Source organism: Ambystoma mexicanum, chromosome 6q, assembly GCF_040938575.1.
Source record: "Ambystoma mexicanum isolate Mex_15411 chromosome 6q, UKY_AmexF1_1, whole genome shotgun sequence".
Lineage (NCBI taxonomy): Eukaryota > Metazoa > Chordata > Amphibia > Caudata > Ambystomatidae > Ambystoma > Ambystoma mexicanum.
Genome location: NC_090937.1, coordinates 105,056,912 through 105,129,000, shown reverse-complemented (window position 1 = coordinate 105,129,000; position 72,089 = coordinate 105,056,912).

Genomic DNA, 72,089 nt, shown 5'->3' with positions numbered 1-72,089 from the left:
GTAAACAAACACCGGAGTCACCACTGCCTTAAGCACTTACCAGAAGTTCCAGGCAGCTCACCACATAAGGCCAAACCCACCAGCCACACCGACGCGATGTTCACCCCAGACCTCCTCGTATTCCGTTCTAAGAAGCGTGCAGCGCTCACACTATAGCAAACCACATGCACAGATGAATCAAACTCGATTTTAAATCAAAAGCCAAAGAGTACAAAAAAGCTATAATTATTGCTAAAGCCATCTCCTTCAAAGCCAGAATCCAAGAAGCACAATCTAATTCCAAAGAGATCTTCTCGATTTTCAGAGACCTAGAGACCTCCACATCAACACCACAGAATTTCACCAAGGATAAAATTTGGTGTGATGATATCCAATCAGTGATGAACGGCAAGCTCAACACCGTTCAAGCTAAAATTCAGACAACCAGACAAGCACTAAACATCCCCACACCCTCTGTCACACTGCCACCCCCTCCAACAGCACCAAACTCCTACTCATTCAAGGAAATCAAAGAATCTGATATAATTAACATCATGAAATCCATCAACCCATCAAACTGCAAAGGAGACATATGCCCAGCGACACTCATTAAGGACTGTGCCAGCCATCTCACCCCATTCCTCGCAGCATTTGTGAATGCCTCCATTTCCACAAGTAAAGTCCCCTCATGCCTCAAGGAAGCCTGGGTCTGCCCTCTCATAAAAAAACCCTCCCTGGACCCCTGCTCACCCAATAACTACTGACCAATCACCACAGTCCACTTCCTTCTCAACATACTGGACAAAGTAGCATACTTACAGGTACAACAATTTATTGAGGAAAACAAACTTCTTGGACTACGCCAATCAGTTTTCCGTCCAGGTCACGGGACTGAGACAGCCTTACTTGACCTAAAAAACCAAAAGGATGATTCAAGAGACAAAGGGAAACCCACTCTCCTCCTCCTCCTAGATCTATCGGTGGCTTTCGACCTCGTCGACCACCAAGTCCAATGCCACCACCTCTCCACCACAGCCAACCTCTCTCCTAACGCCACCATCTGGATCAACTCCTTCCTACAAGGGAGGACCATGCAAGTCTTCTCAGATCTTGCCTCAGCCTCGCCCACCCTTATCCTATGCTGCGTCCAGCAAGGCACTCGCATATCGCCCACCCTCTACAACATTTTCACCCGGCCCAAGCCATCATTGACTCCCTGGGTATCTTGTACACAAACTACATTTGAAACATTTCCACAGTATATTTAAGTGCCATATCCTGTGTGAAACTTCAATATATTCAATTTGATAGGTTTTTATTAGTGCAATTTAACCATAATATATATACCAATATACTACTAAGACATGCATGCCTGCCTGTATCACTCTTTCTAATGTATGAAGTGTTATTTTCTTCTTTCATTCTGTCACTTTTAAAACCACTTCTCCCACTAACAAAGCTGCACTAAAACTCCCACAATGCATACACAAAACAAAAACTGTATGTATGTTACTAAAGCATGGCATGTACATGGAATGAAACATGACAAAATCCAATGCATATAAAACTATTGGTTTCAGCACCAAATAAATGCATGTGTACATTTACAACAGTGCTGTGTGTATTTTTCAATAAATACATTAAACAAAATGGAAGCGATTCTCGTGTGTACAATTTCATTAACTTCCCCACACATGCATACTTGCTACCTAACATTCTCCATTCTAATCTGTACATGCTTCTTGGCTTCTCGATTTTTCTCTGCATACTGGGACTTGTAGTGCAGGATTTCTAATACAAATAGTGAAACAACTCCCACACTTTCAAAACTCCAGCCCTATAGGGCATACATATCACGGGACCACCGGCCCCATTACCAACGCTGCTGGTGCTCCCATGTTCCCATTCCCATTCAGTGGTATGCAACTCCACACAAATAGAGACTGACATTTTCCACCACCTGACTTTCCAGGCCAACGTGACCTGTAATATGCTAGTGACACTGGGAAGCTAGCTGCCAAACAATTATTAGGAATCTGGTGGCAACCTGTCTGCAGCAACGGTTGTGTTACAAGCATACTCGTAATCATGTGCAATGTTACTAACTCTTCTTCCCAACATCTCCTCCTACAGTGCAAAATGATGTCTTCTTTTACTACAATTACTTTACCATTACAATCAATACACACTCATTTTCTTCTTTCCCAATTGCAGTGAAGAACAGCCTCCTAAAAGACAACAACCTCTCTCCTAGAAGACAACAACTGGAAGAAAACTGCCCATCACATTCTACAAAATAAGTGCACTAGTGTGATAGTATTCTTTGTTACTCATACAGTGCAGTGTAGTCATATACTAGCCTACACAATTCTTTCCAAACCAACAGAATTTACTTCACTCTTACTGATTGCACCTCAGCAGGTACACTCTTTGTATTCTCATCTGAACACCAGTATCGTAACACCTACTAGTATTGAGAAAACATCATAATGTCCTTACTTATTCATGCACGGTACAATATCTTGTGCACTAAACCAAGCCCTTAACACATCTACCCATACAGCTACTCTTACAACCTTCCAAACCAGAACTAACAGGCCATTGCACAATCACACAGCCCTCTATTTATGTCTGCCCTCATATTCACAGACTCATTCACAATGCACGCAAATACATTGAACAACGGTCAAACCCACACTTTCCTTAATAAATAGAGCAGATAAAACTAAAATCATGCAAAATGCTCATCCACCTCTAGTGAAATGTATAGCAAATGTTAAAATAAAAATGCTAATACAGTCAGTCAACAAAACTGAACCAGCTAGCACTAAAAAAACTAGGCCCGCTCTTCCAAAAAGTAAAAATAAAAACAAATATATAAAGAAGAATAAAACTACTAATAGCGCTAGCACTACATCTATCCATCTTAAGGTTGCCAGAGTTAAGCATTCCAAAAAATACATTTTACAAAAATGTTCCATCGCAGAGTGCTTCAAAATTGTATAAGACCAGCAGAAAAGTCACGCTCAACCCTTAAAAATTACTGCAGAAGACTAATCCTGGAAGCTCTCATTGACAGCACAATGCTCCTCAAAAGAAAATTGTTTATATTAATTTTAACCAGAATGAAACCAATAACAAAATTAATCAGTAAACTACAAAAAGTACTTCTAAACTTGCGCAATGTCAACATAGATAACTTTGCAAACTTCTGTGCGGGTGAATGGATTCACAAAAGCAGCATAGAACCATATTTCAATGAAGAAGCATAAAAACAAGAGCAAAAAACCCAATTTCCATACACAGTATTGGCCAAGGGTAAGAAATAGTAGACAAGCCCATTATGGCACAAGAAAACCTCATTGAAAAAATGTCCCCAACAATTTTACGTTCAACTCTTCTTTCCACCGAACAAATCCGTCCAGTCTACAAATGGCCCTGCACCTCAATGTGTAACATACGGAAACAATCCTTCAAATCTTTATGCCAATTCCTCGCTCACTATGTGAAAGTAAAAGAGAACATTTAAATAAAAGCTTTTCAAACCATGGATTCCTGTCCAGTGTGCAATTACACTGGACTGCTAGGACAATCATTAGCCTGCATTTCAGACCTGCTTACAAAAGCACCTTCCACCACATCAAAATGTTAGCAAAACACCATCCCACTATACAGAATCTTGTCCAGAGACTGTACTATGCAAAAAGTACTGCTTTAGAACAGCAACATTTTAATAACATGCTGCTACATGGCACAGTCAAAGAACTCCTTCAACAAATAGACCACATTCAAAGTAAATATTTTGGAAGTGAAGATCACTTACACAATGCAGTAACTTTAGAGAAGAGTAGCTAAAACCTTACAAATGCCAATCTTCTAATAAACACGTACAAAAAAGAAATAATAACCAAATGCCTTCACAGGCTATCACTAATAATTTGGAAATATTCCCACTTCCAAAACCTCTCCAGCAGCTTAATTTGTATGAGAGCATTATAATCCAAACAGTACACACATTTCAGGCTATAATACGCCTTCAATCCAAAAAAGCCAAATGCCTTCCTTCTGAATTACTAAAAGGCATTCATGGCAAAGTAGTTTATGTGCCATTAGATCTTAAAGAAAAGGTAGACATTCTGGGAGTGCAAAGGCCAATATATCAATCTTTGATTATCCTAGTGAATGGTGTACTAACGAAAGACAAACAAATGTGGCAACAACTAGTAGACTTAAAAAAAGTTAGAAAAGTCCTACATTATCTTAAAGAGAACAATGAGCACTACAAAGAAATAATTATTGAACAAACGTCAGGGAAACCGGAAAAAATATCAGGATTCCTCCCCAACTGGTCAATTTGAACTTGTAGGTCCTATTACAGCATCCAATTCTTAGACCGGTATACAATTCACCCACTGTACTCCAAAGACACCATCGAAGATGCACTAGAAACATATCAAATGCGGCAAGCCAAAGGATCTCCAATCAACATACGGGTACAAAGTGTAGCAGCACAAGCCTTTCCTTTACTCTTTCCTACTGCAAAAGGGGGAAGATATGATGAAAGATGCACACAAATAACAGCATCAGAATCCCACTCTTTACAAATGTATTCGGAAGACCCAGGATTCATACAAAACTTTGAATACATATTCAACCTCTGTTTGAAAGTCAACTAGCAACTCTGTGCTATGGAGTTGCACACACATTGAAAACAGGTTCCAATGTTTTAAACATGTCTGCTACCCAACTACTTCTAAAGATAAAAGACAAAGATTACATTTTTCAGTCAAGTATCACACATCTCTTCGCAAACATGCGTGGTACAAAAGAATAATGGTTCCGACCTCAAACTGATATACCGTGTATGCTAAGGAACCATGGCCCACCCCTATGGTTTGCCACTTTGTGTTGTGCAGAATATGCATGGGAGGACTTGAACGACTTGCTATGCATAGAAACCCAAAACAAATAAGGGACAGGCATAGAAATACCAGGGGAACTCTGGTCTCTTGACCCTGCAAATGTATCAAGATACATGGTCATGGTCATGGACATACATGGTCATGGTCATGACAGTGATGCCACTGTTTTGTAGTTTATTCACAAATATGTGACTTATGACATGCCTTCAGAAAGCACACATAGTGAGCTACATACACAATTCTTACGCTTCCAAAAACATAAGTGTGGCAAATATTGCCAATGCAGAAATAGAAACATAGGTAATACTATACCAAATGTCACTTTGGTTTCCCTAAACCAGTTTCAGCAAAAGGACAAGTAAACAGCTGCATGTCATCTGTTAGACACAGTGTGAAAGGCAACTCACCTAAAAACACATACTGCATTTAAAGAAACAAAGCTTCAAAGTACATCAATGATTACAATACAGTCAGTGCCCTCTTGTGGAATGTAAATATAGATAGACAATATATTGCAGACAATTTCACTGCTGTTGCAAGAATTGTCACAGCCTACCTAACCAAAGCTAAGAAAACAGAGATAAAAGACCTTTGGGATGACATTTCATCTGACAAAACACTGTCACAAAAATTGTACAGCTTCAGCATAAAAATGCTCTCCCATAGAGAATGTGGATGCTACGAAGCTGCAGACTGTTTAACAGACACAGCCTTATATGGCAAATCTGAACACATAGGGTCTCATTCCGAGGTGGGCGAAGGGATACCGGGTACCGTTAAGGACATTGGTGCCGGTAATCCCTTTGCGCCCTATTCCGAGGTCCCTTAGCGGGTCCCGCTATGGGTGCCTGGTTTTACCAGGCGCCCTTAGCGGGAGCTGCAAAGGGACCAGGGAGCAAATAACGGTACCGCAAATTGTGTTACTGTTATTAGCTCCCTCCCCATCCCCATTGAGCCCTATGGGGGCTCAAATGGGAATGGGGATTGCCTTTTTCAATGGGGACTTACCGGTCCCGCAAAGGTCGGACTACACCGGTATGTCCCCATTGAGCCAGGTCGGAGTCGGTACCAGTATTGGAGGCAGCCATGGTGCTGCGAGCACCATGGCTGCCTCCAATCTCGGAATGAGGCCCATAGTCTGGCTAAACCTTGGCCCTGCAACATCCAGAAAACGAGTACTGAAATTGTACCAAGACATAGAAACAATAGCCAAAAATATCCCAAAAGCCAGGACATTTTGAAAAACAATTTATCAGACACATACTAACCAAACAGAAGTAGTTTGTTTGTTTGTTTATTATTTATAGTGAACGCCCCAACCTGAGGTATCTGGGTGCATTACAAGAATATGCTTGTTCGTGGTTACAGAGAAAGTAGTACACACATAGTAATTACATAAAGAGATAGGTGACAAGCAGAGCGCTATACACTTTAAACAGAGGCATATACATATATACATACAGGTGCAAAATAATTCGGTACAACAATATTAGGGGAGAAATGTACACTTGGGCACATGGTGGATGTGGAGGTCTATACAGGTGTGTCTTTGGAGATCAGCCAAAGCTTGGTGTCTTTTCTGAATTTGTAGAAGGATTGGTCAGTGCATAGGGTGGAGGGGAGGGAGTTCCATAGTTGGGCAGCCATCACTGGGAAGCTGCTACTCCCAGCTCTTTCAGCTTTGTATCTCGGCATGCTTAGGCGGTCGGAGTTAGTCGACCTGGTTTGTCTGATGGGGCTGATTTTGATACATTTCTCTGCCAGGTGTTGTGGGGCAGCACTGTTAAGGCATTTATAGGTAAGGGAGGCTGTTTTGAGCAGTTTTTTTCTTGGATGGAGAGCCAATTGTTGGTCCATCTAGTGGTTGAAATATGTTGCCGTCTGGAGATACCCAGGGCAGTTCTCAAGGCATTATTCTGCAAAATTTGGAGTTTGTTGATGATGAATTTGTTTGCTCCTAAATATAGGGTGTTGCAATAATCGATTTTAGATAAAGCTAATGCACGCGCTAGGGTCATACAGCTTTCTGTGGATAGAAAAGGTTTGCAAGAATGGATAAGCTTACCGGTGTATGCAGTTGTTGAAGCTGTTGAACTAACCTGTTGGCACAGACTCAGGGAGGAGTCAAGGTAAAAACCCAAGGTTTTAACGTCATTGCCCATCTTTATACATTAACATCAATGTTGAAAGATTGGTATAGGTTGCTCAGTTTCTTCATGTTGTTAGGGGAGGCTAGCAGGAGTAACTCAGTCTTCTCATCATACAGGCAAAGACTGTGAGTGGTCATCCAAGCCTGAATGATGAGGTAGGTTTTCTTGACCAGGGTGAGGTCTGTGTCATAATCTTCCGTCAGAGGAAGGAGGATCTGGGTGTCATCTGCATAGTTGGTGTAGGTGACATCCAGATGGTCCAGATCATCAAACATGGGTTTGGTAAACACATTGTACATTATGGGTGATACACATGAACCCTGTGGAACACCACAGGTCATGGGGATGGGGTCAGCTGCTGCAGAGGCAGAGAAGACTCTCATGGATCTATTATTAAGGAAAGATTAGATCCATGCTGTTGCTTCTGTTGAAAAGTGGGCCTCAGTGGATAAATGTCTACCGAGTACCTTGTGATCTACCAGATCAAAGGCGGCTGACAAGTCCAACAGAAGCAAGAGGGCAGATTTCCATTTGTCCTTCAATTCATCGATCTGAATCTTTAGATCGATCAGGGCAGTCTCTGTCCCGGGTTAGGGTCTGAATCCGGATTGTCGGAGACCAAGTAGCTTATGGGCTTCGAGGTACATTTGAATTTGGTTGTAGGCAGCCTTTTCAATAATATTAAGAAGAAAAGGTACTGTAAGGATATTTGGCGTGTTACAGCACAGAGTACAGCACTACTGCACAGGTAGCAATTTTTTTTATGCAGCACCACCACATGTCTGGGTGCATTGCTATATGTGTTACCAGATTAACATGGAAAGACAGGCTATTCAGTCAAAAACGATTTTGACATATAAGATGCAAATCTATTTTTACAGTTAAAAGCACACGTGCACATTCAAAAATGCACACTATTTTTGACCTGAAATGCCTATGGTGCAAGAGACACATTTGAAAATTAATAACTAACATTATTCATAACTAACCTGACTAATAAAACTGAATTTAACATAACCCACTAATAAAAATGTGTCTCCACTGCAGAAATAGGCCTACTCTGAAAGTGAACTTTTAAACGCACATTCATTTTTTTTTTTCGTTTTCTCTGCTGCTCTGTCCACATAACTACAGGAAGCAAAAGGGCTCGAAAGAACAGGAAATCAGTTGGTTACAAAGTATTACTATAAAAATGAGCCATTGTGTAGAGGGGGAGGATGTGGCATGATTAATTTCTGATTGGAGCAGCGTCATAGCAAGTATCATGCTAGAGGCAGTGATGAGGGTTCTGCTGGGGGGAGTTTGAAGAGAGAGACAGGACAGTCGAGATTTGGCAGAGCTGGGAGAAGGACCTATTTCCTGGCTGAAACATTCCTATCTGCAAAAGCTGAGAATTCCAGATAATAACCCCGGTTTGAGAACGAAAGGCGCTCGTTTTCACTGGGGTTAATCTTCAAGGGAGCCACATTCAGAAAGAGAACAGCTGAAGAAAACTCGGGCTGAACAGATAAGGTAATTACAGAAGTGTGGGGGCTGAGTGTGTACGAGAATATTCAGTCAGTGTAGGAAAGGAGATTCCTGTGCTTAATCACATGTTAATGTTGCAAATTGAGTTCTTTTCTCCGCCACTCTCTTTTCAGTGTATCACAGACAATGCTGATACTGTGCTATTTTATTTATTTCTGTAAAGAGTGAGATCGTGTTTAAATGCAACTTTTATAATACAGAAAAATATTTGAAAGCAGACGGGTGGTGTGTTTTATATTTACCAATACAGTGCTGATGATGTGGGGAGATTTTTGAACAGTGCAATTGTCATTTTAAGACAGATGTGTGCATGATCATATTCAGTATGGACAGTTGTAAGTGACTGTTTGTAGCATAGCTCGTTGGAGGTACATGAGCCAACGGGAAGAGGGACTCTCTGGACATAGTTCCCTACCGTATATAAGGTAGTGGAAATTACCACAAAATTACCACATATAGCTCTCTGTCGTAAATAAGTCAGTGAGATCGCCCATGGTGGCACACTAACACTAACACTGAAAATGTGGTATTCCTGAAATGTTGGCCTGAGGTCTCTCTAGTGATTACACGAAAAATCTAAGCAAAGATAAGGGATTCTGGACATTGGGGCCACAAATAAAACAAGGGAATTATGCTCACCAAAATACCACCAACCACGCATACCAATCACGCATATCAAATATGCATGTCTGGGTGCTGAAATAATGCATGTCCACTGTATTATTGTTGTACATGGCCCAATCTGAATACAAGGAGTGATTGTTGCTAAGTTATTTTTCGGCGGTAAGAAAATACCGTCAGGCCCCAAATCTCCACAAAATACCCTACAGTACCGTGGTGATGGGACAGAAGTTGGTGGGGATGCTGGGTTCAAGTGTGTTTTTTTAGTATTGGTAGTACCCATTAATTCTTCAGATTGGTTGGTGAGGTGCCTGTGAGGAAGGAGGTATTAATAAGGGTGGTTATGAAGGGGGCCAATTCTTTGGCTGTATCTTTGATGATGGAAGCTGGACAGGAGTCACCTTGGCAATTAGGTTTAAGTGAGGCAATAATGTTGACTACTTCTTGGATAGTTACTGAGGTGAATTTGAATCGCTGTTGTGATTTGGGCATGCTAGAAGTAGGTTGAGGCATGGTGTGTTGTGGTATCAGATTCCGTTTTTTTGCTACTGTTTTCTTTTGGAGCAGAGACATTTTATTGGTTACGGCTTCTTGAATATTGGTGCACCAGGATTTGTCCTTGATGCAGTTATCAGTTGAAGGAAAGGGAGATTCAAGTTCTTTTAAAATAGTGAATAGTTCTTTAGAAATTGGGATAGCCTTTTCAATCCTATTATTGTAGGTTTCTCTTTTAGTTTTCAGAATGTCTTCTTTATGTTTGGCTGAGATTTTGAGCATGATGTCTTTATTGTCTAAGCAAGTGTATTTCTCCAGGAAGTTTTGCATTTTCTTGTTTTGTTTCTAATGGCTTTTACTTTAGGGGTAAACCAAGCATTGAGGTGTGCTTTAGGTTTCTTTTGCACATTTTTAAGGGGGAAATAATATCTAACGCTGTAGTGAAGGTTTTATTGTAGAGGTCCACCAAATCTGATGGGTCGGAAGAGGCAGAGGAGGGCTCAAGAAGAGGTTGGAGTAGAGGCAGAAGTTTATCTGCAGTAATATTTGTTTTGTTCCTGGTAGGCATGGATGGGGCAATGAGGTTGTCGTAGGGGTACGGTCTTGGAGGTTGAATAGGAGGAGGGAGTGGTCAGTCCAACAGGGGCACCTCCAAGGGGTGGCCAAGGGGGGCCACGGCCACCCTTATAAAAGCACGGGCCCCCCCACAGGCCCATTCATTTATGTGTGTTTGTTTTGGTTTGCCACCCCAATACTTCATGTGTGGCCACCCCTATGAAAAATGTCTGAGGGCGCCACTGCAGTCCAAGGTTGAGGCTCAATAGTATTGATGGTTGTGTTGCAGATAATGTCTGCTATCCAATCAAGGATTCTTCCTTTGACATGGGTGGGGAGGAGGACTCTTTGAGTGAGGCCAAGCTCCGCTAAGGAGTTGCCAATAGATGTGGCGTGAGCATCGGACGGTCATTGAAACCTAGGTTAAGGTCGCCTAGTAAGAGGATTTGTGAGGTGGGTTTCTATTGAAGGTTAAGAGTGCATTCATTTCTTCCTCGAAGGACCCCAATGGTCTGGGAGGTCTGTAAATTAGATGCATTGTTATGGTTTTAGAGTTTGTGAGTGGAAGTTTTACAGTTATTGGTTCGCAGGAATTAGTGGGTATGTGTGAGACAACTCTGAGGCCAGTGTGGTTTTGGCTATGCAAGCCACTCCACCTCCTCTAGCGGAGTCTCTAGCTACTCTGAGGATCGTATAGTTATTTGCAGTTGCTAGAAGGAGGGATGGTCCAGCTGCTGTATGTACCCAGGTCTCCATTATTGCGAGGAAGTCCAGGTTCTTTTTAGTATTAGATCTGCAATGTCTACTGCACGGGCGGCTAGGGACATAGCACTTATCATGGCTGCTAGGACAGTATTAGGGTTATTATTGTTGGCTGAGAAAGGGAGTGTAGCTGCAGACAGTCTGGTCTTCTTCGAGTGTTTAGGTTTAGTTTTGGGAGTACGTTGAGGAGAATTGATAATGGGCAATGGGACGGAAGGAATCTTGTAGGATTTGCCAAGTCTGTTGCCAAGTCTGGCATTTTGGCTTGTTGAAGGGCATGGATAATTGGGTTCCAGTGCGGTGGGGGTAATGTTTGATGGACTCAAGGTCATGTTGGGTTGAGGTAAGTTGTGTGGTGGGCCCTGCATTACCAATGGGTGATTGCTAGTAGCCGTTATTGTGGGCGGTGTGTAAGGTCTGGGCAAGGAGGTGGTAAGTGGCAGCTTCAGAGGTGGCAGGAAAGAAGTCGGCTTGATCCACGTAGGTAGGTTCAAGGGTGGCAGAAGTTAGTTAGGTGGGATATGGTTATCAGGGTTGGCACGCTTGACGATGGTTGTATGTTTCCTGGGCGTGTTACTGTTAGGTAGGGACGACGGTAGGAGGATGCTAACACTAATGAATGAGATCAGAGTAAGGAGGCTCACCAAGGCTAGGATTTTAATGGGGGCATACATAGTCATGGATAGCTACAGAGTAATCAGAGTCTGTGGTACTGTGGTAAGTGTCTAAGAGGAAGAGTCCGACAAGGCAACTCAATGAGGGTTGCTAAAATTGGTAGCAGCAAGGTAAAGTCAATTGGGAGACCTAGTGAAGCAGTTTAGCAGTAGGCAAGGATCAAAGTCATTAGTACATATGTCTGTGTGCTCAACAATGGCAGTAATAACATGTCAGAGTATTAACAAGAGCCAGTGAAATATACAAAAATATACATTTGGCCATAGATAGCTGGCGGATGTGGGGGGGGGGGGCAGTGACGCTTGGAGTTAATCAATGGCAGCGGCACAATGCAGCAGTTTTCAAAGGAGATATACATTTAGGAAGCATTTACAGTGATTATACATATTGGGGTTAGACAGATGGCGGCTATGGGGCTGGCAGTGCTGCTTGATTTTAGTGATTGATAGTAGGTGGTACAGAGTCAGTGCAGTACAGAGCGATACAGAGTCAGTGACATAGGCTAGATGCAGGCCTAGTGGGGCCAGATAGTGTGTGGCAAGCGTATGTGAGTACAATTGCAAGTTGGGCCACGTTAGAGCAGGGTCATGGCTAGAGGGGGTGGTCCATATGAAGATTGCATTCAAATGCGCAGGTGTGTTCAAGATACAAGCTGGGTCGCTACCGAAGAATGTAATAAAACACCTTATATGTGTAGAAGGTAGCACTGGAAACAATAGCCTCATCGTACCGAGGCTAACATGGGCAAACAGGGCCTTTATTTAGGCTTTCCTCATTGACCGGCTCTTCCGCCTTTCCTGGCGGATGTTGGTCCTTATTATTTAAAATAGTTCCCAGGCAATGGGCCTAACATAGCCTCGATCTGACGCTGTGTTGCGCCCAACATTTTAGATCAGGCTTCAGCCTACGAAAAATTAATAATCAGGGTACAGCGTCGCAGGCAATGAGCAGTGAGTGGGTCAGGGGGCAATAAGGCCACAGTGGGCATTGGGGGCGATTTTGGAGACTAAGCCTCACCAGTAGACATCAGCTGCAGCAGTGGCACATCGATCAGTGCGGATGGGACTCTGGGAGTCCACGCTGCAAAAGGCGCTTCACTCCTCGTAGTGGTGGGAGTTCCCAGGGATTGGTGGGGGCACCTGCCCTCTCCACCTCAGTTGAGGATAGCTTCTAATGATTTTAGGCAAACAGGGCCTTTATCTAGGCATTCCTCGTTGGCCGGCTTTTCCACTGGCCGGCAGATGTTGGTGCTTATTATTTAAAATAGTTTCAAGGCAACGGGGCTAACATAGCCTCGATCTGGCGCTGCGTCAGTGCTTTGGAAAACATGTGCCTGTAACATATAGCCCAACATTTTTTCTACAAGAATATTGTTTAACCAGATGAAAAACTTGGAAAATACATACTCAAAACTGAAGGCAGCCTCATCAAACTTACCAAACCCAGCCTAATTAATCATATCAAGTTATCATTTAAAACTCCTCAACATAGAGAACTTTACTACATGTGCCTACTCCAACTTTTTAAACCATGGAGAAAAGACAGTGGGCCTCATTACACGTTGTGCGGAAAGGGTTTACCGGTACCGGTAAGTTTACCGGTACCGGTAAACCCTTACCGCCTTACTACGAGGTCCCTTTGCGGGTCCTCCCTTAACGCCTGGTTTTTCCAGGCGTTAAGGAAGGGACCCGCAAAGGGACCTTGGTGCTAATTACGGTACCGCAATTTGCGGTACCGTAATTAGCCCCTTCACCATTAACATGGAGCCCTATGGGGCTGACTGGCAATGGTGAAGGGGCAATGGTGGATGGCGGAATTAGCGCCCCCACTCACCTTGGAATATGGCGCTAATTCCGCCATCCACCAAGGCGGACCCGGTAAGGGACTGGCGGCAACCATGGCGCTAATAGCGCCATGGTTTACCGGACAACATGTAATGAGGCCCAATGTATTGGGCACTCATGACTCATTTGAAGCTGCATCCAATGCAAATGGAAGCAGTATAACAAATGTCAATTTCATGCAATATAAAAACATGTTGGACAATGAACGCCAACAAGAGGTAGAAGTTCAAGCACAACTAAATGAAGAAACTCCAGAGGGCAGTCAACCTTCTGTCATAGTAAATGAAGCAGAATTAGCCATGACTCGAGTATAAAACAGCATGTATCAATATGAGCAATCAGAAGAAAACTTGGCACTGCTGAAAGCACAACTCAATGAAGAGCAACTTAGCATTTTCCTAGAAGTGACTGGAGAAAGTGAACATGGTTTGCAGCATGAAAGTAAAACTTGTAGATGTCAAAATTACAAACCTGAACTCCTCTATGTAAGTGGTGAAGCTGGTTGAGGCCAAACATTCTTATTAAAAATCATCAGCAAATTCCTCCAAAAGTTAACAAACAACAATCTTTCAGCTGTTGTAACAGCCCCCACACGTTTAGCTGCCGACAACATAGGAGGTGTTATTTTACACCGTCTACTGCTCCTTCCAGTAGAACATCGAAAACAAATTAGACTTCTACAAACTTTCAGCAGAAGCTGCTATGGAGCTTGCAGAGTTTTGAAACAAATGAAAATGCTCCACCTCAGTTTACAAGAAGTCCTTAAAAATGGACTACAAAGACCTCTTTGGAGGAAAACATGTTATTGTTTTTGGATATCTCGTACAATTTACACCAGTGAAAGGTGAACCTATTTTTAAAACCTTAGGACGCAAACAATGCCACAACACACTTGGCAGCATAGGAAATGTATATCTCTGTCAACATTTTCAATACAGAAAACTAACTCAAAACATGTGTCAGTCTGCAGACCTCACCTATGCTAACATTTTAAAAATCATTAGGACTGGTCTTCTTTCTAAAGATGCACAATCTATCTTAAATAGTAGACTCATCCATGAGCTGTAAGGGCATGACACATCTACTACTGATGTCATGGAACAATTAGCACAAAAAAATGTAAAATATATGTCCTTAATGCAAACCCTAGCAGGATATTCACAATTCAATGAGACAATGTTAAAAAAAGAAATGCAACCAATAGTGCATATTAGCTCCACAGACAAGCTCAAAGTGTACGGCATGACACTCCCTATGTGTCAACAAGCAACAGCACAACTAAATAACTTAGAAAACTGTATCTCCAACACGGATGTGGTCGAACGGACCGAATCCAAAAGTTTGCATGGACTAAAAGTCTGAAAAATGCTACCACTAAAGGTTCGAACCACCAAAGGTTTGAACCTTTGGTGGTAGCATTATAGGTAAGTATAAAAAAAAAGACTGCAGGGGCTGCGGTGGTGTCCGCCACAACACCCCGCTCACTATACTGTGTGGTATAGTGAGCAGGGTGTTGCGGGGGGACTTCCCGCAGCACACCTGCAAAAAAACCCCAAAAAAACAGGGGCTGCGGGGGTGTCCCCCACAACACCCCGCTCACTATACTTTGCAGTATAGTGAGCGGGGTGTTGCGGGGGAAAGCCCTGCAGCCCCATAAAAAAAAGAAAAGAAAAGGACCCTGCGGCGCCAGTTGCCGATCACGGAAGTGAAAGGGAACTGGCGCCACAGGAAACCAGCGTGAAGAAGACGGTAAGTAGGGTGAGTTTATGTTGGGGTGTGGGTGGGGGTGTTCTGAGGGTGTGGGTGGGGTGTGTTATGGGTGTGTTGTGGGTGTGTTGTGTGTGTGGGTGTGAGTATGTATGTATGTTCTCATGAGAAAGGTGCAAACTTTTGGTAGTTCGCACCTTTCTCATGCGAACGTTCCAGCCGAGGTAAATTCAGCCGCACCCAGATCACTTAGATTCCTCCAACACAGCTGGTTTGGAGAAAATGTTAATGCTGCATATAAACTTCAGAGTAATTCTGAAACATAACCTTGACCTGGAGCAAAGTTTAGTTAATGGAGCAATTGGTACAGTTGTTGGCTTCTAGGCATATCCACATGACTACAAAATTCAGTTAATCAAAATCCACTTTGACAAACTTTCAGAAGAGAAGTTAAAAGGATAGAACTCTCAACAGCACGATTCCTTCTTTTCAAAGACATGTATGTATGCAGAAAACAATTCTCTCTGTCTCCTGCATATGCCGTCACTATTCACAAATCGCAAGGTCACTATACTGCATACAATAAAAAAAGATGTGGTTGGTTTGAATGCAATGACACTCCCATTACTCTAAAGCATATATTACCAGCAAATCTAACAAATGCCTACTTAATATTCCTTAAACCTATATTTAGTCACTGACCTGTAAAACTATCATACGTTAGTGCACTTTAGGCAACAACAGATATCTAAGTGCTTCAAAAAATACCCTTCCACCGGCAAAAATATAAAAAGTTAGAATACACCAACTGGTATCTAACTACATCCATACTGCTACAATGCTATTTGTGAAATTTAATATGCCAACAGATGTAAATTCAGTACATTTTTAATAATGCTATGTAGATTTTTTTCCCCAATTACCCAATGATTATGAACACAGAAACAGCAACTGTGGAAAACACACATTAATGTTGTTTCACCAATAGTACTTAAAATGTACTGATTATGATTGTCTACAAAGTATAGTCACTAACCTCTAAAACTATCAACAGTTAAAATATGCCACCTGGTATCTAACTGCAGGCATACTACTCCAATTCTACTTTTAAATAGCAAAATAGCTAGAATGCACCAACAGAAAAGTAAAAAACCTCAATAGAAACCCTTCAAAACCGTAAAACTATCAAAAGTTAAAATATGCCAACTTCTATGCAACTGCACCCATACTACTGCAATGTTACTTTCCAATAGTGGAATAGTTAGAATGCACCATCTGGACTGAAAGTGTTTTAAAACATAACCTTCAAATCTTTACAAACATCAACAGTTAGAATACGCCAACTGGTATCTAACTGCACCCTTTATAGTGCAATATTTGTTTCCATAAGTGAAAAAGTTAAAATCCACCAACAGGAATGAAAGGGCTTCAAAACATACCCTTCAAAACTGTAAAACTATCAACAGTTAGAATACGCCAACTGTTATCTAACTGCACCCATAATACTGCAATATTAGTTTCCAATAGTAAAATATTTAGAATCCACCAACAGGAATCAAACTGCATCGAAGCAATTCTTCAAAACTGCAGAACTATAAAAAGTTAGAATACACCAACCGGTATCTAACTGCAGCCATACCACCAGCACTTTCGAAAAGCAAACCATGTACACCATTACAATTCTTCCTACTGCAACACTGCTTTTAACAACAAATGCACTTAATTGTGCACCTTAAATATTGCTTTAAGTACTGCACACTTCACACAAACATAGTGTAACACGTAACATGAAATAAATGTACTAGGGTTTGTTTAATCCTACATCCATTTTTTTCCCACAGACCCAATGTTTATGCAACCAAACACAGCAAATGTGCAAAACACAGAGCAATTTTGTTTGAAGCATAGTATTTTGAATGTACCAATCATAAGGGTCTATCCTACCTAACATATTATGCTATCTTTTTTCAACAGAGAATGGAGCAAATATTTCTCCTGCATTACCATGTACAACAAAGTCAACCTGTACCCCCAATGCTACATCAATGAAAAATACCATTTGCACTTCAATGGTATTCTGTCACTATGTTCCAAAAACTATACGCTGCCTATACAGTATGTATAATTACTGTACATATTTTATTATACTGGTTGTTTCCAATGGCTGAATTCCATTTCTGTACACGTTATTACAATGCTTGTGCCCAGATTCTTGGGTGCATGGCCGTATTATGCTGTGGTGATGGTGGCCAGTGAATAGAATCTTGGGTGCATGGCCTACGGCCTATGGCCTACAGCCATGCACCCCCCAAGAATCTGGCCACTGGCCACAACCACCACACCTCGGCTTGACCTTAACTTCCCAATTCAAATGCCATCTGCAGACATCAAAATAAGCCGCAACCCTATTTTTCACCAATGCCAATATTGCCATATCATCTAGATTGCACTCCCCTACTGTAACAAGTCCTTTTGTAGTCACCCAATTACCCCAAACCTGTTTCTCCAACTGCCCACTGAATGCTTACTATTACTATAGTTGTGACCAGATTCTTGGTTACAAGGCCATATTATGCTGTGGTGGTTGTGCTACTGCCTAGATTCCCGGGTACATGGCCTACTTTTTAACCTACTCAAACATCCTCATACAATCTACATTCCACTCCCCTACCCTAATGAAGTCTGCCTGCAGTCACCAGATAAGCTGTCTGGCCAATGCTCTGTCCATGGTCTACCACGGTGTCCGCGGACAACCGCTCCCCACAGGCTCTTCTTCCACCTAAACAAATAGCCCCATATCATCTTTCTTTCACTCGCCCACCCTTCCCAGCCCCTCTTTCCAACATCAAATGACCCAAAACATGTTTCCAAGCACTGTACCCCACCACGCTGTCCACGGACAGCCGCGGGTAGAACTTGGTGGGCGTTTTGGAAAAATATGACGCACATCACGCTTTTCACCAACCAATCAGTGGATGCACCGGGTGTCCGCAGAAATCACACCACACTACGGACCAATCGGAGCCATGTCCACGGAGTGAACAGGGAAGTGGGTTCGCGGAGCAGACCCATATATCACTAATTATTTTTAACCTACATTTTGCCCATTTTAAAGGAAACTACTGGATGGATTTACACCACCCAGTAGTGTAAATCTATCCAGTAGTAGCCTGTGGTAGTGGCCATGTAGTTATGGTTAGGTTGCTAAACCCATAGGAAGAACACTTTTTGGGTGGCTTATAACTTTGCTCCCCCTGGACGAATCCTGACCAAACTTTGCAAAAAAAGTATTTGGCCCACTCTGAATTTTGTTTGCAAAGTTTGGAGACGTTTGTTCAGGGGGGGACAAAGTTATAGAGGGGTCCCAACATTTCTTTTTTTCCCACAGAGATAATGGGAAAAAACTTTGCTCACGCCTACTGCCCAAACCACTGGACAGATTTTCACCAAATTTGCGCCAGGAGCTACAGCTTGTTCCCGAAAGTATGCTTTTTGGTTTAAATCTGTCCAGTAGTTTTTTTTTTTAAAACAACCAAAACATAAGGCAAAAAAATTAGTGATATCTATGTCGGCTCCGCGGACTCACTTCCCTGTTCGGTCCGCAGACTGGCCTCTGATTGGGCAGAAAAATTTGCAGACATTTGTTTGGGTGGTGAGAAAACGTGAAATGTGTTGGTTTTCCTGAAATGCCCGCCACCTTGGATTCGCGGACAGCGTGGTGAAAACATGAAAAGAAAAAACAACATTGCACTTGTCAAACTCAACAAACAATCTCTGGGGATGTGGGGGGATGAGTATGGGATGGGATATGTCCATAAGAAGCCAAAAAATGTGTTGTTTCACCACCAACAGTCCGCAAACACTCCAGATGTCTCGGGGCAGTCCTGTGGTGTTCACGAACACTTGGAGAAAAGTAGTTTTTGGATGGCTTATAACCTTTGCATCACTCAATTAAACTGCATGTAATTTTGCAATTTCATTCTAGAGCTAATCCTGAAGGGTTTTGCAAGTTGTGTGGCATTCTGTCAAGAGGGGGCAAAATTAGAGGCGGGGTCCCAAAATATTGTAAAGGCATACAAATGTGGTTTCATGCAGTGATAAAATTGTGGCAATAATATAGCCTGTAAAAAAAAAATCGGGGCAAAAATGCTGGGGTTTGACCCGTTAAAGGTGTACCCCATTACACCATTTAAGGGGAGCGGGGGTACGGAGCCCTGCCTTCTCTTTCCATGTTGGCTGTTTTGGAAAAGGATTTTCCTTGCGTCCCGCTGTTGGAAGGATAATCCTTCCTTCTTACAATGGGACGCTGCAGTCGCCCTGCTATAGGAAGAAAAATCTATGTTTTAGCACCCTGGGCTCCTGCTTTGGAAAACAGGGGGCTAATGGCCTTTATCCCCCATTTCAGGGGCTGCAATGCACGATAATGGTCCGTAGCCCTCCTTATTATTTATTTATAACACGCCAAAGCCCACAGACATCAGGCTGTGTGTTACAGTATTTGATGAGGAAGATGAGGTGGAGGAAGACAGCTTACTACTTGCTGAGAAAGGAACAACCCTTCTGAGAGCATTGCGGTCATTGGTTTTGGTGTGGAGGCGCATGGAGGTGGTCCCGTAGGAGTACTGTCCAGGTAGTCTGCGACTGAGTACAAAACTGCAGCCAGTGCATTTCACTTTGGTAGCTTTAGCCTTTGGTACACTCCCAACAGTAGCAATGAACTGCACACGCATGAATCTATTTTGGTGCTAGAAGTAGGCACTTCCTCTACCTCATCTTCTTGGTCCTCTTAATTGTCTTTGAAAGTACTGCACTTTTTTTGTTGTGAAGGTCCTCAAGCAAGTGGTGTTGGTGGCTCTTGGGGAGGAGCGATGGCAATAACTGATGCCATTTTTAAGATAAATAGCAGTTTAGATAAAATTCTTCCAAGTTTGTACTGTGTACTAGATTGGTAATGGATAATGAGTACGAAAAGGTGTAGGAGGTGTGCAAGGGAAATTTTGAAGTTGAAAGTTCCTAGATCAGTAGAAAATGCAGTTCCAAACTGCCTCCGAAGCACGTAACTGATCACGAAGTGCAGACGCCTTCGCGAACACGTCTCCATGCCGCGCGCAAGCGTATGGTCACGTGGCACTGTCCAGAAGGTCTGCGATGAAGTCAGACATTCCCGGACGTCTACGGATGCAAAATATTTCAAAAAGTTGCAAAAAGTGTATAGACGTGTTAAACATAATGCTACAAGGTGGGAAATGCAGAGTTTTAAGGTGAAACATAGTAAATTGGACAAAAATATTGCTTATTGGCTAATTATGGTATTAGTAAGTTGTAGGAAAATAGCATGCACTGGTAAAAACTCATGAAATTTACTGAAAAAACTTTGTTAAAGGGACGTTATGGTTAAGTTGCACTAATAAAAACCTATGAAATTCAATAGAAAAACCTTGTTACAGGGACGTTATGGTTACAGGTAAAACCGAAAAACCTCAGAAATTCGCCAGTTATGGTAAACTAAGCAACCATAACTCACGCCACCACCGTGCACTGCTAAGACTAACACCCAGGACATCAAAGGTGATATCACAAATGTCATTGATGACATCACTGATGTCATCACATGTGAAATTAATGTTGATGAAAAGTCCCTACCTGCAAAGGCTTGTTTTTATTATGTTGGTACCAAGATGTCAGGGGTGATTGTGTAATGTTAAACATGTAATAACTAACTAACAATTCAAGATTTACTACAAACTTACTTAGTCAAGCCACATCCATTTAATATCACACGTGTCAGCCCTATGAGCCCAGTTCAACTGTGGATTGACAGGCTGTCTATGCTGCTGCTAGCAAGACTTTAGTCTTTGGGTTGCCTCTCTTTGATCTCATTTGAGGGCAAGTGACACACTTCACAGAGAGACAGCTACTCCACATGAAACTGTCCTGGGAACAGGGATCAAAGGGCAGACCCATTGACAAAAGGCTTAGCCTCAACTGGGATGTTGCACACCAAAATGGCATTTGCTCTTATTAAGAAAGGAAGGGTGTGGGTTAGTAGAGAATGAGAGAGCTCTTTAAAGTAGGAGAAAGGTTCCACCATCTTGTTTCTCTCTGCCTCTATCTTTCCTTACTGTCGCCTCCACTTCCTTTAGCACAAAGGACTTTGGGTGTGATTTCATAAGTCTAGATTCACTTTCCCGAAGAATAGGGATTGGACAACTAAAGCAGGCTAGATTTAGTGCAATCACCTGTGGTCATTTGCCTTTAAAAGAAGGGATCTCCCACTCCCTCTTGAACAAAAACCAGAGGCAGAATTAATTGACCCCCTGTTGGGATAGTTGATCTCTGCAAAGATCTCTGCCAGTGAATTAAAGACTGATTATCTAAGTATCACGGATGGCACTTTGTTAAGAGTGGCACAGGGCACCCAGGTAGGGTTTGGGTGGTTGTGCTGAAGTAAGGTGGACAGATAAGTACACACACAGCAGAACGTAAAAGAGAACATGTAGTAGGCAAGTGTAGCAGGGGAATAAAGGTACAAACAAACTGGATTCCCTCTTGGGGTGTATGCAGAAATGGGAAAAGAGTGTTCCACGGACCTTAAGAAAAACTCCAGCCTTCTGCACAGTTTGCTATAACATAGGCCCACGCTGTTTGCTCATGGCTGAGAACAACAGCTGTGGGTGTTTGTAACACAGAAACGAGACAAGGGAAAGGGCAGAGGTTGCCTGCTGAAAACCAACAAGCAAGCTCTGTACAAAGGGGTCTATAAACGATACAAGAGAAGACAATAACAGACAAATCCAGGAAAAAGGAAGTCGATGAGAAAACTAGCAGAAGGAAATGAAGGTAAAGCAGTATAACTGAATTGGACAGGGATAAAGAACAGAGGGTTGAAAACAAGGAAGAAAGCAAGGGAGCAGCAGTCAGGAAACAGGGGGACTGCAATAACTGAAAGTAATTAATGCAGGTAAACTGTTGTGGATTGCAGAGGACTGTAGGGTACAAGGTAGAGAGCTCAGAGGAGCAGGACAGAATAGGACAAGCCCAAAGGAGCAGGGCTGTAAGGAAGGGAACCCAGAGGGAAAGGGCTTAGGGCAGCAGAGTGAAGCAGGCTGCACGGCAAGTAGCCCAGAAGGGCCGGGCAGCAAGGAGTGAGCCCTGAGGAGCAGGGCTGCTGACTGTAGAAGGCTGCAGAGGACTGTAGTGGGCTGCTAGGCTGGAAGCCCAGTGGACACAGGCTGTAGGTAAAGGGCAGCGGAGCGTGATCGGCTGCAAGGCAGGAGCCCGGAAGACAAGGCCAGACTGTAGAAGGCAGCAGAGCGTGATCGGCTGCAATGCAGAAAGCCGGCAGGGCACTGGATCAAAAGCAGGAGTAAGCAGGAACATCATACAAAAATTCGTAGCTCGAAGCAAAAAGGTGCTGGAAGGACTCTTAATGCAAGAGACTGAGCCCCTGCAGGCAGCAGCTTTTATACCGTCCTGCCCAGCACAGAGGCAGGCTAATTGGTCGCACCTGGATCAGCACACCCAAATACAATCTGACTCCTCCCTCTCTGTTCCTGAGCTGGTGGAAGCAGTGCTGATCCCTAGGGCTTCTGGGGATTGTAGTTCCGTTGATGACAAATTGAAATGGCCAGAGATAGATAGTTATAGCAAAGTGCATTGTGGTAAGTGTAGTTAGTTGGGTAAAATAAAAAAGCACCAAAGTCTCGCAAATGGGAAATAAGGTCCAAAAAGTGAATAGGGGTTGTTCCAAGAGTTTTCTGTAGATAAATGAATTGCAATTAATCCATAATGGTCACCAATGTGTGCGCCCATGGCGCAGGCATGACACCAAGGCAGAGGGGAGCTCTATCTCCTAAAAATCCCTGAGGCCATTGGGGGTGAACTGCTGTTGGCATGAGACTTGCCTCTCTGCCAGCCACAACAGTACTCATGGGGCTCACCGTGTTCAGGGACACCTGCAGTAGTGGGCGAGCCTGAACTGCGTGTGGGATCCAGACAGCAATGACAAACGCTTTTCCTTGAGTCCCTGTAGTGGGAATCACAGCAACCTGAGAGTCAAGGCATCCAGGATCCTTGTATTCCACTGTCATTTGAACCATGATTCAAGCACATTTGACTGTGCCAAACCATCGGGAACTTCAGGAGCTGCCTTTGCCACTGAACCCTGCTAAGAAATGCTGACCCGCACATTCAAATCTGTTTTGCACCACACCAGCTGTGAGCATCATTGTCCCGGCACAAACATCTTTGCACACATGGCCTCCGAACCGCCTGTCGAACAACCAGCATCTTCGTTGTCGATCTTCATCGACACACGACTAGACCCTGGCTGTCTTGCTTCCCAGACAGCGAGGCCCTCATGGAGCCTAATACGCTCTAAGGAAGAAGTGTTGGTGGATGGTCTATTTGTTTTCTGAGTTCACCTCACTAGCAGGTATGTTCCAGGAAGCTATTTCGGAGAATGGAGCATGGATCCTCACGTCACTAAGCATTGCACTTTCAGGTATGCTCCGAAAGTCGTTCTGCTCCCTCTCTCATGTTCCTACTTCTGTTGTCCCTGCTTGTCTCCCACTTCTGTTTTTTCTCCACTTGACATATGCTCTGCTCAGATCCCCCATCCTTTACCCTTTGTCTTGCTCTGCCTCCACTCCTCCCAGCTTCTTCTTCCTGTCTCCCAAAAATTCAGCGATCTGCTTCTAGAGGATCCCAGCTATTTAGATGCTAGACCTACGTGTGTTTCAGGAGTTCACTTCAACAGGGGTTTTCTACCCCACAAGGGTGTCCCCCTTCCTCTGACTGTCACCTGGGGAAGGCCCATTGGGTGACTGCTGCCATTTCTCTACTCCTCAAAATTCATCTTCAAGACATGTGGTCCAAAGACATTAGATGACTGTGCTGCAAATGGTGAGCCAACAGAAGACCCCTGTTTCGACATCTGCTCCTAACATTCAAGAACAAAGAGACTGCTTTACCCGTACCACTGAATTATGCATTTGAGCCTGTTGCAACCGATGTAAGCACGTCATTGCCTCGGCTCAAACTACAATCTCGTTATTGCATCTGACGCCTTCGAATCGCTGCTCGTGCCTCCAGCATGTTCGCTGCCATTGTTCATCGCCCGTCGAACTGACCTTCGTTGATCATCAAGCACACACCATCATACACTGCATGAAGCCATTCAGAGCGGCCTGCACATTCAGTCTCCTGAATCTTTAGCAATGAATCGACTGCATCCCGTTGAGCGCTTCATTTAAGTAATATAACCCTAGCGGCAGAGGCATTAGCGACTCAGGTAATGCGCCGGGGCCCATAGTTATAGGCCCGAGCGAATCATGGAGTTAAAGTGGAAGTTCGCCCAGGAATGTTATTGTCCCGATCGTTCGGGCATGTATTTTTAAGCATACTGTAATCGATCTTAAAATCTTTTCCTATGCATCTCAACTTAGTTTCCTCACTTTTAAAAGAGCAAAAAAACAGGTTTGGCGTGGCTATCTTGTGCTAATCTTATCCATTGAGGCATCACCCCTAAATTCAAGTGCGCTTGCAGCAGGAATACAGATCACCTGTCCCTGAAGATGACATCACTAGTCCAAACGATATGCTCCACCTATTGTCATGATGTTAGTTGCCAGCATGGCCAAACGTGCCAAGTCATTACCCATGCCATAACTTCACTTAACGCAGAAACAGGAAGATAAACACACACATCCTTTCACAGCGTGTAACTTTTCTTTCTTGTCCCAAATCAGATAGGAAAACATAATTTTGTAAGAAAACATCAACAGTCTGCAATGTAACAAGTGCTTTTATTTATCAAAGAACACTCACAAGAGAATATTAAGTCCACAAAATGAAAAATATGTTTTTGCCATACAAATTATAGCTAGCAAACATTGCATGCTTCGAATGTTCTTTATAACTTCTTCATGATACGTCAATTGCGATCAACGATCAATTAATCCCAGCACTCCAATTCTTGTGTGTCCTTATGTTACACCAGTAAAACTTTCTAATGACGCACATGGTGTTCCTTTCGTGAGAAGATATGGGTTATTTGCACTTTCAAGCGCAATGCTTTAGCTTCAGCATGTTTTTACATCGTGAACGCTGACAGGTTGCTCCTTATTGAGGTACCATCAAAGGGCAGATTGGTACTTGTCGGTCGTCCCACATAATGGTTATGCAGTAAGCACCATTTATGCTTGTCCGCCAATGTAGATTGAAGATTCCATCTGACAGTCGCTAGAAACTATGGCATACGCAGAACGGTACAATATATCTGTGTTCATAACAGAATACAAATATATTTATTTAGCCGTTCTATAATCGAATATAACAAGTTACTGTATAATTCAGAACCGGATGAAACCTAATCATAAACACAAACCACACATAATGAACACACACATGACAACATGGGGATGTATTTGAGACCACAACGTGCATGAAAGGTTAGCGCTGTGAAGTAGGTATAGCTCCCAATGTTATTGAGAACCAGATGCAGAAAATGAGCACAACGATAATAACGTTTTATGTTGAACCACAGACAGATGACATTATAATGGAACTGGGAATATTAGTGATCGAAAAGGCAACCAAGTGCCCATGGATAATGTTCAGCCCTTACCCCTCTCCCCAACCCCTACTTTGTAGCGCACTAGAATGCAACGGGGACAACACACCATGATATTCTACGGGACAAAGCAGTTAAGATATCACTAGCCTGCATACAGGTTGTGGTGAGGGTCATCGATGAATAATCAAACCTCTACTCATTGCTCTTTAAACTTTAGACAAATAACAATCATTACTAGACAGATAAACTAACCGCAAGTTACGCACTCAATTTTTTATAGTGCACGGTATACACATAATTCAACATAACGTACTGTGTCCATTGTGTTGGTCACGTGACCCATTCGCACGTCGCTCAATTAGTTATTATGCATACAGCACATACGACACATTTATAATCACAAAAATATGACGTATCGTTGAACTTATATAATGTCATGAAGTTCCATTCTCTCTGTGTCATGCTGAGTAACCGCTCCGAACTACAGATCACAGAAACGGAAACTAAAATTTTTGTGTGTCCACTTTCAATATAGTAAATGTTACAATTTTTGGAGGGTATTCAACACCTTGTGTTCTTCGGAAAGTTGCTGCTTTCGCTCAACGCCAAATAACAATACCAGCCTGTTCTCAGTGATTGAAGCCAGAGACAGGTAGGTTTCGATATTCTGAAAGAATGCCACAAAAAAAATAAACGGACAAGAAGCGTCAGTGTGACTGCATTTATTGCTCCTTTCCCCACAGGCACCAGCCCACAAGTTTTCCTGGTGCATTCCATAGTGAATTAGTATTAGGCTTAGCATATTATCATACTTTTCACAATGTTACTTATCAGAGAACTGACCTTCACTCCATGGAGAGATGAACCCAGCTGACCCACGTGGGAATTGACAGTCGGCTGAAAAACAAACCAATTGTAGGTTGCCATACCCTATTGATCAGGATCATGTATACTGTTTTACCAATCAACAGTGCGGCTGCAGACCCTATATGTAATGTTATTACTCCTGCTGTGGCCTCTCAAAAGGCAACAACATTCATTCTGGAGTCAGAACGTTCTTGAGCAGCAGAGACCTTTGCTGATATTTTTTGTATTCTGTACAATTAAACCTTGTTATCCTTGCATGCTATCTCTTGGCTTCTTTCCCTCAAGAGTTGTATTCATTCTGTTGTGAGCGTAAAACGGGACAGCCTTCAATTGCACGCTGATTACTGTAATTCATGCATGACCGTCCATACTCCCTTGCGCACCCGAGGCAGCCCTCTCCACCTTCATGTGAGACAGGTGACGTTTGCATGCCCATACCAAATAAGTTACATTCATGCTCTGACTAGGCCTTGTGCCAATCAGCCATGCTAGTGCATAGGGTAAGCAAGGAGGACCCTATCAATGTACAAGTGCTGACGGAGGGTGTTAAGATGCATTTCTAAACTCTTACCTGATGTTCCAAAGTTTACAAGGCCACCGTCGGTTTAGTGAAACAGGGGACATTTCTGGACAAGCCAGACAAATCTAGGTATCTTGGCATGCGGTCAAGACTAAGTCTCAGGATGGGGGATAGTGATTGGAAGTCCACAATGAGCACACACAGCAACAAACCACAAATTACTCTTATACAAGTATATATGAAAGATATCTATACATTTAGTGTTGACAGGACCAATAGCTACAAGTAAACTTAGTTATGCGAAACAGTTACCACACACAATACTCTATATAGTATGTATACAATACGCTTCATAATGTGAGGAAATGAGGAAAACACAGCCACAACCTGCAAAGTGAAAGGGGTGAGAAGTGGGTAGCCTTGTGCTCAACATTGCAGTAGTACGTGAAAGCGCACAATCGGGCAGGGGAAGCAAAAGCGGTTCTTCTTGTGAAGGCTGTAGCAAGTCAAGAAGTGGCCTGAGTTGATGAAGAAATGGTTCCCACTATTCGAGTAGGATGTGCCCTTGGCAGCAGATCAGTTTTCAAAAGGTGAGAATAGCTGTGGAGTGCAGGCTAACCCAGCCAACATCGAATACCTTTATGGGATATCCGTGTGTAAAAGGTATCGGGTGTGCCGGTCCAAAACCACCAAATGATGCAAGTGATGCAAGGGCTTTATCCCTGTAGCCAACTGGAGCCATGAGATTGATTTTCTGTCTGCGAGGAAAAGCTTTTTACCCCTTTCATTTACCCTTTCATCACACTTATTTTCAACAGGACACACCTCCACCTCGTACATATATGAAACATATACCTTTTTATAACAACTTATTGCGTCTGCTACGGGGAGGCTGTTAGGATAGTTTTCTGAAGTCCAAATAAGGGTTTAGTGAAAACATTCAACTGAGGCAGTCCAATACTCCAAACTTAGCATAATGCTGTACCACCTGAGTTCCGGTTAGTGTAGACAGAGCAGCTAGGCTTATTTTAGGAGGGAGAGAGGACTGTAGAATCAGTACAAATGAAATTCCAATTCAAACGGTCCTAAGAAACACAGAAACACTATGGGCCTCATTACACGGTAGGCGGTAAGGGTTTACTGGTAACGGTATTTTACTGGTACCGGTAAATCCTTACCGCCTTACTACGAGGTCCCTTTGCGGGTTGGGGAATTTAACGCCTGCTTTTTGCAGGCGTTAAAAACCAACCCGCAAAGGGACCAGTGGAGCAAATTACGGTACTGCAATTTGCGGTACCGTAATTAGCGCCTTCCCCATTCCCATAGAGCCCTATGGGGCAAAAATGGGAATGGGGAAGGGCAATGGTGGAAGGGGGAATTACCGCCCCGCCAACCTTGGAATGGGGCGGTAATTCCCCTTTCCACCAAGGCGGTGCCGGTATTTTACTGGCATGAACCATAATAGCGCCATGGTTCACCGCCTACCGTGTAATGAGGCCCTATGTATTTTAAAAATAAATGGTCTATTTAAGTAGGCTTGGATACATTTTGGGGGAAATAAGGGCTATCACATTATATATAACCACATTTATAAAAACACAACACTATGCGTGAAGGTACACAGACCAAAGCATCTAACCTTATTCGAATAACCTAACAGGAGTTCATGGGAAGTCAAAACCAATTGATACTTTTAGATTACCAATACCTCGGCCGAACTCTTTAAAATCTGCAAGGAGCTGGCCAATCGTGCTGCACTCTCTACCTCTCCTGTCCCCTCACAGGCCCTATGCATGGCTCTAGCTTCGCATTTCATCTCTAAAACTCAGGACATCCTGTCCACCCTCTCGACCTCTCCTCCTTCTCCCTCCAATCTCTCCTCTACATCTGCCCCCCCTGCGTCCACCTCGCCTCCCTTATTCCCGTCCTTTCCTCTTTTCTCCCTTGGTGAGATTTATAGACAAGTCTGATCTATGAAAGTCTCATCAGGTTCTTCCCTGCTCTTCAAAACCATCAAGTACCGCATTGACAACGTCGCTCCTGCCTTGGCCGACTTCTGGAATCACTCCTTCGCCACTGGAGCCTTTCCCTGATATGATATGATATGGCATTTATGACGCGCCTATACACAAGTGTTTCCCCCTGAAACACTCTCTTGTGCACCCTCTTCTCAAGAAACCCTCGGCTGATCCCTCCTGCCTGGCTAACTGCCAACTGCATCTCCTCAGAGGTTTTCTACCTTTTATCACCTTCCCCAGCAACTCACAGTCTCCATAGCTCTGGTTCTCTATAGGCTGGACTACAGCTACAGCCTATTTCTAAATCTGCCTGCTTCTACTCTCCGCCCTCTGCAACTCATCCTGAACAGGACTGCAAGACTTGTCCTTGGCCTCAAGCCCAGGGATCGTATCCCTTCTGCCCTGAAATCTCTTCATTGGCTCCAAGTAGCTGAGAGGATCAAATTCAAGACCCTCTGCATTGTCCACAAGGCTTTCTGGGGCTCGGTCCTCACTACCTCCAACTTTCTCTTCAGAAATATCTTCCTAATCAAGCTCTTCGCTCCTCCACCCCCAACTCCTTCAGGGTCAGTCGCTTCTCCAAGCGACGAGTTGGTAGATCTCTTTCTTTGGCTGGGGCCTCCCTCTGGAACAGCCTCCCTGCCTCTATCTTATAATTTAAGTACTGCCAGGGTAGTAGACCCTATCCGTTGTACTGTGACGCTCAGAAAGAAATCACATAGTCTAATGTACTGGATAATACATTTTTCTGATCAGTGATACTCAGATACTAGGCACACTATAAACCTATAACTTTTATTCAGGATAACACAGTTATTCTAGAGAAGTTGGACCTTGGGGTGTAATATTCAATTACAGTCGGTTTTCAGTTCACAGACTAATGAAAGCAATAACTCTAAGTTATTTAAGATAACACAGTTACTCTCAAGGCACGTAAAACCAATACTATTAGAAACTGAAAGTCAGGTGTAACCTAAAACTCTTTTTATGCCTGTCTAAACCAGACCATGCAAAGCAAAACCAAGTGTTACACTGTATGAATGACCCACATGTATTCTATTTAGGTAAAACCTAAGGCAGACTTTAACTGGACAGGCTAACAACAAGTCAGGGGAAGCAAACCCCAGTTGGGGGGCACTTATACAATTATCCTTACAGGAATAATGAAGTGAAACCAAAAATATTACTTTTGTGGAAGAGGCACAACCAATTCACAGGTGAGCACAATAACTTTATATATACTTTCCAAAATAGCAGAACATTTCTACAGTACGTATACAAACCTTTTATATACTTTGCAGAAAGGTGATAGCATGATTTCTTGTGATGTGAGGACAGTTTGCATCCTCTAGTGAAGTCTAGGTGGGCCTTTCACATCAGTTGAAGTGATGAAAAAACTACTCCCTCCTGCCATTAATGGTACATTTGCCCATGTAACATAAATGTTACATTTATTTAAAATGGGAAAGGGGATACTCAGTGTCACTGCAGCATTCCACTTAAGGTTGGGGGTGCTGGTCTCATTAATAACACGTAAGAAGGATCCAACGATACGTTCTACCCTACTGGAACTGTAGTTCTGTCAAGGTTAGCCAGAGAAAGATAAAAGTGGAGCACCTAGAGCAATCTAGCAACAACAAAAATGTATTGCCCTAAAGTTGCCAAAGAGATACATTTGAAAAGACAATATGGACACTATGGAGAGCTGTGGAGAACACAAAGAATCACACCCATAAAAAGACAAAAATATACTTTAAGTGTGTAAAAAGGTTCCCACTCACAGATGTATAAGAAAAAAAATCCACCAGTAAAGTTAAAAGTTCTGCAAGATCTGGAGTTGACACAGGTCGGGAAGATTTATTATTACTATAAAAATCTTACCTACCGTAGGGCATCAGCGCAAGTGCCATGGATTGCATGTGTGAATAGTATTTGGGTCTAGCAGAGGGTTTGACAGACACCAAGCATCAGTGTACCATTCACAGATGGTAAATACCATTTGAATATGAGTCTTTCATCCACCCAAATGGGCAGTGCAGCACTGATGTGCTAGGGCAATTCTCTTCTGAAAATATTACCAATAGCAACAACAGGGTATCTAGTATTTTCATCTAATGATTTTCCATCAAATGACTTTCCATTGAAAAATATTCATTGAATTACTTTTCAATCGAAAAAAATCTTTCAATTAATATTTGTCCATTGAAAATGTATGTATGTGTATTTGGTTGGGATAAAGGCTTATAGGGTAAAATGGTTAAATCTGGACAACAGGGATTTGGGCTGGGAGGCCCCAATTTAACAAACAAAAAATTTATTTGGGAATAGGAGTTTTAAAGGCTGAAAAACCTGGTGTTTGGCGGGAACCCCCAATAACAAAATAAAAAAAAAATATTGCTATATTGGTTTTCGATGGAAAGTTCTAATAAACCACATTAGATGAAAAATAATTAGATGGAAAAAATTGGATTTTGAAAATACATTCAATGGAAAGATTTTGATGAAAAGACTATGGGCCTCATTACATGTTGTGCACTTAAAATCTCAAATTACCGGTATGGCGCTCTTAACGTGTCCGCCCTCGCAAGAGAGTGCTAATAGCGTACCATTACGAGTATGCGGACACGAGCATAGCGCCATACCGGTAATGACCCTACCGCCATGCCGCTAAAGTCCCCAAAAAACTCTCTTACCGCCTTCAACGAAAGTGCAGATAGCACCTCTGCCCTCACGCTGCATGCAAATAGCGGTCACCGCTATTAGCGGTGACCGTTAAATTGCGGAACCGGAAATAGCGTCATCGCACAGGAACGGGAAAGAGCACAACGGCCATCTTTAAAAACACAATCCATTTCCATCCTCTGCCCCCTGGACCTGTTTGGAGTAGCTTGCAGTAGGAAATCCACAGGGACACAAGGCATTAAAAAAAACACTGACTGGCAGCGGAAAGAAAAATTTACCTCAGAGGAGCTATTAATGCCGACCCAGACCCTAGCTGACAATGCCGCCGTGGTCTTTGCCAGCGACATGCAGCGGGAGACACTCATGAAAAAGAAGGCAATCTGGGCTGAGGTCGCATTGAAAGTCAGTGCTGTGGGCACCACCACCCGCAATGTGCGTGAGTGCCGAAAGAGGTGGGATGACCTCAGACTCCGGCTGAGAAGCATCCTTGCAGAAAACCACAACATTGCCACAGCAGGTGGATCTGGGTCACCCATAAAACTGAAAGAATGGGAGGAGACCTGCTCCAACCTCATTGGAGTGGAATGCATAGAGGGAGTCAGGACGATGGAGCATGGCGTGGCAACCACTTCAGATGGAGGTGAGGGTACACATGAAAGCATGCAATGTGAATCTACTGGTCCCCCCAAATGTGAGCCCAGAATCATCTCATGGATGGCCAAACATCCACACATGCATCACACCCTAGCCATGTCAGTGTCAGACCCAAACACACACACATGCACACATCACCAGAGACAAGTGCCACACACAACCATGCATGGATGAGCCACTGAACTGACACATCACCTGCATCCTTTACAATGTAGTCAAAATGCCCACAACTGCATTATTGATGTATACTGCATTAAGTACATAGAACCATAACCAATGACATCTGCCTTCTTGTCCCCGACAGGCTCACATACAGACAGTGAGGATGCTGGCAATGCATCTCAGGCACCCCCTGCGCATAAGAAAACAAGGTCACAGGACACAGAGGACACCCCCACAACATCAAGGGGCAAAGGCAGAAGGGTCCAGATGCAGAGTGTGAAACATCGGTGGAGCGCCACTTCCAAGACACAAGTTGCCACACCACCAACAACTGCCCCACCTCCGGAGGTTAACCCACCACCACCAATCCCAGCCACAGAGGGCCCACCCTCAGCTGCAGCTAGTTCCGCAGGAGAGGCGGCAGCCACTGCCCAACTATCAGATGTGGAGGACACAACTGACTTCCACATGGAGATGCACACCCCAACCCCCCCTGGAACCCCCGAGCCATCACCACAGCAGACACCTAGGTCTAATGTCACTGGCGATGAGAACATGGGAGCTCTTAGTAGCCCCCCGGTGGCTTCATCTGTTGACCGGGTAGCATCACAGGCCACAGCAGCCACACCACCAGAACCCAACACTGCCCTCGACCTGGCCAGCATCAGCCAGCAGCAACAGGAAATAACTGAGCTGGTTGGGCAGCATGTGGAGGAGTCTGCCCATCTCAGGGCAGAGATTACGGAGACAGCAAGGCAATCCAGGGAGGGGATGGAGGCATGTACAGACAGGCTGTGTGGGGAGATTATCTAAGTCAGGGAGGTCGTCATACAGATAGCGGACGCATTGGACCGCCAATTCCCACCACCACCACCAGGACAGTCTGCCACTTCCTCATCTGCCAGTTCGAGGCAGACAAGCCCCCTCCGCCGCTCCTCACGCACCACAAGGCGCACGTCTACGTAGCCTCCCAATGCTGGTGTTGGCAATGGCCAATAGGGAGTGCATGGTGAAGCCTCCGTGTGCATGGCTGGACGTAAACATTGTGGCAGACACATGTGGAACTGTTGTGGTGGGGTGGGGGAAAGGGTGTTATGGGACTGTTGTGGTGGGTGGGAAGAAGGTTGTTATGGGACTGTTGTGGGGGGGTGGGGGAAAGGGTGTTATGGGACTGTTGTGGGGGTGGGGAGAAGGGTGTTATGGGACTGTTGTGGGGGGTGGGGGGAAGGGTGGTGGGATGTTTGGGGACATGCACATTTTCTTCTTTACGTTCCTTAATACACTGGTGTTTGAACAAAACACAGGCTTGGACTTCTTCATTGTGTATGTGTACTTTATTGACACCATGGTCCATTGTGCTCTTCCAAACAGACACCAGTGCATTACTACACGTATTCATGTGACAGTACGAAACCATGTTACTCAGAATACTTGGTTGATCAGATGCTGTCTCACAGCACGTCCCTCCTGGCCATCCCCTCTTGCATGACCTGCATCCCATTCACCTCCGTCCTCATCACCATCATCATCCTCATCAGGTGCTTCTATTTCAACGTTAGGGGGCAGTGGCACATTCCGTCTTATACACATATTGTGCAGCATGACACATGCCATGGTGACCTTGGCTACCTTCTCATGGCCATACAGGAGAGCGCCACCAGACCTGCTAATGCACCTAAACCGTGTCTTCAACAGGCCAAAAGTCTGCTCGATCACAATGTGGGTACGGGTATGTGCACAATTGTATTCCTCTTCGTGCCTGTTCTGTGGGTTCCGTACAGGGGTGAGGAGCCACCTCTGCAGGGGATAGCCGGCATCACCTGTATGGGGGACGAATGGGGTCCTGTTACTGTTCACCTCAAGAGCGGCCTGTTCATATCACACAAATTGACTTTGCATTGTGATTGAAGTACACAATTAACAGCATACATGCAGATGGTCTGTGTGACTGCAATGTGCAAAGGTGAGCTCGACCCTGCAAGTAGACATGCCCCATTAATGCCTCCAACAGTAATTGACATGACCTGGGTGAGGCCAGGTCTTAGGTGTCCCTGGGCCCAGGCAGATTTGGTACCAGACTGCTGGTGTTATGCCATTCCAACATTGATGTTCCCATGCTGAGAGGCATCACTTCAGTGTTGCTATAGGTGCGTGGTGCAATGCTATGGCTAGGGGTGATCCCTTTGCATGCTTTCAAGGGCACATTGCATTATTGATGTTGTGCTGGACTCATTCTGTATGACTATCTTGACGGCATGTACGACATTTGTGTATTTTGTGGCGTGGAATGTTGTGCAATGTGGTTGGGGATGGATGTTTAATGTTTCTAGAACTGGATTGTCATCTATGTTGTGTAGCTTATACTTGCATGTCCGTTCATCTCAAGTACGTTGCGGCCTTCCCAGATGGACATTGGCGTACATCTGTATGTGCATTCGTCCTACGGACGACAAGCTACACCCATTTCGAGTATGTATATCTCCCCCCCAATCACACCCAGTTGGAGTATGTATCTCCCCCCCAATCACACTCAGTTGGAGTGTGTATCTCTCCGCCCCCAATCACACCCAGTTGGAGTATGTATCTCCCCCCCAATCACACTGCCATGTGCTTGCCCTGCTACTCATCAAGTAGCCACAAACGTTGTCCGGCTTGTCACTCCATGTAGCGTGGGATAGTTGAGTTCCGCAGGACCATGGAATCATGGGTTGATCCGGGATATCGGACACAGCAATGTGTGATTATCTTGTTGTAATCACATACCATTTGGACATTAATGGAGTGGAATTGCTTCCTGGTTTGGTAGACTACTTCATTGTGATGTGGTACAACCACTTCCACATGTGTACAGTCGATGGCCCTGATGCAACTTGGGATGCCTGCCAGTGAATAGAAGCCAACTTTGGTGTTTGCAATCTCCTGGGCAGTCCGTGGCATGAATATGTGTTCAGGTGCATGCTTCAGGAGGGCATCATGTACCTGGTTCAGCGTACGTGAGAATACTGGTTGTGAGATGCCATGCATCTGCCCACTGTACGCTGGTAGGTGCCTGTGGCCAGGAAGTTGAGCACAGTCACCAACTTGAGTAGAGGGGGGATGGCAGTTCGGATCTCTATGAGGCTCACAATGTCGTTGTGTATCATGTCCACAATGCTGGTGATGGTATCCCGGTCCAGACGGTACAGGGTGTGTATCTGCTCTGGGGTTAAGTTAAATGGACTGGCTCTGATCCTGGGGATTATTGGGTGCCTCTGTGGTATGGTTAGGTGCCGTGGTGGTGCTTCCTGTGCCTGTCTTGCCCTCCTCCTCCTCCTGCGTCTCCTCTGTGCTGCCTGTTGTTGTTGCTGCTGCGCTGCAATCATGTCCTCCAGCCCATGTAATGCTGCAAGTATTGGAACCATCTTGGTGTGGGAAGGGGTGTGGGAAGGGGTGTGGTGTGCTCCTTTTGAGCTGCCACAGTTTCCATTGCCTCCACCTATGCTGATTGTGTCCACCTGTGGCAGGTGGGAACGTTGCTCAGTTCTCTTAACGGGTGGTTCGCGATGGTGATATTAGCTCCATGGCGGTAAGGGGTTTTGGGGGCTTTACCATGCCGCTATTGGCATGTCCACTTGCCTTGTGATGCTGTGCTATTAGCGGCATGGCGTTATTTACGGGATGGAGGGTTGCGCGCACGCGGACTGCCCGCTATTAGTGGCACCGTACTTAGCGGTGCCGCTAATAGGGGTGAGCCGGGTCATAATTCGCATGGGGATTTAACGTTACCGGTATTCCATTACCGGTAACGTTAAATCCATACCTCCTACCGTGTAATGAGGCCCTATATAACTAACAACAGACATGTGTCTTCTCGATAGAGAATCAGTAACATAAATGAAGGAAAGGTAAAAGATATACATTAATGCATCATAAACCCGATTATATCGGCGTAAATAAATGCTTTGTAATACATTATCTAGCTTTGAAATTACAAGTGCAATAGCATTTGATTGTTTGTGTACAATGTGCAAACATTGGGGAATATATCTAAAATGGTATTGTGAGCAGATTTTGAAGACAGATAAAAATCATTTAAATCTAGAAGTCAACCTTTCAACAAGTTCCGATTTTGGAGGACAAGGCTTGTTTGCAATGTTCTGTTGCATTTTATGTGTCCTAAGAATAAAATCAGGATCCATTGCATGAGTATGTATGGCCACCACAGTGAATGTCAGATCTTTCACAAATTCAAATTCCATTTACTGGGATATTGGGCTGGCCACCCATTGTTTTTCTTGTTTTGTAAAGGCCATGAGGTAACCAAGCATCCCAAATGTTCCAGCAGTTTTCACTTGTTCCCTCCCAGCGTTCTCATTGTGTGCAAGTACAGCCAGTCTTGTTCTGGCCTCCATACCGTCTGTGCAGAAATGCAACCTTTTGGGCCTGTACTTTAGGCACATATTATGGAACATCTTCAAATCTCCCGTATGATAGAATTCTGTGAGTCCCTTCAGTTCTCTTGAACACGTTTTATCGTACACAATCTTCTCAAGTGCTTTGTGTGGAGGGGAACAGGGCACCAACCACTTCTTCTTGCATTCCTGCTCCTTCGATAAAGGTCCATGTGCACGTTCGTTTTCTGTCCATGAGTGTACTTTGGAACAATGGTGCATCAATGAATGCCATTTTTCAAGTAGAATTTCTAAAGTACATCACAAGATTTGGAGCTCCTTCAAAGATGGTTGCTGATAGACTGACACCACTTTAAAATATTTTCTGTTTCCTTTTTTTTTACCAGCAGCTGTAATTTTTTTATTGACTTATTTGGCAATGTGCTATAGATCAAATTGATGCCGAATGTGTGGAATCTGCTCTTGCATGGCTTTGGCTATTGAAATGTACCTGTCAGTGGCTATCAGGTCTATTTTCACTCCCCTGGATTCCAGACCTTCAACGGATTTGATGAAACCATGTTTCTCCATAATTCTTTTACTTTCCATGTTTTGAAAGTGGTATGTGCAGTACTTAGCTGAAATTCCCGGACCGTCAAACTGTCCGTCGCCAGCTAGCCTGAAACTTTTGCCAGAGAATGTACTGTCCATTGATATCCATTCGATTTTCCAGGCATGACTAATAGCAGGGAATAAGATTTCCTTTTGATATTTGTTGAACTGGATTTTAGCAAGGAACTCAAGTCCCACAAATTGACAGAAACTGGAAATCGTACTGAAAGTCGATCCGCTAAATAGAAAAGCTACTGAACATAGTAGATTTTCAGCAGGCCCAGCATCGGTTGAGCATACCATAAAATGTATTATAGAGGTGGACACAGCTGGCATGGATTTTCAGGTTGGTGCCTTGTAATACACGAGACACAATCAGCAATGGCTCCCTGCATATGTACCCTCTTGATGTTTGGACACATTTCAGCATTTGTACAATCTCTAGCATGCAGCTGTCAAATACAATGGGCCTCATTACCCGGTAGGCGGTGAGCCATGGCGCTATTAGCGCCATGGCTCATGCCGGTAAAATACCGGCACCGCCTTGGCGGAAAGGGGATTTACCGCCCCATTCCAAGGTTGGAGGGGCGGTAAATCCCCTTTCCGCCATTGCCCTTCCCCATTCCAATTTCTGCCCCATAGGGCTCTATGGGAATGGGGAAGGCGATAATTACGGCACCACAATTTTGCGGTGCCGTTATTAGCTCTGAGGTCCCTTAGCGGGTTGGATTTTAACGCCTGCAAAAAGCAGGCGTGAAATCCCCCAACCCGCAAAGGGACCTCGTAGTAAGGCGGTAGGGATTTACCGGTACCGGTATTTTACCGGTACTGGTAAATCCCTACCGCCATCCGTATAATGAGGCCCAATGTATTTTTGCTCCTTTAATAGCCAATCGTCCTGAAGTAGTGTATTTTGTGACTCAATGGTGGTAGACAATTCCCCCAAACTAGGTAAACTGAAGTCGATATCTTGAGCAAATTCCTCAGTCAATTGAGTTGAACCTTCAGCCTCTGTTAGATCAGGCTGTGATATTTCCACATGCATTGGAGAAACATGTAACATTGAAAGTTTCTTGGTTGGAACATTTTTAAAGGGTGTCGATTGTGTCAAAGGGTCTGCGAGCAATTGCAATGCATCTTCATCGTCTTCAGTTTCATCTGGTCGAGTTTGCCCAAAGGAGCAATGGTCCATGGTAACTTTGTACGGTTCACAGGTGAGATTCCATTAATTTTGCGGCCACTGGACATACGCATCACAAGTCTGAATTTTGACTGGACCAAGCTGCGCCTCAAATAGTAGTTGCTCCATTGTGAAATCCGTTTGGCAAGTGACATCTTTGGTTTCAGTTGTTCTCTGAGTTTTTATACTCCTCATCCTTCCTAGCATCTAACAGATGCGTAGAAAAAGTTGCTCAATGTATAGCACACATACAGCAGATACGATTTTCCAACTAAAAACCTAAGATGAATATAACATTCACTTAAAAACTTCTCCAAAACAAATTGGTTCATTCTTTTCCCATGTTTTCTTAATTTGCGTCAAAACCGTGGCCTTCTCTTTGCCGACCACAACATCAAGTGGAAAAAAAACATAATTTTTATAAGGTTTTTTATAAGGTTTAAAATTAAGCAAATTTAATTTCCATGCAAACACACATATGTGCATATCTACAAAGAGAACCAACTTGACAGACTTGAAAACATTACAATATTATAAATATGCATTCCTAATGTAATGTGATGCCCAATCGAATTCCATAATAGGTTATATATACCTCTGTTCCATGTGCCTCTTCTAATTGCACATCTTGAGTACATTCCTTGAATAGAATAATTATTTAAAAAAATAAAAATGTCAATCGTAGTGAAAATGTAAATCTTTCACTGCGCAGAGAACTTCTGGACAATGTAGTTTAAAATGATTACAAACCATGTACCATAAGGTTTGTTGTTGCAACACAACTAGAACATTCGTATGAACATACCCTCGAAAACAGTATATGTGATTTGGTCATATTATACATTTCAGATTTCACCTGATAACATTCCGAGATGAGACATGGACTTGATCTGAGATCACCCTGCAAAACATAGTGATTGTAATGTCGCATTCAAAAGTAGTTTACTTTGCAATGTTTGCTTTGTAATCTACTCTGCATTAGGGAGGAAGTGTAATGTTAGAACCAAAATCAGAAGTTTGAAACAGTGCAAAGTGACATGTATTTCAGTCTCACATCTTTTGTAGGATTTACTTTCCTTCTAGCAAGGGAACTGTAAGTACACATACCTCATACTCTGGACTTGCAAAGGAGGAAGTGATTGTAGTTGAAGTTCCAGCATGCCCCTATAACACAGTACTTGTTATAATATGGATGAAAAAGCAAAATTAAACTGAAATAATGAGATGCAGGTGATGGCACAGGCAGAGAGACACCCATACATGCCACTTTGTGCAAATAACCAACACTATACATAATCATTTTCAATATGTTGAAATTCCAAGCACAACACATGCACATAGTTAATTCGTATATAAAGGACTAGTACAATATAATTACTTGATAGGCGAGCAAGGTTGATGTTGACTCCAGAAAAGTATTTGATGAGGAATCTAACTCCTTCATTTTCAGTACATTGTCAGAAAATAGAAAAATGGAAAAGGTAAATTAGTATTGAAAATGTGGTCACATCCAACGCTTTAAAATATCACTTTGTGCAAGTCAGTAGGACTCACCATTGGGATACTAGATATGTTGGTGCTTTCATCACTGGTGAGGGTCTGTACTTCCATCAGTTTGCTCTACGTAAAGAAGGATTTGTCAACCAACACATTTCAAAAACATTATACGAGTTTTAATTGGCACTATAGAAGTTTTTACTAAGGGTCACATTTCACTGATTTATTAGAAGCTCCCGAAAATGGGGATAGATGAAGTATACTAAAGTGAAGCATTTGAAAATTCTGTTGAATCTGGTAACTATGGAAACTTGAGTAATACAACTTTGATGTAAATAAACACTGAAAGCTCTAAACCGTTCCTAAAGTTTCCTTTTCAATGCACTACTTTAAATAAATCGCGAGATCATAGTGAATACTTATTTATGCAGACCATCGTCCTACATACCAACAAACACAACAAATTAATCATCCACTACTCACTTGAGCCAACGTGTGCAGAAATTAAGTCGGAATTGCATTTGGAAGCAATTTGCAAAGAATTCTGTGTCAATACTTTTTTGTGTACTTTGATTATTCGTACATATCGTCAGAAAAGTGCAGGCTGCAGAGGTGGAATTGATTGGCCCTCACGTCGTCCAAGACAGTCTCAGCTCTACGTTCAATCTCGTCCACTGGAAAACCGCAATTTTTAATCCATCTTCTCATTAAATCAATATCCTTTGGGAATGTATGGAGGAGTGTGCCCTGAGTTTTGGCATGGCTCACAGAAGGGCAACCGATAATGATACATGAAGGCATTCTTGAAAAGTCTGTAAGATCTATATAAACAAAATGCATGTGAATAAAGAAATTATAACACAGCTTTGTCTGCAAAGTTTGTTTTAAATAAAAAAAAAAACCTGTGCAACCTAGTCGAATGAACACAGTGATAACTTTCACACAGAATTGATTAATACACCGCAAATCGTAACGTGATACTCGTCCTTTGAATTAACTTTCAAGCATCAAAAGAAACCATGTTTGCAAACATGTACCACAAAACATTCCATTCTATTACAATGCACAGTGATGCAGTGTGCTATTTATCGAGATCAAAATACATCAAACATTCAATAATGGTGAAGTGTTTGAGATAAATGAACATTACAATACTGGGGTACATTAGGTGGAAATCGAAATAAACTTTAAGAGCAGCGATCAATGAATATAGAGAAGTAAATAGGTAACCTACCCTTACCTGGACGAACAAATGAGCCGATTCAGCAAGCAGGGGAGCAAGTAGCTGTGGAACAGGTTTCTGGCGGAACAGGTAGCATGATGACGATATACCTTGTAGATCTCAGAGATGTTTTCCTGGTGAATGTCAAGGTGTTTATAAAGGCTTAGAAAAGTGGGTGTGTATGTGAATGTGCGACGTGTTCATTGACACCCACTCAGCCTCCATGCCAATGTTTCACATTTGCATACCCACCCACCCTGCCCCTTTGCGAGCACACAAGCATAGGCCTGCTCGTACTGCCTGTAGGGCAATCGGCCAGGGTTGGAATACAAACGCAAAATGTTTGTGTGGGTTTTTTATTGTTAATGAATATGGCCTACTTTTTTGGCTGATGTTTGCCAGTTTGATGAGTTACTTCAATACGTGGCTAGAAGTAGTGAACACTGTTGCTGAAAATATATTATTTTAAATGCACAATTTGTATCACCTTTTCATAAAAATACTCACCTTTGGGTAATATTAAAATGCTGCCTGAAAAGGAATGAATTGCGACTTTGAACTGTGTGCCACACTCTCATTGGTGCCCAAGCCAATCTTATGGCTCAGTACGACCCTGTTTATCGGTGCCAACTGCCATTGATAATAGGACAGAGGATGGATGAGGACAAGCTGAGTGCAAAAGGCCCGGAACGCTGCTCAGCAGACAAAAACATATGTTCATTGCAGGTACTGGGTCTTGAAGAGGAGAGTTAGGAGACATTGGGTCTGGCCTGGCCATGTGGACAATGGATATCATGGGCCTGGTGGGAAGCTGCCAGCAAGTGCAAGAGAGCTCACCAGACAAGATGCAGGTCCCCAGAACACGGACCTGAGAGCCCACAATGGGAGCAGTCGGTGAGCTAAAGAGGGCCAGTTCATGTTTCACGGTCCAAGTGCCCAAAAAGTACAGAACTATGATAATGATGCACACCAGTTGATTTGTGACAAACACAGTAATCTTGTTTAGTTTATTATTGTTATGTTTAATAAAAGCCACAGACTTGCATTGCCAACAATGTACGATTTATAATGTATATTTTATTTTCAATTGTACACACGGGCGTTATTCACCAGCTTGTGGCACCTTGTGCATCCACAGCCACCCAGCTGCCTTTCGAGCACATTGTCATAGGTGCAAACTTCCATCGATACTGGGGAGGGCGGAAGGGGGATGGATGCACTTGAACAGGGGAGTCAGAAGACATTGGGTCTGGGGGGCCAATGTGAACTATTGTCCCTGTGCGAAATAACCCTTTGAGGTGCACATTGTGTTTGCCAACTATAGTGTTCCCACCCACCCAGTCCCCCTAAGAGCACACGGCCATAGGTGTGAACTACCATTGATACTGGAGGGTGGATGGATGGGCATGAGGCGATCACAAAAGGCTCGGAACACTGCTGAAGGGATACAAACTTATATTGACTGCTGGGGCGGGGTATTGAAGAGGAATGTCTGCAGGCGCCGGGTTTCGGTGAGGTTATGTGAACAATGGTGCCTGTGCGGAAGATCCGTTTGAAGTGTACTTGGTGTTTAACAACTTGGGTGTTCCCACCCACCAAGCCCCCTTAGGAGCGCACGGCCATAGGTGTGATCTACCATTGATACTGAAGGGGAGATTGATGGACATGAGGTGAGCACAAAAGACCGGGTACACTGCTGAAGGGATACAAACTTATGTTGATTGCTGGGACAGGGTCTTGAAGAGAGAAGTCTGCAGACACTGGGTTTGTGTGAGGTTATGTGAACAATAGTGCCTGTGTGGAAGATCGCTTTGAAGTGTACATGGTGTTTGGCAACTTGAGTGTATACACCCTCCCAGTCCCCATGAGAGCGCACAACCATAGGTGTGAACTACCATTGATACTGGAGGGGCTATGGATGGGCATGAGGCGAGTGCAAAAGGCAATGAACACCGCTGAAGGGATACTAACCTATGTTGATTGCTGGTGCGGGGTTTGAAGAGGGGAGTCTGGAAGATCCCTTTGCGTTGTACATGGTGTTTGTCACCTTGGCCGTTCCTACCCACCCAGTACCGGGGATGGGTATAACGTAGGTGGGATGGATTGTTGTGGACAAGATGAGTGCAAACGTGCACCAACCATTCCTCATAGACGATTGAGCGTGTTCTTGATTCACTAAAAAATTCAACAACTATTTGTATATGCTCATTTGTATTTCATTTAATTTGGTGATGTTGATGGCACAAATAAACTACAAATTGTATACTTGAGGTTGCAGCAGAGTATTTGAAAATCCCCTTTACTGTGCACTGGGGAATTTCACACAAATTACTCCAACAACAAAGGCGGGTGTTACGCGTCTAACACAGAATCGAAACCTCCCATAAAGCCACCATGTAAACGAACAGTAGGCCACCAGCCTGTACCACCAATGAAAGAGAAACATACATATTTTAATTGAATTAACCTGATAAGTGTACCACCTTGCTTGAAAATGCATCCTAAATTCTATGGCATAGTTGTCCTTAAAAAAGTAACTTTATTGAAAAATTAACTTGGGCTTTGTAGTCTCGACACATTAAGTGAACACACATTCAAGCCACAACAGTTTGGGCCACAGAGAAATATTGTTTTTTAGTTAAAACTGAAAGACACGTAAGCGATGAACACTCTAATTTCCAAAGAGTGAGAGAAAAGTATTCAATTTACAGACTACATTTATTATTATTTTTTTTATTTTTTATTATTGAATATAGTTGAATTTAATCAACTTGTTTCAATCATTACAATTTTATCATCATTCAATTAACAATGAATAAAAAAAAAACGATTTTTACATATTCAATTACAATTTTCGGTTTTCAATTTTTACACCAACAAATCTCCATAAAAATAACTCATCACAAAAAATCACAAGAATACAATCTACAAACACTTGAAGAACACTTTCAAAGGTAATTTAAATTGATTTAAAGCGCATCTGTGCAGATCGATAAAATGCCATTCATTCCATTTTCAAAGCTGCCAAAAAATTAATGGTGGCTAAACTAATACTCATGGATTTAGTAGCGGCCAATGCTATCCAACGATGTTCAGGGTCCATCTGTGCAAAGTACGCAAGATGTTTTGCGAAATGAGTCCTCCTTAAATTTATAAGTGCCGGACAATCAATAATTACATGTTGCAGTGTCTCAACAACACTATTATCTTTACAAAAATGACACCATCTATCATCAAAAGGTATCAGTTTCCTTCTGGCTTTAATCTCACGGGTAGGCCAGATATTAAATCGGAAGCACAATATGGCATATCTTGAGGCAGCTGATGGAGCTAGATTTAAATATGAAGCCATTTCTCTATAGCGTTTAGGACTGAATACTGAGGCATCAAAATCCTTGTACTGGAGGCATCTATCCCTCGTATCAATCCAATCCATCAGATACATTTTTTTTTTAGCCCGGTCTGGATTAAATAGGAGGGTCTCAAGAGAAATATCAGCGTGCAGCATAGCAGCAAAGATGTTATTTAACCATTGTCTCAGAAAGCTTTCAGAGGTTTTAAGTAAATAGCTGGCAACTGTAGCTAGTGTGGTATTATTGCTTAAAGACAGAAAACATTTCCCTAACAAGGCACATAGACGCCAGTTATACATTGCAGTTAATGAGATTAACCCAAGTTCGTAGCGAATGAGCACTCCTGGGGTACATTGTGGTAAGTGTAAAATAGCACGCCAAAATTTTGTTTCTAATGAATTCAGAAAAGTCATTGAAATCGTACAATATGTCTCGAGACCATATAGTAATGTAGCTGGCTCCAATAAATAATAGCAGGCTTTGATGTAAATTTGCCATACTTGGAGAGGACTATTCTGGTTTGGTATATGGCAGTGGATAGCTTTTGTTCTATTTTACATAGCTGTGAATGGTCGGAGGGACGGCCATCAAAAATGAGGCCTAAATAAATGTCATTTGGAACTATTTGTAAAACAGTATTTTCTATTTGCCAAATCATTCTCTTTCTTCGCATGCCCTTTGGGACATATGTAACAATTTGGGTCGTGGTACTATTAACAACTAATTCATTGTCTCGAAAATATAAACAAAGTGAATTTAACAAATTATTTAAACCGCTTGGGGTCTTTGATACCAAAACAATATTGTCTGCGTACCATAAAGCAATAATTTTCACACCATTTAACTTTGGGGCATCAGCTACGAGCTTGGTGAAAATCCATCGCACATCATTAATAAAAAAGATAAGCAATGCTGATGCCAAAATGCATCCTTGTTTTAAGCCTCTATTTGTAACAAAGGCGCTTGAGAGTAGCCCTTCCATATTTAATCTTATGAATACCTTTGTCTGAGAGTGAAGCAAACAAATAATGTCAATCAGAGTTGGAGGACAATCAGCATGAATTAGTTTAGCCAGAAGTTTTGGTCTGGAAACAGAATCAAATGCGGAGTGTAAGTCCACAAATGCGAAATAAAGTGGGAATCTCTTAGTTTGAGCTTGATGTCTGATGGCATTCAAGGTGATCAAGTTTACCGCAGTCCCCAAACCCGTGACAAACCCGGTTTGGGCAGGATCACGGAGGCCAGCTTTGACTGTCCATTCATTAAATTCCCTTAAAACCATCCTTGAAAAGATTTTCCCTGGCGCATCTAACAATGCTATCGGCCGATAGCTTTTGGGGTCCTTACGGTCACCCTTTTTATATATTGGTACAATTATAGATGAACGCCATGAATTAGGAATGGTTTTAATTTGTATGATGTGTTGAAAGGCATTATTTAGAATATTTGCCCACTCATTTACATTTTGTTTAAACATGTAATTCGAGAGGCCATCAGGCCCTGCTGCCCTTGAGGAAGATGATCTTTTAATAAAGTCCTCAACTATTTCTACGGAGCATTTCAAACGCCACCTTCCAACCATCCTCGTATTATGAGTGTAATTGCACATTTTGCTGTCAGCATATAGTTTAGTGAAATGGTTAATCCATTGTACTTCTGTCATAGCATTAATTTGGTAATTCACCTGAGAGCCAGCCTTACAAATGTTTAGTAATTTCCACACCTGGGCAGAATTTATTTTGTAAAAAGCTGTCAAAAAATGTTCACCATCAATTTGAAAAAGAGCAGCCTTCCTTGATCTAACCCAATTACAATAATGACAATTGGCTGATTTAATAGCTTTTGGTTGATCAGCCATGGGTAGTTTACGGAGGCTTCTAATCTCTTTTCTATGTGCCTTTTTGCGGTCATGAAGTGCTAAGTCAAATCCATGGGTATGAATTATGGAGGTCTTATGTTTCACTAAGTAAATTTTCTTAAAAGTATTTAAGACATCAACATATGATTCAACATTGCTCGTTCCATGACTGTTCAAAATAGCAGTGTTTAGGGCTAAAAGTTTATCGTAGGACCAGCTAAAACGATTCCTACCATTATTAACCACAAGAGCTTGTCTATACCATTGTTTGGTGGCCGGCACAATTTGGTTTTCAATGGACCAAACAAGAGATAATAAATGGTGGTCACTTTGTACCCGCTTAACAACAGCAAATTTGGTGGCATTCATAAAGATATTATTGCTCATAAAAATATAATCAATAGTGGACTTGGAATTTCCTCTCTCCCAAGTGTTCATCGGAGGAATATCGCCAAGAATAGCACCATTTGCCATCCTTAGATTAAGATCATTCATGAATAACAACCATCTCTGACTATCAGAATTTATACTCTTTTTGTTAGTTTCAAGGCATGAGAGATTCAAATCACCCATTACTAAGATGCCAGAGATTTCTTTATCTGTAGCAATTATTTCAAAAAGACTCGACAGAGTATTGTAGAATATTTCTTCAAGAATGCCCACTGGATTTCAATAAAGATTAATCAGGGCGTATGTTTCTAGGCCAATGGTGATTCTGACTAGCTGAATGAACTTATTTGGAGATTTCCATGCAGGGATTCCAAGTCCTCTACTGGTTTCACTGCCACTAGCAGACCAGAAGTAGGCCTTCCTTTACCAGAGAATTCAGCTGGTAGTAAAACAAGGTCATGGTCGTCCCATATAGGAGCATGTAACATCCATGTTTCCTGCAAAACTACGATATCATAGTTATTCAAATTATCATTTTTGGTCCATTAAAAGTGAGAGGAGCCCCGCGTATTCCAACTGGCAAGTGAAATTTCAATACTTATGACTCCCGTTCGTGGTTATGAATGAGTGTTAGGCATTGATAATGATATTAAATTATGGCTGTTTTCATTGACACAGAAATGACATACACATGCTGGCTCTACTGCAGGGGTTGTGAGTATCTCTATATTATCAGGCTCATGAAGGTTCTTTCGGGCTGGATCTTGGGCCAATAAAAACCCCATATTAAAGAGTAATACTTGAGCCGACATGAGTTTGACCAGTTTGGTTAGACAAGCAATAGGTCTCTAGATTAGACAATCTTTGCATAATATTTTCCATTTTCGATGTATTAGGAACAGGATGAGAGCCAACTTTCAGCTCATTTCCAATTATATCTAGCTTGGAGGCAAGACTAGTGATTTTATAATCTAGAGACTCATACAGTTTAAACATACTAGATATAGTAGTATTTATGGCTCCAAGGGTAATCTCCATAAGAGCAGGATTGGCCGAATGTTCACAAGGTTTCCTCGTGGATTGACATTGGTGCGGCGTTGGTTGTAAAAAGGATATATCCTCACCATGTCTTGTTGAGTCCATAGAGCCAGGTAGATTATAATCTGTCAGGACTGACGCTCTCGAGCTTTCTAGTTCTCGGCCATCTACATGGAATGATGTATCTAGTAACGGGACCTCCTCAGGCACCGCTTCTATTATTTCAACATTCTCTATACCCATTACCGAATCATTCAAAGGTGTTTCGTTACAAGATACCGGACAGTCATCATGACTAGATATTGCATCTTCGTTCAAAGATTCTTCTATTACCACTGGGATGGTTTGTGGACATTTTTTAATTTTTTGAGGGGACTGTGCTATAGCGAGTATAGTAGAATCAGAGATAGTAATCCCTAATTTCGAAACGTTAGAAACACTAGATGGCACTGCTACTTCCTGCGACATAACAATAGGCATTTGAGAAATAATGAGTTCATTAGCCTTAGATATTGAAGTCGAGTTGTCACTTTGATTAGAGACACTCGTAATCTTCTCATAAAAATTACGAATGTCACGATTAGAAACAGGCTTTTTTTTGATTGGCGTCAAAATGATGTTTTTTTTTGAGGTTCGTGTAAGGCTTTTGGGCTTGTCACAAGATTTGGGTACCAGATCGTTAATCAGAGTATTCAAAGAATGTTTTGCTAATGCACCAGTTGGTGTTGTGCAAGAGTTATTGTCAAACATAACTTTGTCCATCACACATGGCATTCCTGCGGTTAGATTATACATATTTTCGGTCCCTCGGAGTGGGAATCAAACTTGGGCAGGGAATGTAAAAGAAGCTTGACTTTTCAAATTTAAAGTGGCACGTAACTTAGTTACCTGCGATCAAATGAACATTTAGCTTTACACCATAGCACACGTAGAATGTTGATTTCCGGAAAGGATCAAAGAGATTATACCTCCGCAGTCTCCAAACCAGAATATAGCGCCACCAGCGCCTAACAGCCGCACAACAGCACAGCTAGCGGCCTTGTCACTGCAGGGCTTAACGACACACGGGTGGATGGGAGGGCACTTTGTAGCTGTAGTAGGTCACGTAATGTTCCACGTGACTAGCGCCGGTTCCGCCTAATCAGGGCCGCGCTCGAAAAACCAGCACTCGAGGTCCTGCAAGAGCTTTGCGTGTGCTCGCAGTGCAGGATTGTGCAAAGATAAATAAAAACCCACGTTCCAACAGGAGGTTAAAGCAGTCAATGGATGCAAAAGAATGCGCCGCTCGGGCGGATGGGAGGGCGCTTTGTAGCTGTAGTAGGTCACGTGATGTTCCACGTGACTAGCGCCGGTTCCGCCTCCTCAGGGCCATGCTCGAAAACCTGCACTCGAGGTCCTGTAAGAGCTTTGCGTGTGCTCGCAGTGCAGGATTGTGCAAAGATAAATAAAACCCACGTTCCAACAGGAGTTTAAAGCAGTCACTGGATGCAAAAGAATACGCCGCTCGGGCAGATGGGAGGGCGCTTTGTAGCTGTAGTAGGTCACGTGATGTTCCACGTGACTAGCGCCGGTTCCGCCTCCTCAGGGCCGCGCTCGAAAACCTGCACTCGAGGTCCAGCAAGAGCTTTGCGTGTGCTCGCAGTGCAGGATTGTGCAAAGATAAATAAAACCCACGTTCCAACAGGAGGTTAAAGCAGTCACTGGATGCAAAAGAATACGCCGCTTGGGCGGATGGGAGGGCGCTTTGTAGCTGTAGTAGGTCACGTGATGTTCCACGTGACTAGCGCCGGATCCGCCTCCTCAGGGCCGCGCTCGAAAACCTGCACTCGAGGTCCAGCAAGAGCTTTGCGTGTGCTCGCAGTGCAGGATTGTGCAAAGATAAATAAAACCCACATTCCAACAGGAGCTTAAAGCAGTCACTGGATGCAAAAGAATACGCCGCTCAGGCGGATGGGAGGGCGCTTTGTAGCTGTAGTAGATCACGTGATGTTCCACGTGACTAGCGCCGGTTCCGCCTCCTCAGGGCTGCGCTCGAAAACCTGCACTCGAGGTCCTGCAAGAGCTTTGCGTGTGCTCGCAGTGCAGGATTGTGCAAAGATAAATAAAACCCACGTTCCAACAGGAGGTTAAAGCAGTCACTGGATGCAAAAAAATACGCCGCTCGGGCGGATGGGAGGGCGCTTTGTAGCTGTAGTAGGTCAAGTGATGTTCCACGTGACTAGCGCCGGTTCCGCCTCCTCAGGGCCGCGCTCGAAAACCTGCACTCGAGGTCCTGCAAGAGCTTTGCGTGTGCTTGCAGTGCAGGATTGTGCAAAGATAAATAAAACCCACGTTCCAACAGGAGGTTAAAGCAGTCACTGGATGCAAAAGAATACCACATTTATTTGTCAGTGATCAATCAAAGTTATGACAATGTAGGAGACAAACATGAAATGTTATTCATCTCAGTGGTCAAACTTACATCACATCTAGAGTGTACTTACTTGTTACTTGGATTGCAAGGGTGAACTGTTGCACGTTTGTGCATAAGCACCATCATAATCCTCAATACGGACCTTGTGAGGCAGGCTGCCCTGAAAACATGCAGCTCGGTAAAGCATAGCAGTGGTGTGTGTTCTTCGGCTATGTAGGCCGAGCATACAGAGTTTTCTTGGCAGCAGCAGTTCACCACCTTGGATGGCATGACCTTGCAATGATTGCAGGTACACCATGTGGAATGTCTTCCATGCGACTAGGCTCAGGCTCATGATCCGGTGATTCATCTTGTGGGATGTCTCAACCCACTAATCCAGGCCCTGCAACATTACTGTGCATTGCTGGTAGCAGAAACCTCAGAAATGGCCACTGAAAAGCATTCTGCTCGCTAGAAATCACCAGAAAGTGTGCAGTGAAAAGCTGAAAAATAGGCCACCATCTACTTTTGACTATGTCATTGGTAACACAGGAGACCACTGCCAAAACCCCTCATTTGGCTGCCAACAGAGCAAAATCATTGCAAATGAAACAGAGTTGTTTTCAAAAACCCATTTTTATTTGTTGTCAAATGTGCAAGAATCATGGCTCACAAACCACCTAAAAGATCTAACCTCCTTGTTGGTGTTCCACATTATTCTACTTCAAGAATCCACATAAATGTATTGTCCACAGAAGTATATGTCATCTGAACAAAGTCCACTTTTGAGGATTGCTTGCTGGAAGAAATCTGTCAAAAATGGGTGTAATACCATTACTCACCTCTGTCAGAAGCCGGCGATTTAAAACCATCTTGTTTAAAGTTGAACATTGAACCCAAACTATGCTAAAGAAGAGATTTCCATCAAAATGCCCTATAAGAGTGCCACACATTTATTTTCATGTTGAAAAAAGACTGAAATTAAAGAAAATGTTTGCTTATTTTAAATTTCTTAATGGATTTTTTCACAATTGACCAGAGATAACCTGTTTTAGCTGAAACTCCCAAGAGGCTTTCTTTCCCTGGGAATCTCACACCTTGTTCATTCCCACAAAAAGGAGAGGATTTCGCATTGACATGTTGATCAGAAGGGGAGGAGATTTCCCCTGCTGCCCAGACCAAGAAACAATGGATTCCTTGGGCTGAATAGGAACGCTAATTCGGGTGTGACTGACAACAAACTGCTGGTAGGAAGACAGACATGTGACCTCTGAGTCAGCCCAGCTCTCGAGGCGGACCAGACTGAAATGTGGATTTAACAGTGGATTAAATATACATTTTAGAAAAATGCTTATAACAAATTGCATTGAACTGACAAAAATGCAAGACTTTGAGATTGTTAAAATGAAAAATTTGCTCACAGTTTAAGACCAAGCTGGAATCAGTGAGATGTTCTGAGACTAAACCCCAGAATGTATTCATATTGTAGCTACTGTGTTTATGCTAGGAATGTGAAAAATTACAGAAATGTGCCCAGTTGGGATATGCATGCATGTATAAAAATTGGTGCAGAACTAACATTGAGAAACCCACCAAAAGCTTGAAAAAGTTGTCATTTATGAATCAAAGCTCGTAGGAACATGGGAATTGAACAGTGACGTGCCTTAATTAATCTGTGATGTATATATGTAATATTAACAAGTTGTGCATATTGTAAATATGTTTTTTTATGAAAAATAAGATATACTGTACAGACACAAAGGGTAGGGTTTCTCCCTAAGCCATAAACATGACACATGATGACACAGGATGACACACTGCTCCTTTCTCAAATCAGGGGACAGGAAATTCCCTGACCTATCAGATTCTTAGAGGGTTGGGCATAGAGAATCAGCCTCCCCACCCACTTCGGAAATACATAAATAGGGACTGTTGAGGACAGGTAAGACACACACTTTCCACTTCTCAACTGATTTCTTGGCGAAGCACCCTGCAGGAAGATCCAGGCTCCAGACATAGACCAGAACTTAGAATCCATACGCCCAATCCCAAAAGCTGAACCCTTTTCAGCAGGCCTTCAGAATCTTTTGCAACCTGATTCTAACCCCTAAACTTCCACGGGGCCTAACCAAACCATTCAACAGCTGGGCTGTGCTATTTTGCTATTCTAGCCAAGAAACTTGCTAGAACCCAATATCCAGATCGGTCCAGCAGAGCTGTATCCAGAACCCATCAGATCCAGTCCAAGAGGTCACGCAGACCAGAGTGCCTTTGACCTGTCCGGTGGCGAGAGAATCCCAGCCAAACCCTTGACCAGATCTTTGACGGGGCCCATTCCACTCCATTCCAAGCCATAGGAGTGAGTATCCAGTCTAGAACTGTACATAACCAATCTCCAAGTTTAAAGTAACCCAATCCAACCATTTCAACCTATCCAGAACTGCCTTATAGAATCTTTTGTCCATCCTGAATTCTTCTCATTATATTGTCTGTGATAATTGTAGAAATAATCATCTTTGCGCTGACATTATTCTGAAGAGGGACAAGTGTTTTGACAGACAGAAGTCATAGCGGAGGCGCCGCTGTTTTGGTGGCTGCCCATTGAGTGTCTTGCTTCTTCATAGCCCCTTAGTATAAGTCCATATTGATTCCTAATCTTTAAAGCGCAATCTTTCATTTTGAAATCTTGACTTTATTTCTGAAAAATCTACCTTCACAAAAACCTCTGTAACGTTTGAACCGCATGTCCTAGAAACTGAAATGAAATGTCATTGCGAAGCTAGGATGCCCAGCTTTCAAACGAACCCAAAATGGCATTCCAATTCCTTACAGTTTTTCCACAATCATGTTTCCTGCTCGCTGAAAAGTTGCCGCAAATTGGGATTTAGTTCAATTTCACCACTTGTCAAAATAGCTGTTTCTTGTTTCAACTGCTGAATTTTGTTTTCAATCTGATAATCATTCATGAATCATTGCTAGTGTTGACCTGAACCAATCCCAAGTAACTATAACTTATCCTGAATCTCCTTTAAGTGAAGTAAAATCATTTTAGCATTTTTCACATTCATTGCAATCACATTCATAAGCATATTGACCTGTTTTAAAATCATACCTGTTCTCTCTAAACTTGCTGGGGGAACTGGGATTGATCTGCATTATTGAATGTATTCCTGAAACCTTTGTGCCCTTATTTCCATCTCTTCATATTGCATAGTGGGGGGAGTGAGTAATAACAGGGGAAAAGTGATTACATTGTCTTTTAATTGAAATCATATCAAGTTTTATTTCTGTGTTGCATTCTTTCCTATCTTGCATTTCCTTGAACTCATACAAAGTAGTCTCTGTTACATTATTCTCCTATTCCTACTCCGAACTGATATTGTTAATATTGTAATATTACCCATTGCTGATCACTGTCATATTCATAGTGTGCTATTCAGATATTATTCTATTCATAAAAGTGTGATATGTATATATATATATATATATATAAATATATATATATATATATATATATATATATATATATATATATATATATATATATATATTGTTCAATTCTTCAAATAAACCTTTTAATTTGTAAAACAAATCTACTTCTTGGCTCAGTGAGGTCGGGGAGATCCAAAGAGAGGGGCGTTATACAAGGGTTCATCATCCAGATTTAAAGAACTTTGACATAAAAATATATTAATAGGGGCTTCCATTGGGCATCCCATACTAGGAATTGACTTAGTTGGAGTGCTGGATTGAAGTCACTTACAGATTGGGGGCTCAAAGCGGGACTTCTGGATTAGATCTACCATTTGTGCAGCTTAATACAGTGTGCTAACTAATAGGATACATAAATCCTGTTGGGCTACCACGCTGTGTTACGCTGTAAAAGCAACCCTCAAAAAGGAACGCTCTCAGGAAACGGTCGGTTTTGCAAAATAAAATAAAACACTTCTGTAAGTCAGGAAGGAAATCAATTTCCAGAATGGCGACATTGGCAGACATTAAGATAGCTAGAGAGCACCTTTTTCATAAGTTGTTTGTGAGAGGTGAATGGACTGAGCAGGACCAGAATATGTGTTTGCAGGCAATCACACAACAGATCACTGCAACTGGGTTAGATGTCTGGAGAGATCAGGGTCCCTTACATGTGGCCCTGAGTGAACTATATATGGCTCCTAAGGCCAAGGATGAGCACAACAAGATTGCCAAGATAGCGGCATAGTTATATTTATCTATGGGAGCCATACAGGACAAATGTGCTGAAGGCCAAGATCTGGCAAGTAGACAACTGATGGCATTAGAGAACGCCCAATCTGATCTGGACTCTTCTGAGCAGAGGCTGCAGAGGAGTCAGGAGTCAGAAACTGAAAGAAGGCAGTATCTAATTAAAATAAAAGATGACATGGGTATCCTGCAACAGGAAAGGGCAGACCAGGATACCAGAATTCTCCAAGAAGGTTTGGACTCCCTACTGCAGAGCCAGAAAAAGCTGGAGCAACAACTGGATTTCAATAGGGCATGCGCAGAGCAGGTAATTACCCTGCAAAGCCACCTAGGTAGAGAGAAGGCAGAGATCAATACATTATTTCTGAAAGACCTGGGCACCCAGGCAGAATTTGAGGAAGAGCGCCAGAAAGCTGGTGCCCTTCAAAGGCAGAGGGACGACCTGGGGGCACAGAGGCATGCTGTTGCTCAGGAAAGGGACACCTTAGGCCAGTAAGTCTGCCACTTAAAAGGGAAACTGATAGAAAATCACCTGGCACTCCAGGGACTGGGTGACCTCCAAAAAGAGCATCAAAACTTGTTAGAGCACACCAGGAGGGTGGCAAGAAAGGAGCAGGCAGTAGGGACGGGACTCAGGGGGTAACCCTCCTCCAGAAAAGACTGGCCCAGTACTCCAAGACAAACCAGGAAGCACAGAGAGAACATGAGGCTCTCTGTCAGCACAATGATAGGGTCCAGCGACAGGTAGCCATGCAAGAGAGACTGATAGAGAAGAGTAAGGCCTTGATTGAGGTTCTTGCATGGCAACAGGGACCAGGGGCTGATAGAGATGAGGTTTGCTGGGAAAGGGAAACACCTGAGCATAACCTCAGGAGCCCTAGTACCAGAGGCCTTCATCTCTCCCAGTCCCTGGACTCTGTCACCCCCATGTCCCCTGGCGCACATGAGCCCAGGGCCACGGGCATGGCAGATTACTATCCAGTGAGAAGTATGGGGCTCATAGGCCAGCACCTCCCAGGAATGGATGGGCGGGCATCTGGGTATGGGCACCCAAGTACTGTGAAGTTTAGTGGGGTACTCCACAAGAGTAGGCCCACTAAGGGCATCCTGAAAACCTCTGCCCATTTAGGACAGTGGGGGGGGGGGTACCCATCAAATCCTGGGGGCAAGGAGGAATCAGAAGACTCCTCTGAGCACCCCAGGACAAAGGAGAGTAGGTCCCCACATTCTGCCAGCCATTCCCCGGCTCGCAGAATCGGGAGGATCTAGAAGACCAGACGGGCACCTCTGGGAGCAGTGCCTCTGAGTCAGAGGATGAATGGACCAGGGTTACTCGAACCAAGAAGGCCAATAAGACAAAAAAGGGCCTTGCTTAAGGACCCTTTAAAACAGATTAAGGCAATAAGGAGTGTCATCACGCCTTATCACAAGAACGCCAAGTATTCTGTGTGGGACACTTAGAGTTCTTTTGAGACAGCAGTAGCTGCATTCAGTATGTAAAATGGACATTCTCCCCAGAATACTCCAGTTTCTTTGTGGGGCTGGAGGGCCAAAATCATACAAGATGGTCCACATATAGGGTGGCCATCCTCAAGCACTTTTCTGTTCACAGAAATCCCCAAGAAGCTTGCAAGGCAACCTACAATTTACAATGTGGGGAGGATCAGGCCCCACAAGAATTTGCGCAGGAGTTGAAGTATGCCTTTGCGCAGACTACCAAAAGGGTGCGCACAGACAGCAAAGGATTTGTTAATATGTTTTTCCATGCCTTACCCAAATACATCATGACCCCGCTAGTGAGAGATTTTCATGAGAAAAGATCACTAGACTGGGTCATTGAACAGGCCACCCAAATCTACAAGGTGCAGAAGCCCATAGAAAGCAAAAATAATGCCAAAAGCCCCAAACCAACCAGCACCCCTGCTGCTGCTAAGGTGGCAGACGTAAAGTGGCCCCATTTTAGATTTGGAGATGGGGGGGCCTAGAAACCTGCTGCACAGAATAATTCCAAGCCCAGAAGGCCCAGAGAGTCAAGGCGGTAGTCCCACAATTGGGGACCCTCACTCCCCTGACTATGTAAGTCCCCGCCACATGGGAAACAAACCCATTCTGGGTTATGTGTGGAAGCCTGCAGCCCAAGGGGGGATCCAACCAAGCACCTAACCCAGGGAACTTCCCTCCTAACTTCCCCTAGGAGGGCAGAAATTCCCCAAATCCTGGGCAGAACTTTTTCCCCAGGTACCCACAGAACTTCCAACCCCAAAATCATCCATCCTTCTTTCCCCACTTTCCTGAGCCCAGACAACCTAATCCGGGAGAGAGGAGGCCAAGGATGGAGGGGTACCAAATCTTCCCAACCAGGGGTACTACCAGAGAAGGGATAGCTACCCTTCCCGGAATCAGCCCAGGGGAGAAAACAGAACCCTGTATCAGCCTGAGCGGCTTTCCCAGCTTGAGCGCCAGGTCCAAAACATGGCACAGGATCTGGGTCACATGCTAAGGGCTCAGCAGAACCTTCAGATGAGCATACCGGCACAGAATGCCTCCAACTCTGGACCAGGTGCTCCAGAACAATGACAGGGGCAGCACCCCGACAAACCACTGGTTGCCAGGGAGGAGGCACAAGGGGAATGGGGGTGTAAAGCCTTGGAGGAAGCTTCCTTCCCCACTTGTAAACAGCCCCTGGAAACCCAGGAACCGGAAAGAAAATCTCCTACCCCTGAAAGTCTGCCACCTAAGGAGCAGAGAGGGGGTAGGAGAAACAAAGGACCCAAACAGACCCATTTTGATGAGGAGGTAAACATCTTCCAATTTGAAAGAGAGGGATCCTCAGAGGATCCTGGGAAAAGGATCTTCTCCTTCAGAGATGGGGGAACTCCTCCCAAAGAAAAATGGGTCCCAAGGATTCAAATCCAGACTGGGTAAATGTGGGGACTGAGCTAGCGCCGCCCATCATCCCATCCCAGAACCAACAACATCAAAATCCCCTGGTTCAAACCCATCCTGGTGACTGCCTCCAAAAAGGGGGGGGCGGCCCAGAACCGGAACCAGGGGAACTCAAAACTTCTCCCATCTCTAGTTGCCACCTTTTACTTTCAGATTCCCTAGACTCTCCATAGAATTCTGCCAAAATATCTTCGCTCTTCATGTCCAAAACCAAAAAACTAGCCCACCAGTAGTCCAAAAATGTGCATTATCTGTGCCCCTTGTGGAGAAGGAGGGAAGATACTATGCCCTGGTTCAAGTACAGGGGCAGGGTACAATTTTGGCACTGGTGGACACTGGATCCCAAGCTACCCTTCTGTCCAAAAAGGCCTTTGATGAACTGAATTCAGGAAGGGGGGAGAATTATCAAATTTCTCTCACCTCTCTTCCTGAACAACTTCAGAACTTTCATGGGACGGAAATTCCCGTCGAGGGGACTGCGGATATGGACATTGAAATTGGGTGACACAAGGTGAAACACCCGGTCATAGTTGTAACTCCAGAGGGCACCCCTTGTTTAATAGAGAATGACCTCCTGCGAAGGTTGTCACCCCTAATAGATTGCGTAAACAAGGTCCTCTGGACCCAGACTAGCCGACCAATAAAATTCAAACAAAGTGTCAACCATGTCAGTTTGAACGACACATGCCACATGGTTGAACAAAAATCTGACCAAGTAGAATTTCACTTCCAGAACAACCAAATTCCAGACGTGACAGTAATAGCAGTAGGACAACAGACTGGTGATGCGGGGTCCTCTCTATGTCTGAAAATCAACCTTCCTTCCAGTCTAAGGTGGCATTCCACACTGGAAGGAAACACTCTGAAATTCTTGACCAATCCACAATCAGACATTCCCACTCCTATAGTCCAGAAGGATGAGAAATCAACACAGAGCCTGCCTGATGTTCTGCAAATTGAAGAGCAGTTGTTCATCCCTGTTTAGTTAAATGAAGGGAAGGACTCGGTTCCCGCCGGAGTGTGTGTGAACAACGGTAAAAGCTTCATTAGTGAAGCCATGTTCCGCCAACTCCCAAAAGATCCAGCCATTCCCACATTTAGACTCATAGACAAATGGGAAATGGATCTGGAAGCACCCAATTCCAAACATCTCCTGCCAAGCAGGTGTATGCTCAAAATCTCAATAGGCAACAAGAGCATAGTCCATAATTGTTGGGTCGTGCGAGACGTCACTGCCACCTTTTACTTAGGCAGTGACATTCTCAATCGCTTTGCCATTAGTTAGGACCTAATAAACTTCAAAGCTTGGTCCCGATTGGCGGATAATCCCTTGGGCTTTGATGATCCAGAGAAAGCATTTAGGTCAGCTCAATTGCTACCTTATGCAGTTGAAATTCAGATTGGAGAGGAAGTCACCATCCCAGAAAGGACCCGACAATTCTCCCTGGAAGTGAAAGTTAAAAGAGGAGAGAAATTGAAAAACCATGATGCTTATATTCATCTAAATGCTTCTCTCCAACAGCAAGGGTTGGGGGTAAACCCAACACCACTAGTCAATATAGAACATGACACCATTCCAATGGAGTTGGATAGCAGCGACTTAAAGAGTATCACTCTAGCCGCAGGCAACATTATTGGAATGGCGGTTGATGACCAACATTTTTCCATTGATTTAGGAAATTAACTGTTAGGACAAATCCCCAAGGACGGTTTTGACAGTGACAGTGATGACAACACAACACCAGACAGGATCTTTACCCAGCATGGGGGCAACTTCCTGGTGTACACTTTCTGCCCTTATGGTAAGGAAGATGTGACTTGTGACTTCAGGAGGGATGAGGTGATTTTCCAGGTCCATGAGGGCTGCCTTTCCCACCTGAAGGCACCAGTCCAAATCAGCACTTTGACCAGGGACTTCTCCACCCAGCTGGAGGAGGCTGCTGAGATAGTGAAACCAAGTCTTTCCAGGCTTCAGGCAGATGGTTGAAGAGAGAGTCAACTTAGCTGATGCCTGTGTGTTGCTGGCGCAGAAGCAAAAGTTGAAACAAGTTTTCTTGGATTTTCAGGATCTCTTTGCGGAGAACTCATATGACTGTGGTCACACTGACATCCACAAAACAACAATTCTCACAGACCCTGGTATGACTCCAGTGTTTGTGAAGCAATATCGCTTGCCTCTCGCATCAATGGAGTCCCTTACTGAAATAATTAAGAACCTTGAGTCCCGTGGGATAATCCGTCCAGTCCACAGCACCTTCAATAATCCGGTGCTGGGGATATTGAAGCCAAACGGCTAGTGGAGACTCTGCGCCAACCTTAGGGAGCTCAACAAACGGGTCAATACTTCCCAATGGCCTCTTCCCTACATTGACCAAGGGCTGGCCCAGATCCAGGGGTCACAGCTGTTCACTGCAATAGACCTGACCAATGGATACTGGACTGTACCTGTCAGTAGGGAGGACCAATACGAGCTGGCTTTTACCTTTGGGGACCAGCAGTACACATGGACCCGGACTCCCTTCGGATACCTCAACTCCGGCAATGAGTTCAACATTTTTCTACATAAGGCCATGCCTGACCTAGGTGAGAGGGGTAACCTGGCTTATGTAGATGATGTCCTCATCAAGAGCTCAACTGTGGAGGAACACATAGCAGAGATCCGTTATGTTCTGACACAGTTGAGGGCCGCCGCAGCAAAACTTTCTTTTAAAAAAGCACAGCGGTGTAGAACCCGTGTTAATTTCTTGGGGCATCAGATTACTCCTCAGGGTCTCTGTCCCCAGGAAAAGAAAGTGGAAGCACTGCAGAAACTGAAAGGCCCTACAACTCTGCGGGAACTAAGGAGCCTCCTTGGACTGACTAATTACAGCAGAAAGTTCATTGAGGGCTACGCCGAGATCACCAGACCCCTGATTCATCTTTTGAAGGGGGGTCAAGTGGGAGTGGGGTCCAGAACAAGCCGAGGCAGTAAGACAACTCAAAAGAAGCCTCTCACAAGCGCCTTGCCTTGCTTACCCTGTCAGAAACAAGGAGTTCTTCTTGGAGACAGGGTTCTCTAATACATGCTTGACTGCAGTATTATACCAAAAGCATGACAAGGTCAATACAGTAATCTCCTATGCGAGTAAAACTTTATCCTCTGTGGAGGAAAAATTCAACGATTGTGAGAAGGCACTCCTGGCAACGGTGTGGGTATTGAAGAATTACCGCCCGTTCATCCAGGGGAACACATCATAGTGGAGACTCCACACCAGCCTCTGCAATATCACCAAAGTGACAGAATCCCGGCCGGAAATGTGAGTAATTCCCAAATTACTTCCTGGATTCTTTCAATTTGAAGGCTTTCCTGTGAAGGTCAGATATGGCCAAAACAAGAAGAGTCCCCTCGCGCAAGGTCTGGCTGACTTGCATGATTGTGCCAGAGAAAACTGTCTCGAGGACGAAAGTCTAAAAATCAAGGACAACATGGAGGCATACCTCAATTCCCCACACAAAGGGCCTCATTACACGGTAGGTGGTAAGGGTTTACCGGTACCGGTATTTTCCCGGTACCAGTAAATCCTTACCGCCTTACTACGAGGTCCCTTTGCGGGTTGGGGAATTTAACGCCTGCTTTTTGCAGGCATTAAAAATCCAACCCGCAAAGGGTCCAGGGTGCTAATTACGGTACGGAATGGGGAAGGGCAATGGAGGAAGGAGGAATTACCGCCCCACCAACCTTGGATTAGGGTGGTAATTCCCCTTTCCTCCAAGGCGGTACCGGTAAATTACCGGCATGAACCATGGCACTAATAGCGCCATGGTTTACCGCCTACCGTGTAATGAGGCCCAAAGTCTTTGAAGATGACAAGTGTGCGGGAATGCCCACTGTCTATGTGGATCAATGCTCTTAGCATGTTGACAACAACGGGGAAAAAGAACTTGTGGCCGGCGTAGGGAATGCATGGGTGAATGAGTCCCCAGAACCCTCCGCTGGGTACAAGATTGGTCCCCGAAGTAGTCAAGTGGCAGAGTTGATGGCTGTGCATCAAGCCATCCTCACTGCTGTCCAACATCAGCTCCACAAACTGGTCATAATCACAGATTCGGATTATGTACGGAACGGGTTCGTGGAGCACCTGGTTAACTGGAAAACCAGAGGCATGTTATGTGCTAATAACAAACCCTTGAAACATGGGAAGTTAATTCAAAATATTGATGATCTGGTAACCTCGAATGGGATGACCATCTACTGGAAAAAGATCAAGGGTCATTCCAAGGTAGAGGGACCAGACAAAACTGGAAATTACTTAGCTGATCAGCTGGCCAAAACCGGGGCCATCCAAGGGGATCTAATTGAGATCGAGTCCCTGTTGGGGGAAATCCAGGTCACTGCTATCACTAGGTCCCAGACAAATGCTCACAATGACCACTCAACTGCACAATGGAGTAAGGAGACCCCAGATGTTGATTTGATTACGGCTCAAAAAGGGGATCCAATAATTGGTAAGTTTTATCAACACATTAAGGACCCTGAGAACTTTCCCCTGATGGAGACAGATTACATTGGGAAAGAGGACCTCAGAGTGTTGATGAAATGTCCAAAAATGTTCCGAATCCAAGATGGTTTTTTGGTAAGGAAATCCCTAGCTGGCCATGATCAGTGCGTGGTTCCTACCTCATTCCGAAGCCTGATGTTACGTCACGCACATGATGCGGCCACAGCCGGTCCTAGGGTGTTTCATACAACACTTGAAATCTTAAGAGAGGTTGCATACTGGCCACACATGGGGCAGGACCTCAACCAATACTTGAAGGGGTGTCTTGTGTGTGCACAATTTCAGCCAACATCCCTCACACACCATGCGCCTCTCCAAAAGAGGGGGATGACACTGCCATGGTCAGATTTGCAAGTAGATTTCATTGGGACCGTGATTCGCTCCTCTAGGGGAAATAAGTACATGCTGACCGTGACATGCTTATTTACTAAATGGGTGGAATGTCTCCCGGCCCAAAACTGCAAGGCAGAAACAGCAGCTGCCCTGATGATCAATCACATCTTTTTGCGTTTTGGACTGCCCCAAAGGATCGAGTCAGACAGAGGTAGCCATTTCACCAGCGAAGTAATGACAAAGATGTGGGAGATACTTGGGGTTAAAAGGAACCTACATATTGCTTACCAGCTAGCCTCTAGTGGTGCAGCAGAACGATACAACAAAACCATTGTGAGCATATTAAAAACAATTTGTGGCATATTCTGGGCCAAGTTGGGATATCCGATTACCTCTTGTCCTAATGGCCATCAGATCTACCCCTTTATATGTAACTAAAATGTCACCATTTGAGCTCATGACTGGATGCAGGATGGTACTTCCCCAGCATCTGCTCTACAGGACCCAAGAGCAGACATTGATCAATGCCTCCACAAAGAATGAGTATGTGGAAAATTTGAGAAAACCCCTTCAACATGCTTTTGCCTATGCTCAGCGAAATCTAGAAAGATCAGCCGACAGCATGAAGGCCAACTATTGCTTAAAGACTACCAGAAAGGAATACAATGTAGGAGACCGGGACTACTTATACAATTTCCAAAGGAACCAGGCCAAACAATGCACATTTTTGCCTACTTGGCGGGGACCTTTTGGAATTGTAGACAAAATCTCCCCAGTCACCTACAAGATCCGCATCCTCAAAGGCAGTTTGGCAGAGGGGGAAGATAAGTGGGTCCATATTAATCAACTAAAGTGTTGTCATCCTAGGCACACTCTGCAGCAACTAGAGGAGTCTTCTGGAACCCCACAGGGGGCCACTCCAGATCCATAAAATTCCAACTCTAAATATTTATTCCACATATAGCCTATAAAATACAATAATACAAATGTCTCCTGATTTATCAAATGTATGTGTCCGCCCCACTACATTAATAGTGGTGGGAAAATGTCTACAAATATGTTTTTGCTTTGTCATCCTAGGAGATAACCTATAGTTGATTGGAAACCATGGAGACTAACCAAGGACGATTACCTGGGGACCGGAAGCAAAGATCCGAGGGGCCCGGAGTATTGCTCAATACTCCCATCAGAACTGGCGAGGCAACTGATCGATCCACCCCTGATGGAGGAAAAGATGCTGAACTTTGCCATTTTTGAAATCAAGAAGAGATGAGGCTGACATCCCAGTCTTGCGAGTTTCCATTGCTGGACACTTGCAAGACCAGCAAGAGGGGGGCTTGTGGGATGACTCAACCCACTAAACCAGGCCCTGCAACATTAATGTGCATTGCTGGCAGCACAAACCTCATATATGGCCACTGGAAAGCATGCTGCTTGCCAGAAATCACCAGAAAGTGCGCAGTGAAAAGCTGAAAAATAGGCCACCATCCACTTTTGCCTATGTCAGTGGTAACACAGGAGACCACTGCCAAACCCATCATTTGGCTGCCCACAGAGCAAAATCATTGCAAAGGAAACAGAGCTGTTTTCAAAAATCCATTTTTATTTGTTGTGAACTGTGCAAGTATCATGGCTCACAAACCACCTAAAAGATCCAACCTCCTTGTTGGGTGTTCCACATTATTCTACTTTAAGAATCCGCATAAATATAACCAGATGTATATGTCATTGAACAAAGTCCACATTTGAGGATTGCTTGCTGGAAGAAATCTGTCAAACATGGGTGTAATACCATTACTCACCTCTGTCAGAAGCTGGCGATTTAAAACCATGTTGTGTAAAGTTGAACATTGAACCCAAACTATGCCAAAGAAGAGATTTCCATCAAAATGCCCTATAAGAGTGCCACACATTGATTTTCATGTTGAAAAAAAGACTGGAATTAAAGAATATGTTTGCTTATTTTAAATTTATAAATGTATTTTTTACAATTGACCAGAAGGTAACCTGATTTAGCTGAAACTCTCAAGAGGCTTTTGTTCCCTGGGAATCTCACACCTTGTTCATTCCCACCAAAAGGAGAGGATTTCCGATTGACATGTTGATCAGAAGGGGAGGAGATTTCCCCTGCTGCCCAGACCAAGAAACAATGGATTACTTGGGCTGAATAGGAATGCTAATTCGGGTGTGACTGACAACAAATTGCTGTCAGGAAGAAGGACATGTGACCTCTGAGGTAGCCCAGCTCTAGAGGCGGACCAGACTGAAATGTGGATTTAACATTGGATTAAATATATGTTTTAGAAAAATGCTTATAACAAATAGCACTAAACTGACAAAAATGTGAAACTTTGAGATTGTTAAAATGAAACATTTGCTCACAGTTTAAGACTAAGTTGGAATATGTGCGCTGTTCTGAAACTAAACCCTGAAATGTATTCATATTGTAGCTACTGTGTTTATGCTAGGAACGTGGAAAATTACAGAAATGTGCCCAGATGGGATATGCATGCATGTATACAAATTGGTGCAGAACTAACATTGAGAAACCCACCAAAAGCACGAAAAAGTTGTCATTTACGAACCAAAGCTCTTACGAACATGGGACTTGAACAGCGACGTGCCTTAATTAATCTGTGATGTGTATATGTAATATTAACAAGTTGTGCATATTGTAAATATGTTTTTTTAATGAAAAATAAGGTATACTGTACAGACACAAAGGGGAGGGTTTCCATCTAAGCCATAAACATGACACATGATGACACAGGATGACACACTGCTCCTTTCTCAAATCAGGGGACAGGAAATTCCCTGACCTATCAGATTCTTAGAGGGTTGGGCATAGAGAATCAGCCTCCCCACCCACTTCAGAAATACATAAATAGGGACTGCTAAGGACAGGCACGACACACACTTTCCACTTCTCAACTGATTTCTTGGCGAAGCACCCTGCAAGAAGATCCAGGCTCCAGACATAGACCAGAACTTAGAATCCAGACTCCAGAACTGTGAAGCAGAAAGGCCCAATCCCAAATGATGAACCATTTTTAGCATGCCTTCCGAATCTTTTGCAACCTGATTCTAACCCCTAAACTTCCACGGGGCCTAACCAAACCATTCAACAGCCGGGCTGTGCTGTTTTGCTATTCTAGCCAAGAACCTGGCTAGAACCCAAGATCCAGATCAGTCCAACAGAGCTGTATCGAGAACCCGTCAGATCCAGTCCAAGAGGCCACGCAGACCAGAGTGCCTGAGACCTGTCCGGTGGCGAGAGAAACCCAGCCAAACCCTTGACCAGATCTTTGACGGGGCCCATTCCACCCCATTCCAAGCCATAGGAGTGAGTATCCAGTCTTGAACTGTAGATAACCAATGTCTTAGTTTAAAGTAACCCAATCCAACCATTTCAACCTATCCAGAACTGCCTTATAGAATCTTTTGTCCATCCTGAATTCTTCTCATTATATTGTCTGTGATAATTGTAGCAATAATCATCTTTGCTCTGATATTTTTCTGAAGAGGGACAAGTGTTTTGACGGACAGAAGTCATAGTGGAGGCGCCACTGTTCTGGTGGCTGCCCTGAGTGTCTTGCTTCTTCATAGCCCCTTTAGTATAAGTCCATATTGATTCCTAATCTTTAAAGCGCAATCTTTCATTTTGAAATCTTGACTTTATTTCTGAAAAATCAACCTTCACAAAAACCTCTGTAACTTTTGAACATCAGGTCCTAGAAACGAAATTGAAATGTCATTGTGAAGCTAAAATGCTCAGCTTTTCCGCAATCATGTTTCCTGCATGTGGAAAAGTTGCAGCGAATTGGGATTTAGTTCAATTTCACCCCTTGTCAAAATAGCTGTTTCTTGTTTCAACTGCTGAATTTCGTTTTCAATCTGATAATCATTCATGAATCATTGCTAGTGTTGACCTGAACCAATCCCAAGTAACTATCACTTATCCTGAATCTCCTTTAAGTGAAGTAAAATCATTTTAGCATTTTTCACATTCATTGCAATCATATTCATAAGCATATTGACCTGTTTTAAAATCATACCTGTTCTCTCTAAACTTGCTGGGGGAACTGGGATTGAACTGCATTATTGTGTGTATTCCTGAAACCTGTGTGCCCTTATTTCCATCTCTTCATATTGCATTGTGAGGGGAGTGAGTAATAACAGGGGAAAAAAGTGATTATATTGTCTTTTAATTGAAATCATATCAAGTTTTATTTCTGTGTTGCATTCTTTCCTATCTTGCATTTCCTTGAACTCATACAAAGTAGTCTCTGTTACATTATTCTCCTATTCCTACTCCGAACTGATTAAAGAGATTGTTGATATTGTAATATTACCCATTGCTGATCACTGTCATATTCAAAAGTGTGCTATTCAGATATTATTTTATTCACAAAAGTGTGATATATATATTGTTCAATTCTTCAAATAAATCTTTTAATCTGCAAAACAAACCTACTTCTTGGCTCAGTGAGGTCGGGGAGATCCAAAGAGAGGGGCGTTATATAAGGGTTCATCATCCAGATTTAAAGAACTTTGACATAAAATATATAAATAAGGGCTTCCATTGGGCATCCCATACTAGGCATTGACTTAGTTGGAGTGCTGGATTGAAGTCACTTACAATCTTCCCAACTATCATCTGATTCCCCATTGTTTCCGCATTTTTCTCTTTCCATTAGTTCCTACCCGGAATACTCAGGCTGGTACTTGTAGGGATGTATTATTGACATTATACGACAGATGTTTAAATAAAATGCAAGTAACGATTGAAATCAATTCTGCTAGTGTAAGTACCTGTTCAAAGGGGCTTCATACTAGGAAGATAGCTGAACAGAGCAGAAACGAGTCATGAGCGATCTAAAGAAAATACAGTCAAACGATTGAAAAAGCAACTCCAATGATGTCTGGTGAGAAGGGGTCTATTTAAACTTGTTGAGGAAAGAGGCGTCCTTGCATTTCCATGGAGACATGTAATAGCTTTCTCACAGAGAACGTTGACACGAGACATGCATTGGTGTTGTGAAAAGGGCACTAGTGATGTCAGCTTCAGGGACGGGCAATCTGTATTCTTTCTGTATTCTTGCTGCACGTGCAGTTAAACTTAAGGCGATGCCTCAACAGATAAGATTAGCACAAGATGGCTGCAACCAGCCCATTGTTTTCGCATGTGTAAAACTGAGGAAAACTAAGGTAAAATGCATAGGAAAAAAATGTTAAGAATGATTACATTATGCTTAAAAATACATGCCTGAATGATCAGGACAATACAATTTTTGAGCAAACTTCCCCTTTGAGCTCCTTTTTTTTTAACCATTTCTGCCCACAAAAAACCTTGTTCCTGCACAGCCCATGTGTTTACTAGCGACTTAATATTTAGGCACTGTGGGGAAAAAAGTCGTCACCAGCTTCTCCACCTCCCAATCGTAGCACCTGAGGATTTCATTTTCGCCCACTCCTCGACCCTTTAAGGCAGTTCTAAATAGTTGGATCCTTGTAGGGTTGACCATTGTAAGTTGACCATTTTGTTACAAAACCCAATAGTAGAAGGCTAAGGAATCGCCCCTGACACTTCATAGAAAGGATTACGTGGTTACTACATTTCATAGGGATTGTTCCAAGCTTTGGGCAACAATCCGTGATCGAGGGGTTAATGAAGATGCAATCAATGCATCTGTTATATGTTCCATTGGACAATGTAGTTTGTATCTCTCCCTCCTTCGCAACCAGGGGGAAGAGATCAAACTCATCCAATGCCTCTCCGCAACCTTTGGCCAGATGTCCCAACCAACCATTTTTACCCAATCGGGCATCATTTTGGCACCCACAAACACAATCCACATAAAAATCTCCAGCCAGGATAATACCACCCTTGGGGAATCGGAAAGACCAGTTTCTAAAAGTGTCTGTTAGAACCTCTATCAAACCTTCCATTGGTTCACCTCCTGGGGATCATAAAGGGTGGCCACCAAAGTGGCCCCAGACTCAGATTCATTTAGTAGTATGGCCACACAGTAGATTACGGTGGAACCTGGAAGTCGGGATTTTGGCAATATTTAGGGATGTCTTAGAGCCTATACATAAGCCACCCTTTGGACGGCCCTTATCTGGGTGCCGAGAGGGTCTAAACAAAATTGTATATTCGTACAAGACAAAGAAAGTGGTCAGCCAGATTTCCTGTGGGAAGAATAACTGTACCCTCATTAGAATATCAAGGATGGTCTGATTATTAAGAAGAGATTGATGGCGCCTGGTGTTCCAGGATAGCATCTGCATGGTACCAACCTCCCTCCCTGGGGAGGGTCAATGTGATGTTTTCTTGACTGGGGACCAATGTCCTTGCTGCCTGCAGGAGCCATGCTTGAACCCCTGCGCATTGAACCTTATCATAATCTGGTTGTGCTGAAGGTGTACTGAGACTGACTTGTTTTGTCCGCAGGGTTGGAACACCATGATCTCGAAACACAATTCCCTCAATAGACTGACATTTGTACAAACACTTTCGACTACGAACGATGCCCACATCTAACCACTGCCCAGTTGGTAGTACTGTCATAAAACCCCATAACACTGACTCCATAACCCCCAAATACGGCAGAAAAGTTTGGCTAACAGCCATCGTAATCACCGGGATCTTGCAACCCGCTGTGTCCACCGTTCAATAGACAACGTGCACAACTTCCTCAGCGTGTCATTCCCTGGCCTGGCACCAAAGCACCAAACACCAAACACTCTCTGCCCGCACTTCGCTGTGGTTCTTGTTCTTGAAGTCTCAGGCAGAATTAAAGGCCAGTAACCGCTTCCGTGTGGCAGTGAAACAATGTCCAGTGCAGCAGCCTCTCCTCCAGGTCCCACCAAACACGTTCTGCCTGTACAGACTTTTAAAACCAACGTTCTTACCTAGCTGAGCAGCCAAACCTGGCACCCCTTGGCTGCCTCGTGACCGGATGCTGATGACTGCCTGTCCTGGGCACTACCCTATTTTCCTGTCTGGACAGCACACAGCTGGCCTCTCTTTTTCCACCTGCCTAGTACTCAATGAAATGTCTTCTGTCTTTTGCTCCCTTTCTTAGGCAATGGAGCCTGTCCTCTGTTTCCTGGCAGTTCATTCCATTGGTCCATCACCAGCACCACTCCCTGACCTTATTACTGGGTACCCCCTTGTTGTCTATTCTAAGTACCCCCCAGAGAGAATGTCCCTTCAGGATTCCTTTAAGTTTAATCCGTTTTGGAAGAGACGCAACATATCATATTGCAGCAAAGAGAAACAATTCAAAGGATAGCAAGCTCCACCACAGTAAAACTGTTTTTGGGAGGTACTACATTTTAAACGGCGTGGTGTGTCCTGGGAGTATGCACCATCATACGCCAGCATAAGGCACGCAACGCGCACGATTGTCCCCTTTTTTGTTTTTCTTTTAAGTACGGTTGAATGCACGAATCCCCCTGTGCCAAGTGTACTCCTCGTTGAGTAACCGTAGTTTTTCCAATGCAAAATGAAAGAGTAGGGAAGAATTGATGAGAACAAGTCCGAAAATATGCTTTGCTTCTCAGAAAAGCTCTCCCACAAGTCCTGTTAAACTAGGCATTGGAATTCAATTATACAAATCTATCAACATTTTATCATGCTGTGCATCAGTTTCAGTGGCTTAAGCATGTGGGAGCTGTGGTTGGATTGTTAGAAAAGGTAAAAGAAGGCACCATTAGAAGACAATTCCTTGCAGAGGCTGCTACTACACATTGCTGTGCTGGGATGTGGTCCAAACGGTTCCTGTTACTGTGCTCGATGTATTAATTCAGTAAAGGGCACCGGGGCTTTGAGCAATGAGGTGCATGTGAGCCTTCCCATCAATATTCATAATGCAGCCTTTGCATGCACACATTTTTGCGCACAGCAGTGGACACAGGAATGCAAACCTGCAAAGCGCAGTGTCTTTTATTAGTATACACACAGCACTTTGTCTTTAATGCAACATGATATCTGTCATTTGAAGGCACAGCCAGCTTAATCCCAGGCAACATTGGAATAACCAATGTGTTTTTTATAAGCACTATATAATTTGACAGCGTTATCATCATATGCCCTGGCACTCACAATATTTTAGCTGTCAAACCCGTGTCGGGATGGCATACATGGGTGGTACCTGCTCGAAAGCCGGAACCAAGACAGAACCATGAGAACCGCAGGATTTGGCGAGGGCTGTGGGTCATTACCACCCATGTCCGCAAGGCCAACGAGGGGATGATTGCTATTCACACCCAGGGTTTGCTGGGGGTACAAAATGTATACATATTGTTTTTTTCTGAGACAGGGTGCACAAATATTTAGCTAGCCTACTCTCATGTTAAAAACGCCCCTTTTCTATTTCTATGGTGGGCACGGTTGGGAAGGAGCGCCGGGACTGGAGCACAACACTCCAGGCAATAGGTGGGGCGGGAGTGGGGGAAGTGTGTGGGATATCTTTGGGATCAAGGGGAGATTGAGGCATGGTGAGGCAACAGGGAGAAGCTCTCTGTTACCTCCCCACAAACAAGATACCAGCACCAGGTGAAGGACCTCGGATTGCTGGAAAATGCAGGCGGTACATAGTTATTTTTTGCACGCATTTCGAGCCACCTGATTGGTTGAGCGCCCCTCCCCAGGTGTGAATGTTGTTTATTTTTCTCAGAAAATCACGTCGCTGCTGTATATTGTTGTCAAATGCCCTGGTACTCATATCAGCAACGCAGACTCTTGTCAATGTTCTGGTATTCAACAAATGGCCAGGGATTGCTCTCAGATCTAAAGATACACCATTGCCATGCATTGCAACCAAATGCCTGCATACTCACACTTTAGGCATAGATTGCGATGATATATCTAGGGACTCATCTAATTGCTGGTGATTGTCTTCAAATGGTCAGATATGCCCAATACAAATGACTTGTTACTATATTTTGCCAAGTTGCAGGATCTTCTCCCATACACTGGTGGCATGGAGGATCCAGCCTTTAGGAACTTTCTTTAAAATAGGCATACACTGCTTCAAGGTGCTAGCAACCTGACTTTAGGAAATAACAGAAACATTATTAATAATGTGCCCATCTCACCTGTCTGTCTGTATATGTGCAAACAAATTCATCAAGAGAAAAGGTAGGCCAAGATGCGATTTTGTAGCCGTATTAAGACAGATAGGTTAAGGTGATTAGATGAAATGTGTTTTTTTTAAACTTTCAGTTTATCATGACATGATATGATATGATATGATAAGTAATTTATAACGCACCTGTACACAAGTGTTTCTGGGTGTGACAAGACAAGGAAGGGTAGACGGATGAAGGACAAATCAAACGATAGGCCTTGTGTCATTCAGATCATGCTAGTGCTAGGGGGAGGGAAGAGGAGAAGTGCCTGGGGTGAGGGGCAGG